The sequence below is a fragment of the Melospiza georgiana genome, chromosome 10 (genome assembly GCF_028018845.1).
Source record: "Melospiza georgiana isolate bMelGeo1 chromosome 10, bMelGeo1.pri, whole genome shotgun sequence".
Taxonomy (NCBI): Eukaryota; Metazoa; Chordata; class Aves; order Passeriformes; family Passerellidae; genus Melospiza; species Melospiza georgiana.
Genome location: NC_080439.1, coordinates 777,550 through 849,638, shown reverse-complemented (window position 1 = coordinate 849,638; position 72,089 = coordinate 777,550).

The window sequence follows — 72,089 nt, the reverse complement described above, 5'->3', positions numbered from 1 at the left end:
GCTCTCAGCCCCTCTCAGGCTGTGGCTCCCAGCCCTGCCCTTGCCAGCAGGTTCCAGGTGCCCAGTGCTGCCTGCCTGGGCCTGCTGGGGCTGCACAGCCCCTCAGCCTCTGGGCAGCTGCTGTGAGCAGGGGCTGGGGCTTTCCAAGCCCCACTCTCCCAGGTGAGGTACCCGAGCCCCAGGAATGGATTCCTTGCCTGCACGGCTCACCTCTGCTCCAGCTGACAAGGCAGACGCTGGGCAAAGGTTGGGCTCCATCATCCTAGAGGTCTTTTCCAACCTAACTGGTCTTGTGATTCTGTAATTGATGTGAATTTAGAAACGCTGAACCCGATTTCATTTCAAACATCTGATTAACCTGCAGTTATGTGCCAGATTTCCTTGTTGCTGCATTGAAATGCTGGAATTTTATGAATGCCATAGCAACAGAATCAAAGTGAGGAGATCCGGAGTGCGAGGCAGGGAAGCTTGTGTCTGTTTTTCTCTAACGAGCTGAAGCTCTGAAGCATGCCTTTCCCCCTTCAGTTCCAGTTTCCCATTTGTGCTCCCCACAGCCAGGCTCCACGCCTGGCTTGGCTGCAGTCCTGCAGTGGAAACTATGCATGGATGGATGCGTGCAGAGCCTGCCTGCCAGGGGCTGGGGACCTTCATTCCTCCCTCAGCAAGCCGGCCTTGGGGCTGCACTGGGCCTAATTGGACCAAATAACCACGAGTTTGACCCAATTCCCTGATCTGCTCACAGAGGCCTCTCTCACCCTTCCCCTCCCCCTGCGCCTTTCCTAAACATTTTGAAAAATTGGCACTTCTCTTATTATCTTTCCTCTCCAAGCTATTAAAAGTGTTCCTAATTCAACTCTGATCCTACTAATTAGCTCAAATACGTTTTAATTAGTGGGATTTATTCTGCTGTTGGACGTGCCAAAATTCAATTCTAAGGTTTCTCTAAGCTCAGTTTCTCGAGTTGTCTCCTTTCCAGTCAGATACAAGCTCTAATTTTCTAGCAGTCACTTCAGTGTTCTTCTAAATTGGAAATAATTTCTGTCATATTATCTAGGTTCTTTTTTCATCCTTCACCTTACTCTGTCTTATTTCCTGACCTGTGACCACACAGAACAGAGTTGAAGTTGTGGACCCAATAGTCCTGAGGAGGACAAAAGGAGAGTGGGTGTGTAAATGAGGATATTGCAGGAGAGAAAATCCCTTCAGCTGGAACAGCAGCAGGTCAGGAGCAGTGAGAGCCTGAGAATTCATACAGCACTTCTAACAAGACTGAAAAGAGAGAGACTTGGGGGTAGAGACACTCACTGAGCCAAAAACAGATTCCCAAAAGAAAGGAACTTTGGTTTCAAAAGGAAGGGAATAAAGGAGTGGATAGAGCAAGTCCTGCTTTGCCAAGGCCTCTGATGCAGCAGCATGGCCCATGAACTCTGCCTGTTCAGCAAATCTGGCTGAGAACGTTCCTTTTATCACTGAAACAAGTCCCCACAGACAAAACAATTGTATTGCTTTTTAGTTGGTTTCAAAATTAGTCATGGACTGATTTCATTCCTTAAGTCAAACTGAAGGTGATCAAGACCTTGCAAAAAGCTTTCTTACAGAGAGGCAGGGTTGGACCCAAAATAAGCAGAAGCCTTGCCCATCATCACTGCCATGGAGAATAAACTGGTTTATAAATGTTAATAAAGAGTTTAAATGCTTTTCAAGTTACTCTGACAAAGCTTGGCATGAGAGCCATGCAAAATGATTTCTTCCAGCAGGTCAGCTGGCCAGTGTGAGCCCTGCACGGAGCAGAGGCTGGGCAGGATACTTCCACATACTTTACCTAGTTGGGAAGAGCTGCAGAGGCACGAGCCTGTCCCAGAGAGCGGGGACACGCTGCTCCGAGCTCCAGCGGCTCTGCCCGGACCGTACAAGTGCCTGGAACGCGAGGGGAGCGCGGCATCCCCGCGGTGGCCGTGGAAACAAAGGAGGAGCTGCCCCAAGGGCCGGGACGGCACCCTGCCCTAAGGCAGGGTCCAGCAGTGCTGGCCGTGCTCTCTCTGTGCAGGATCCAGCAGCACTGCTCTCTGTCCCAGCAGTGCTGGCTGTGCTGTCTCTGTGCAGGATACAGCAGCACTGCTCTCTGTCCCAGCAGTGCTGGCCGTGCTCTCTGTGTGCAGGATACAGCAGCACTGCTCTCTGCCCCAGCAATGCTGCCTGTGCTCTGTGTGTGTGCAGGATACAGCAGCACTGCTCTCTGTCCCAGCAATGCTGGCCGTGCTCTCTGTGTGCAGGATACAGCAGTGCAGCTCTCTGTCCCAGCAGGGCTGGCCGTGCTCTCTGTGTGTGCAGGGTCCAGCAGCACTGCTCTCTGTCCCAGCAATGCTGGCTGTGCTCTCTGTGTGTGCAGGGTCCAGCAGTGCAGCTCTCTGCCCCAGCAATGCTGGCTGTGCTCTCTGTGTGCAGGATACAGCAGCACTGCTCTCTGTCCCAGCAGTGCTGGCTGTGCTCTCTGTGTGTGCAGGATACAGCAGCACTGCTCTCTGTCCCAGCAATGCTGGCTGTGCTCTCTGTGTGTGCAGGATCCAGCAGTGCAGCTCTCTGTCCCAGCAGTGCTGGCTGTGCTCTCTGTGTGCAGGATACAGCAGCACTGCTCTCTGTCCCAGCAATGCTGGCTGTGCTCTCTGTGTGTGCAGGGTCCAGCAGTGCAGCTCTCTGTCCCAGCAGTGCTGGCTGTGCTCTCTGTGTGCAGGATACAGCAGCACTGCTCTCTGCCCCAGCAATGCTGCCTGTGCTCTGTGTGTGTGCAGGGTCCAGCAGCACTGCTCTCTGTCCCAGCAGTGCTGGCTGTGCTCTCTGTGTGTGCAGGGTCCAGCAGCACTGCTCTCTGTCCCAGCAATGCTGGCTGTGCTCTCTGTGTGTGCAGGATACAGCAGCACTGCTCTCTGCCCCAGCAATGCTGGCTGTGCTCTCTGTGTGTGCAGGATGAGCAGTGCTCTCTGGGGACAGCATCTCCTGGGTGTGCAGGGTCCAGCAGTGCAGCTCTCTGTCCCAGCAATGCTGGCTGTGCTCTCTGTGTGTGCAGGATACAGCAGCACTGCTCTCTGTCCCAGCAGTGCTGGCTGTGCTCTCTGGGGAGCTGAGAAAGCCATCAGCAAGCACTGAAGCCCCAGAGTGCCCCCACAGCACAGTGACAGTGCTCTGTGGCACACATCTAAGCGATGACAAGGAGCCTGTGGATTGTGATTCCTGTTTCAGCACTGCTCACATTTGTACATGGTCTTAGTGTGTTTTGCATTTCATTTTTACAGGCAGCTATTGTATATTTTGTAAGGATTTTTAGTGTTGAATTATGGTCCTCTGGGGTATAGAAGACAAAAGGTAGCAGTGGATTAAGATACCAGGCATACAGCAAGAACATTTCTTTCTCAGAAAATGTTGCCTGGCTTCTTCCTAGCAAGTTCTGTGCTGTTGAATACCTCCGGATTCATCTGTGGCGTTAAAGTGCTTTTGTTTCATTTACAGTTTACTCAGTTTCTCAGGAGATGAAAGAGAAATAAAGTGACTGAAAATGTTTTCAAATGCAGTCTGAAAGCAAGAGAAACCTTTTGTTTCATTGCTTGGAAACCCCAAAAAGAGAACTGCGAGGAGCAGTTTGCTGTGAGACTCACTGCTTCCTGTTCTTCTTGTTTCTGCATGTTCTTTCTCTCTTAAGAATTCAGACAAACGAGCAGAGGGACACTCAGCCGCTGGCATGCTGTGCCCCAGGGTGCTGAATTCAGCTGGCACTGCCCAGCCCCGCTCAGCACCTCCCCGTGCAGGGGCAGGGCAGCCATGGATATCATTGCCTGGGAATGCTGGGATGTACTTTGTCATCCCGTGTTTTGCAGTGATAAAAGCCAGACACTGGAAGGAAATAGAGAACATGTTTTTCCCTCTAAGAAGAGGAGAACATGTGTTACCAGCCAGTTTGCTCTGCTCAATACCTACTTGCTCTGTGTCATCATTAATCAATTCCTCAAGTAGCAAGATAACCAAAGTACATGATTTAGTCATCTCACTGTGAGTTACATGGGCTCGTTGAACAGACCAATTTTTAAGCTCAGAGATGTTCAAAATCAGATAGAAATGCTTTCATGAGGTGAACCGTTGTGTACTGGGGGGAGAGAATGTTCATTTTTATCAAAGAAGATTTTTTCCATTGGTATTTCTATGGATTTCCCTGGGTGCAGTTGTGCCTGTACCTTGTGGACGGACTCCTGTGACGTGGCAAGGACTGCACAATAAAGCTCCTGGGAATGGAATTTGGTCTGAGAGTGCAGCACAGCCCACACCTCTCCAGTTGTGCAACGAGGGATTCACAATGTCCCAGCTCCTTTGCAAATGCTCCTAAAGGAGTGTGCTGGCTTAGAATTCGTTTTTGAGCTAATGCCAAATACAAGTTTAAATCAGTATACAATAAAAATGAAGTTCCTTGTGCCCAGCTGGGATGTGAGGGGACTCCTTCAGCAGCTTCAGCACTGACCTTGGGCCATCGAAGGAAATGGCAAAGTGCAAACTGTCACCCACTAGAAACAGTGAAACAGCTTTTCTTAATAGCTTCATTTTCTTAGTGGGATAAAAATAAATGTTTTCTTAGAGGAACTAACGATCTGAAGAACAAAACACTAATTAAATGGGGTGTTTTCAGACCATAAAACCATGCATATGCCTTAATGAAACAGGCACACAACAGTTCAACTTGTACCCTGATCCTCTTTACTTTGCTATTGATGTTTAACTTGATTTCTATCCACAGTAACATTCACTGCAGCACCTCAGGGCAGGAGGAAACTGGGTCTTAAACAGCCATTTTTTGCATTGCTGAAAGCCCTCAGCCCCAAAATTCACAAGAACTGGAAATGCTCAGGTTCTATCTGAAGGCAAGGCAGAAACACTGACCAGTGACAACACCAGTCCCTGCTGTGCATTTTAACCACTGCCCAGTGTCCCCAGTGTCCCCAGTGTCCCCAGAGCTGCAGGGCCCAGCACAGCACCCAGCTGCCTCCAAGGAATTCAGCCTGTCCCAGGGCAGAATCCAGCTGCTCTGAGAGAGGCTGCTCAATCATTTTAACAGGTTTTGTCTGTAGCACAGGATACAACAGCCTGCTGGGTGTCCAACTACAGCCAGCCAGGGATTGAGAGTTTAAAAAACCATTCCCAAAGCTCCTGAGAATTCCAAGGGAAATATTTAAGCCAGAAGCAAGATACACACAAAAGGACAGCCAGCTGCAGATGCTCTTATCCTTTGCATGAAAAGCTAGGAATATTTGAAATACTCCAGATAGTTATGACTGGGCAGCAAACACCACGGCAAAGATCTCTTTGTTTTAAGTAAACCATTAACAGAGCAGCCTAATCATAATGATAAAAACCACACTGATATTCTTGGACTAAACTCCCTCACTGTAACTGTCCATCCAAAAGTAAAGCTGCAAATTCTGAGATGCTGGAGAAGCTGTGAAGGACGTGTCTGGAAGGATCCCAGAGACCCTTCAGGGCTGTAAGAGCATTGGCAAGGCCCCTGGGGAATGAGGGGGTCCCAAAGGGAAGCAGGGCTGGAAGGGCAGCTCTGCCTCTGAGCCCTCTCAGCTCTCCATTCCTTTCCCTGGCACACAGCAGTGCCAGGCCTGGTGCTGAGCAAGGCAAACCTGATGCAGGTTCTTTTCCTCTTTTGGCACGTGTGTTCATTAGTCTCATACCTGTGCGTGCTCACACAGTCTCACCAACGTTCATTAGCAAAGGAATCCCGCTGTGTCAGGTGCTTTGTGCCAGCCCTGCCCTGTGCCCAGCTGAGCTGGGGGCTCCCAGAGCAGCAGCTCATGGACAGCCCTGGCTCCTGGGGAGACACAAACATCCACAACCTGGGGGAACACAAACATCCACAACCTGGGGGAACACGAACATTCACAACCTGGGGGAACACAAACATTCACAACCTGGGGAACACAAACATCCACAACGAACGTTCACAACCTGGGGGAACACAAACATCCACAACCTGGGGGAACACAAACATTCACAACCTGGGGAACACAAACATCCACAACGAACGTTCACAACCTGGGGAAACACAAACATCCACAACCTGGGGGAACACAAACATTCACAACCTGGGGAAACACAAACATCCACAACCTGGGGGAACACGAACTTCCACAACCTGGGGTAACACAAACATCCACAGCCTGGGGGGACACGAACGTTCACAACCTGGGGGGACACGAACGTTCACAACCTGGGGAAACACAAACATCCACAACCTGGGGGAACACGAACGTTCACAACCTGGGGAAACACAAACATCCACAATCTGGGGAAAAACGAACATTCACAACCTGGGGGAACACGAACATCCACAACCTGGGGAAACACAAACATCCACAACCTGGGGGAACACAAACATCCACAACCTGGGGGAACACAAACATCCACAACCTGGGGGAACACGAACATCCACAACCTGGGGGAACACAAACATCCACAACGAACGTTCACAACCTGGGGAAACACAAACATCCACAACCTGGGGAAACACAAACATCCACAACCTGGGGAAACACGAACTTCCACAACCTGGGGAAACACAAACATTCACAACCTGGGGGAACACAAACATTCACAACCTGGGGGAACACAAACATTCACAACCTGGGGGGACACAAACATCCACAACCTGGGGGGACACAAACATCCACAACCTGGGGAAACACAAACATTCACAACCTGGGAGAACACAAACATCCACAACCTGGGGAAACACAAACATTCACAACCTGGGAGAACACAAACATCCACAACCTGGGGGAACACGAACATTCACAACCTGGGGAAACACGAACATCCACAACCTGGGATAACACAAACATCCACAACCTGGGGGGACACAAACATCCACAACCTGGGGGAACACAAACATCCACAACCTGGGGGAACACGAACTTCCACAACCTGGGGGAACATGAACATTCACAACCTGGGGAAACACAAACATCCACAATGAACGGTCACAACCTGGGGAAACACAAACATCCACAACCTGGGGGGACACAAACATCCACAACCTGGGGAAACACGAACGTTCACAACCTGGGGTAACACAAACATTCACAACCTGGGGAAACACAAACATCCACAACCCGCCACTGACAGAGAGGAGGGCTCCCTTTACCCAGGGACTGCCCTCCATTGTCCTGCTCCCTCCCAAAGGGGACAGATATTCCCCTCATTTTGCAAAGGGAGGACAGGCAAATAATGAATCCCAGAATGGGCTGTTCCTTCAGAAGCTCCCAGTAACCAGGGGCGATGCCAGGCTGGCTGTTCCCAAAACACAGCGAGCTTTGGAACTTTGCACAGGGCTGCAGCACAGGACTGCAAATGGAAAGCAGCCACTGCTCACACATAAGAGCTCCTGTCAGGGAAAAAGAAAAGCTCAGCACGGTTTTAGTTCTGTATTTAAAAATCCAGTAGGGAAAGCTCCTCACAAAGTTAAACAGAGGCAGCTGAGCTGGCAGCTACACCAGCCCCACATTAACGAGCTCAGAACAGGCCCATTCCCAATCCACTAGGAGAAAGATTGCAAGACACTATTTTTAAAAGATCCATTTCTCCACCAGACCATGTACCATCATTTCACTCACACATACTTCACATTTTGTCCATTCCCGTTTTCTATGGAGAAGTGAAAAGACTGTTCTGAGAAAACAAATTGGAACAGAATAGATTTAAATGTGCCTTTGTGATAAACACTGTTAAAGACTGTTCACTTAATAAAGAGTAAACTATAAAAGAGCCCTTTTAAAAAATAATTATATGTAAAGTAGGAATAATTGCTATGATTCTTAAACAACTTAGGAATTATTTCACATGTTTCAATACCTATTAAGGGTAAGAGAGAGAGCAGAAGTGTCCTGCCCTGGAGATTCATTTATTTCATAAGTCACTGCTAAATAGACACTGTGTCCTACAGGGAAATGGATGAGATGGAACAAAACATGACTGGAGAGAGAATTATCCAAGACATGGAAAAACAAGTGAAGAACAGGCAGTTCCAACTTCTGTATTCACAGGCCAAGCCCCAGTCAGTGAAAATGAACAGATGACTTAATCACTTTAGTAAATAAGGGCTCTGTTTGGATGTCCCCAGTTTGAGAGAAAGTTCCTGTCAGGCTCCTTGCCTTACCCTCTGCCCTGGGTGCTGCAGTGCAGGGCTGTGCAGGGCAGCAGGATGAGCTCCAGCAGCAGCTGCAGGGCACCAGCACTGTCCATCCCTCCCTCAGCACTGTCCATCCCTCCCCAGCACTGTCCATCCCTCCCCAGCTCTGTTCATCCCCCTCAGCACTGTCCATCCCTCCCCAGCTCTGTCCATCCCTCCCCAGCTCTGTCCATCTCTCCCCAGCTCTGTCCATCCCTCCCCAGCTCTGTCCATCCCTCCCCAGCACTGTCCATCCCCCTCAGCACTGTCCATCCCTCCCCAGCTCTGTCCATCCCTCCCCAGCTCTGTCCATCCCTCAGCTCTGTCCATCCCTCAGCTCTGTCCATCCCTCCCCAGCTCTGTCCATCTCTCCCCAGCTCTGTCCATCCCTCCCCAGCTCTGTCCATCCCTCCCCAGCACTGTCCATCCCCCTCAGCACTGTCCATCCCTCCCCAGCACTGTCCATCCCTCCCCAGCTCTGTCCATCCCTTCCCAGCTCTGTCCATCCCTCCCCAGCTCTGTCCATCCCTCCCTCAGCTCTGTCCATCCCTCCCCAGCTCTGTCCATCCCTCCCCAGCACTGTCCATCCCTCAGCTCTGTCCATCCCTCCCCAGCACTGTCCATCCCTCAGCTCTGTCCATCCCTCCCCAGCTCTGTCCATCCCTCAGCTCTGTCCATCCCTCCCCAGCTCTGTCCATCCCTCCCCAGCACTGTCCATCCCCCTCAGCACTGTCCATCCCTCCCCAGCACTGTCCATCCCTCCCCAGCTCTGTCCATCCCTCCCCAGCTCTGTCCATCCCCTCCCCAGCTCTGTCCATCCCTCCCTCAGCTCTGTCCATCCCTCCCCAGCACTGTCCATCCCCCTCAGCACTGTCCATCCCTCCCCAGCACTGTCCATCCCTCCCTCAGCTCTGTCCATCCCCCCTCAGCTCTGTCCATCCCTCCCCAGCTCTGTCCATCCCTCCCCAGCTCTGTCCATCCCTCCCTCAGCTCTGTCCATCCCTCCCCAGCACTGTCCATCCCTCCCCAGCTCTGTCCATCCCTCAGCACTGTCCATCCCTCCCCAGCACTGTGGCATGTGGGACATCAGAATCCAAGGCCTATTAATCCTTTGTTTCCTCTGCAGTTAAATTCTGTAGAAGATAAAGAGCTGAAGTTGTTCATGACTTACATTCCTAGACTGATAAGCTTGTTTTCAACCAACCTTTACAAGTCTCCAGATGAAGTCTGACTAAAACTTTGAAGGTGGAAAAAGTGTGAAAGTGTTTGACTTTGGTCATTGCTTCCCCTGGCAGCAACAGAAGAATTGCATTCAATCTTTTTTTCACCTTATTTTACAATATAGTTCAAAAAAAGAGCCTTGGAGCAGGAGAAATTGAAAAACCAAAAGGAGAAAGTTAGATTTCCCTGTCCTTGAGGAGATATAATTCAGCAAAGCCAAAGTGACCCTGGTTAAAGTACTGGATAATAAATGGATAAGCCTTTCTCCCCAGCCTCTCTGGCGACTTAAGACTCATTCCCAACAGCTTTTTTCATCTGCTTTCAAAAGCTACCCAAGCTGAATTCACTGAGGGTTTTCTGACTGACCTCACCAGGAGACAGGTAATAAATAAAAGCCCATCAGAGTCCAAAGCCCACATTCCTAAGCAGGGTAAATTATTGCTGAGCCAATCCCATTTCAGTTCTGCCCACATGAAGTAGAGCTGCAGCAAAGACACCCAGTGTGATAATCGGTATTAGACATTAATTATTAGCTGCTGCTTTCATTTTGCAGGGCTTTGCAGGGACAAGCACTCACCCAAGCAGCAATTAAATCACTTGCAAAACCCCAGTTTGTGAGAGACAAACGGATTTAAACAGATCCCCTGAGCCACATGTGTATGGTTTGCAAAGACATCAGCTGACCCTGGGCTCCAAGCACTGTTTTGTCCCGTGCCTTTTGCCTCCTGAGGTGCCTGGTGCTCACTGTCCTCATCTGCTCCAGCCTTCCCCTGCATTCCTGATCCCTGCTCCTGAGGGTGAGGCCATCAGTGCACAGACAGGGACAGGGACAGGGACAGGGACAGGGACGGGACAGGGATGGGACAGGGATGGGGATGGGACAGGGACGGGACAGGGATGGGACAGGGACAGGGACAGGGATGGGACAGAAACAGGGACAGGGACAGGGACAGGGACCGGGATGGGACAGGGACTGGCATGGGACAGGAACGGGGACAGGGATGGGACAGGGACTGGCATGGGACAGGGAGAGGGAGAGGGAGAGGGACAGGGACAGGGACAGGGACAGGGACAGGGATGGGACAGGGACAGGGATGGGACAGGGACAGGGATGGGACAGGGACAGGGACGGGACAGGGACAGGGACAGGGACAGGGACAGGGACAGGGACGGGACAGGGACAGGGACAGGGACGGGACAGGGATGGGACAGGCACAGGGATGGGACAGGGACAGGGACAGGGACAGGGACAGGGACAGGGACGGGGACGGGACAGGGACAGGGACAGGGACAGGGACAGGGATGGGACAGGGACAGGGATGGGACAGGGACAGGGACAGGGATGGGATAGGGATGGGACAGGGATGGGACAGGGACAGGGACAGGGACAGGGATGGGACAGGGATGGGACAGGGACAGGCATGGGACAGGGACAGGGACAGGGATGGGACAGGGACAGGGATGGGACAGGGACAGGGACAGGGACAGAGACAGGGACAGGGATAGGGATGGGACAGGGACAGGGACAGGGACAGAGACAGGGACAGGGACAGGGACAGGGACAGGGACAGGGACAGGGACAGGGATGGGGATAGGACAGGGATACGGACAGGGACAGGGACAGGGATACGGACAGGGACAGGGACTGGCATGGGACAGGGACTGGTACAAGGACAGGGACAGGGACAGGGACACGGACAGGGACAGGGACAGGGATAGGACAGGGACACGGACAGGGACAGGGACAGGGTTTCCTGCTCTCCCTTTGCCTCCCCAGCACTCAGCCACCATCGGGGCAGCTCTGGCAGCCCGCTCCCTCCTGGACAGCCCCCACAGACAGACCCTGCAGGAGCGGGCTGTGCCCACATCCCCGCCTCCTGCACAAGCCCGTGGCTGCTCCGGGACCCCCCTGGCCCTCCCTTCCCCGGGGCTGCAGCAGCCTTGGCAGAGACCTTTCAGCACGAGTGCTGTGCACCGACAGCTCAGGGACAGTCCTTACACGCCAGCCTGTCCTGGGAAAAGAAATTAGAAGCTAACCAGTAAATCTCAGGATACTGCTCTCCAGTTTGGATGAACCACTGGAGAGCAGTATCCTGAGATTTACATTTCAGACTCCACTTAAGGCATGATTCCTCTGGTATTCACTGCAGTATTTCAGCTGTGATGAACACATGTGGCATTAATAAGAAACACAACAGACTGTAACAAGAGTCCCACTGCTGTAAGTGCAGCTCAGGAGAGTAAATAGAAAACAGTTATTTGTAGAAACACTAAATCATAAGGAGAGTATTCAAGAGCCTGTGACAGAGAAAGCTGCACAGTTTATTACTGGGCTTGGAGTTTATATGAAGCCTCAGCAAAGGTAAATAAACCTCGAGGCTGGGAGCTGGGGCTGTGTCTGGGAGGGTGGGAGAGCTGTTGGGGAAGCCGTGGGCTGGGGCTGGGGCCAGCACGGGCCCAGCACCCACCTGAGCTCCTGCTCAGGCTCCTGCCCGTGAAGGACACCACACACAGATAGCACACCACACACAGATAACGCACCACACACAGATAGCACACCACACACAGATAGCACACCACACACAGATAACGCACCACACACTCTTTGTTGTGTCTAAAAGCACCAATCCAGCCCTTTGATAGGAGCTGGACCCGCAGTTCAGCAGCAGCAGAGCTTCAGAGCAGGTGTGAGGTTGAAGGCAGGCTCAGAGACGTGCTTGTAAGGAGAGCAGAGGAGCTGCCTTCCATAAGGAGGCATGGATGTACACGTTGGAACTGACATACTTTTTCCAAATTTGCAGTACTGATCAAAGGGTTGGCATGGAAAAACATCCCAGAATATTTTCTCCCCTGTAAATTAGTAAGCTTCCCTCATTCAGAAGTACTTGATTGTTTGTGGGAAATGCCCTTTATAGCAAATAGGAAGAACACTGAATAAAATTATCAGAATAACGCTGTCTGTCAACTCTTGCCTTTCCCAAGGCAGTCAAAAATGAAAGTGTTTAGCATATATAGATCACTGGAGCATATTAAAACTGTGAATTTTGGTTTATCTACAGACTATCCCTTTAAAGAGGCAGCTGAGAGCCCCTGCAATTTGAATAAAGCCTCCAGGAGCATATTGCAACAAATCTCTACACCACCCTTCGGAATTCAATCTGTTCCAAGTCAGGTCGCCAAAGAACCTTCTTATTTTCCTTGTGCCTAGAGAGAGTTCAGCACAGGGCCAAAGGAGAAATGGTTAGAAATATTAAAAAGGGAGAGGAAATAAAAAAAAAAATCTCAGGAGAGCAGATCCTAGAAATACTGAAGTTTAAAGGCTGAGAACTGGCAGACATCCAAGTAACATAGTGGAGAGACAGTGGGGATTGCAAGGAATTGGCAGGCAGACAGCATGGGAGATGCCAAATGAGAGCTCACAAAGAGTGAAATGAATCAGAACCTAGAGAAGGAGATGTGAGAAAGAAAACTCAGCACAAGGGAGAAGGAGGGAAAGGAGACACGATCCAGGATTTGCAGCTTTACATTTTGGACAGAAATAACTGAAAAAGCCCAGACTGAGGGTTCTGCCAGAGAAAGGCAAGAGCCCGGGGTGATGGGGCACACAGAGAGAAGCAGCTGCAGGGAACCAGGATAAGGCAATGGAATGGAAGCCCAGGATCCCTCGTGGGCAGGGGAGGAGCAGGTTTCTGTGACCACTTCTCTCCTTATCTCCAGGCTCTGCTATGCAAAGAAGCGATGCTGCTGGAGGGAGGGAGGAGCAGATTTAACAGGAATGCATTCCTTTGGAAATCCTGTTGGCTTCATTGGAGATTTCAGGAAAACCTGCAAGTTTAGACTCCATATGAAAATTGTGCTGGACATGACTCCCAGCCAGTCCCAGCTTTATTTCTGTCTCTACCTGCTGCCATGGCTAAGGAGCAGAGCCTTGCCTGCTAAGAAAAGCCATGGTTAAGGAACAGAGCCTTGCCTGCTAAGGAAAGGCAGAGCCCTTGTTTCAAGAGAGATTTAAGTATAAAAGAATGTGCCCCTTGCTTTGCAATCTCTGCAGCATCTGCTCTGGGCACAGGGGGAGCACATGGGCGCTCTGTGCTGTGGCTCACCCGGGATCCTGAGCCCTCCAGTGCCCTCACCTCCCTCTTCAGGCTCTGACCTCCGGTGCCCTGCGCGCTGAAGTCACTAGACAAAGGTACATGTTGAATCCCTACCCTGAAATAATTAGTGCAATCTCTTTATTTTTTGTGCTCCCTAATTTTGATTCCACAGGTAACACAGGGGGCTGCAGTCAGACCCAGCAGCACTGCACACGGAGGTGCACTCACACATCCAGCACAAACCACTCAGTTCTGACCCCAGCAACTTCAGTACCTTCTCCCTTCACTCCCGTTTTCCCATTTGATGCAAGGTGTTGTTTTACCATCAACATCTTACATACAAGTGCCCTTAAATCCCTCTCTAAGCAGCAGTTGGGGCAGGTAAGAGTGAGTGGGTGGTGTGGAGGAGGCAGGTGGGCTGCTCTGGGCTCCCAAAGCTGGCTGAGCTCACAGCTCAGGGTGACAGGGAGGCAAAGGCAGACCAGTTGGTGGGTGTCAGACTGCTCAGACCTGTCAGAGATAAGGCTTTAACACCTGGGAGCTGCTGAGGCCAAAGAGCTCTGTGCACGGGGGAGCACACGGGTTTCAGTGGCACATTTACCCGAACCTCAGGACACTCAGGCTGGCAGTGCTGACATCCAAAGCCTTGGGGTACCAGCACATCTGCAAGCACAGCAGGCACTGCTGTCCCCTTTCTCCAGGTGGAACACCAGCTCTGTGCCAACCTGAGCACACCCGGAGGTGCACACTCAGAGCATCCATGGAGACAGGGAACCCAAAGCTGTAACAGAACAGCCACCAGCTGCCAGGGGTGCTGCTGCTCCCCTTCCATACATCACATAATGAATTTGCTGTACCAAAATCATGAGAATAAAGGAAACTTTTTTAAGAACATTTTTATAATTTTGATATTTCATGGGAAAAAACTCCTGTTCTTTTGTGATTTTTTGGGTTTTTTAGAAAATTTGAATTGATTTAGAATTTTTACAGTGTTTTAGAGCACTTTGGACTGCAGCAAGCTGCCCACAGGGCTGTTATAAGGAATAACCAATATCATACATCTTATATTCACAGTACAGAACAACCAGCCCAAAGATAATTCGCCATCTGGCCATATCCTGGGAGCTAAAACCCAGAGGGGGGCACATTGGTGCCCTGTTTGTAACTGGGGCTTCTTCACCCTCCTGAACCAGGACATGGACCAGGACCTGTCCAGGCTAAAAGTGAGGGATCCTCCAGCCCAGGTCCTGGCAGGTCCAGAACCATTTCCATGGAGCACTACCATGGAACTTGCCCAAAACCCAGACCAAAGTGACTGTGCCACACAACAGGCTGGTGAGCTGAGATGGATTTGGGACATCAGCACCAAACACCTTGGGGAAGGGAAGCACAGGGTCCTCAAACCACAATCACAGCTTTAGGAAAGGCAAAGCCTCTGGGATTTATTGCTTTTGGTGAAAAGTAAGTAAAGGCAGTAAAGCTCTTAAAAGAACAGAAAGCTCATGGCAGAGTGTGGCCTCACATGTTTATCCCATGTCTCCAGAAGTACTTGGAGCACTTGCCATGTGGAAAAGCAAGCCAATCAGCTATTTTTAGACTCACTTGATTCAACACATGGACTGAATTCTGTTAGAAATAACAACCTTCTCATGTAGTTATTGCAAGTGCCACTAGACAGAGCTGTTCATCTGATTTCTAACCTCAGAAATATTTATGAGAGCAGTGATGTGCTAGAAATCCAAGAGGAGTTTGTGTTACAGGCTCCTTCAGAGAAGGGGCACACGCCTGTAAGAACTGCCTGGCGTACACAGCCAGGGTGTAGCTTTGGCACACACTATAAATAATCTCCTCTCTGCAGCTGAGAGCTGCATCTGCCCCTTATGAATTCTCTGGTCACTCACCAAGAGTGAGTGATAAAGAGATGACAGATGAACAAAAAAATACTGGTTTTTCTTGGTTAAACTAGAGTGTATGTGTTGAACTTGAAAATGAAGAGTACACCTGGAGATCTAAAAGTGCTGTGACAAGTCTCTGGCTGTGGAGTAACTGTCAAAGACGTTTTACCAGGATTTGGGAAACGTTCAAACAACAGTATCTTTGGAAAACAGAGAAGTTTCCATTCCAGGTAGGGAACATGCATTTAGACAGTCCATAAGGGAGCACCAGTGGACTGGACTCAAGGATTAGAACAATGCAGGTTGTTCAAACCCAACATTGCAGTTAATCAATAGGTGATGCTGGATGGTGGCTGGTGCAGGATTGCCCAGTCCCTCTCACCAGGTAATGCAGAAATCACCCAGGAATTAAAATGCTTGGATCCCTGCTGGTCGATAGAATCTAATTATCTGCTCTTTTCTGATAAATTTAAGGTAAACTACATTTTCTTTAAAGAAAAGCAAGCTGTTGTTTCGGGAGGAAGCAGAGAGAGATCAGCATTAGCACTGGTTCTCCCGGGTTCACGCCCTGCTTTGCATCACATCAACCCGGAGCAGGAATTTCTGGAATTTCTGCAGCAGTAGCTGCAGCCTTGATTTCCCCGTGTGATTGGAGCTAAGCAGCTGTGCAGCCCGAGCCAGCTGCAGGCCGTGGCACAGGGCAGGGCTGCCGTCAGATTATTTATAGTGTGTGCCAAAGGTTTCGTGGCCTGCTGCTCCCGGCTGGCATTCGGTGCCATTCCTGTGCCAGGCTGGGCAGGGCACGGCCCCAGCCCGCCAGGGACCCTCTGAGGATGTGCACAGGCCACAGCAGGGCTGAAGCTGCCCAGGTATCACACCCCAGGCCCTTAGTCAATGTGTTTGTTGCTCAAGAACATGCCTGCGGCTGCCTTTGCTCACCTCCTCAGCTAGCCCTGACCTTGGCAGTCCTGTCAGCCCTTGCCCTGGTCCCACAGTGAGCAGTGAGCTGCTCTCTGCTCTCCCCCAGCCCCGCTCCTGTCACCCTGCATCACCCCCAGCGCTAACTGGAGGTGAGATAAAGCCCCCAGGCTGCCCTGGGGTTCCTGCACAACAAGGCAGGCGCTGGATACACGTTTGGCTTTGCCCTGTCAGCACACCCCTGCCCAAAGCCGGCTCTGAGGGAGGAGCAGGGCTGGGACAGCAGGGCTGAGCTGCACCTCCTGCCCTGGGAGACGTGCAGGGCACAGCCCGGCCAGCAGCACGTTAAACCGGGTCATTAGTCATTGCAATTTCCAGTGCTAATTATCGCTAGCTTATTAAAGCTTCTGAACTCAGTGACATTTCTTGTACCTATGGCCTCCTCACTTCTTGCTGAATTTTGAAAGAATTCAGGGGTTGGTCATATCCACACAGAGATTAGAAAAAGGAAACTCTGATACCTTTGTCAGTTCCTCTGATGGTCTCTGCACATTGGCAAAGGACTGGTCAGGTTTGAAGATGTGTAAGGGAGAAAGAAGCACCAGCAGGTGTGTAGGAAACACTGCAAGGAAGATTCAGACACAGATACACTGGAGGTTGAGTCCCATGCTCTGCTCTGGAGGTTGCAGAGGTTGGAGGGGGCAGTCTGGCGAGGTCAGCAGAGTTTTGGGGACACCCACTCGCTTTGGCCAAAGGCTGGAGGTCACCCACCCTTAGGTCAGAGCGTGACCCTTGTCTCTGCAGAGCCGACCCGAGCTGAGCCGCGTTAAACCGCAGCTCAGTGCCGAGTTAAACCACGGCTCAGCGCCGCGTTAAACCACGGCTCAGTGCCGCGTTAAACCACGGCTCAGCGCCGCGTTAAACCACGGCTCAGCGCCGCGTTAAACCGCAGCTCAGTGCCGCGTTAAACCACGGCTCAGCGCCGCGTTAAACCACGGCTCAGCGCCGCGTTAAACCACGGCTCAGTGCCGCAGCTCCTCGTTCCCGCAGCCGCTCTTGGTGAAGGTGCATTTCCCGGGGATCTGTTTCTCCATCCCACCACACAGTGGCACTGCAGCAATTGCCATCCATTCCCCTGGAAGAGCCGGAGACACTCCCTTGCACTTGCCTGAACCATTTCGACGGGAATTGTCCTGCCTTATTTCCATGGCAGAAACCTCGTGCAGAGTTTGTGCTTAGTCCTTCTACCAACTTCTGCCTAAACTGAACTAACAAAAAGCAAAATTATCTATTTGCTTTAGCAAAACCACAAAGTATCAGAGAGACCAGCTGAAGGGAAACAGCTCAGGGAGAAAACCAAGAACAGAGTGAGTCTTTCAAAATCTCAAGCACTTTCTTCCTCTAAAGACTCAGTAGTTTGGGCCCACAGAAACTCTTGAAAAGATCTCCATTGATGTCAGTGTCAGATAAAGCTGTGTATAATGATATATATTTTATTTCTATAGTGATACCTTTGTCCTCATCCCTCTCCAGTTTCAAGGCTCTGACGGAGCTGTCTCTGGCCAGCAGTCCCAGATTTAAGGCAGTTTGGAGCCAATGGAACATCCCTGGGGGATTTACCATGGCAGCTCTCCCCACAGAGGCCAGCTCCCCGCCTGCCTGCAGACACACTGTGCTGCCACAGCAAGGATTATCTTTTTGGCTTGGCTCACACACTCCTCTGCTGCTTTCCTTACCATGGGGAGCTGGAGATAGAGCTGGCTCTGGCAGTCCTGCTGGGGCAGCTGGCAAGCCTCCTCCCGAGCAGGCTGCAGTTATCGTCTCCCTCTCATGGCAGGACTGCTTGGGGATGATTTGTTGTCACTGAAGGGCTGCTGCTCTCAGAAGCTGCCAGCCCTGTCTGGCAGCTGGAGCTGCTCCCCTCCAGGGGTGGTGCTGTCAGGGCTTGGCCTGGGGACCCTAAACAAAACAGACTCCATGCTGCACCACGCACTGTAGGAAAACTTGTCTGCCTTGACACACAACATGGCCTTGCTTGGGTAATGATTTGACCTAAGTAGTAATCTCTACTAAAAAATCTCCACAGAAAAGTCAAGTAATTGATGAGCCAAATAGATCTGTTCCTTGGCAGGTGTTTTCCCATCCTGGGATTTCGTGTGAAATTCAGGGTCTGTAGAGCCAAGCAAACCTTATGCCTTCTGCCTTTCACCAACCTGCCTCCTTCCACACCAGCCTTCTTTTGGTTAGAGAAGTGGGGAGGGAGCTGTGGCTCCTGGGGGCCTTCCCTCAGCACCGAGCATACACTGACTTTTGGAATGTCTCATTTTCAACTATCAACCTTTGCCTCCCAAAAAGGGGAAATATTCCATGGTTCTGTGGCTCTATGTCCCCTGAAACTCTTGGAAGTGCAATAAAATGCAAAGAGCTTCAGGAACTGAATGGGATCAGCTGGTGCTGGGGAAGGGGAGCTGGGAATAGCACCCATGGGAACAGAGCCCTCTCCACCAGCAGCTGGTTCTGACATGGCCTGCCCAGGGCTGGGTGTCCTGTGGGACATGCACAAGAAGAGATGATTCCTGTTCCACCTTCCCCTGCCAGAGATGAGCTCCTTAAAACTTAACTCAGGCTGTCTTGGATCTGTCTGGAGAGGGCTGTGCCTCCCTTGGTAGCAGAGGGGAGATGGGACCAGACACTGAATGAACAGGGAAGAGGTGCCAGAGCAAACACACATCAGTGAACAGTCCCTGTCCCCCAGTGCCACCCGCTCAGATGCTGGACCCTGGAATGGCTCAAGGCCTGGCACAATGCATTCACAAGGCTTTTTGGTGATGCTGTGAGAACGAGGGATGTTGGAGTCCTTCTCTTGGGGCACCTCAAGGGCAGTTCTGCCTGTGACAATCCAGCAGCCAAGGTGCTGCCAGACCAATGCAGCAGGGAAAAACTTCCAGACACTGTGCAAGTGGAGGCAGCAAGGGCAGAGCCCCAGGGAGGTCAGGAAGGAGAAAGGGAAGAGGAGCTTTGAGGAAGCTCTGAGCTGACATCAAAAGCTGCTGTCATTCAGTATGCTTCAAAGCTATTGGTGTTCACTTAGTTTCTAACTGGAATGGAAAAAGTAATGTTATTTTTGCTTGCTATTGCTTTGTTACACTTGCCATCTAACTTGATTCATGGTAATCCTCTTACCACAGCCATCTGCCAATTTGCAGCCAATTACTCAGCCGTGCTGAGCCCCTCTGGTTGCACCAGAATGTTAATCTGAAGCATTTCACCTGCTTCCCATCCATCCCAGCAATGTGTGCCCTTACCGGTCACTGCTGAACAGTTCCCAACATGGACCAAAACTGGACAAGGCTTTGCTTTTCATATATCAAGAATGTTTTATCCTTCCATTCTCAACGATTAAGCAGATCTTGGCATATATTATTCTGATTTTTCATCTGAGGTTATTTTTAGATACAACATATTCTACATTTCTGTAATTGTGCACCCTTTTGCTTTGTTTTCTCCATATAATTGCAGAGCAAGATGGATTTCCAAAGCTTTGGAGACAAAAATGAATAGTGCTGTGGATGCTTAAACTCAATTTACTGTCCAGGCAGTTAATGAACATGCAGATCCACTCCTAAAGCTCAGGACCAGCTGTGTTTCCCTCATTTGGACAGATAGGATAGACTTTCATACCTAGAGGAGAGGGAAAGGGTTTTTGTCGTCAGCAGTTGAAGACAGTTGGGAATTGCTTGAACTTTCTAAAGAAAACAAGGAGTTTTCTCATGTCAAAACACGGCTCAGAGTTTGCTGCTGCTGAAGCCGATGGATTCCACATGAAGGGGCCTTCAGAGCTGGAGTGGTGAGGGCTGTCCTGTGCAGCAGGGCTGACATCTGGGGCTGAGCTGGGAGGGGCCAGCAAACTCATACTGGAATGTCTGTGTGCACTCCTGCAGAACCAGAAAGCAAGGACAGCTGTGGTCCAGGGGCTCAGGAGCAGCACACATCCACCTCTCTCCGTTCAGCTTTTGCACTGGAACTGTTTTGGTACAGGGTGGTGCCTGGCTTAGCCCTCAGGCAGCGCTGAACCTCCAGGGACAGTGGAATAAACCCCTCCCCAGCTATGTTCCCAGTCCAGCCTGCACAAAGGACTGCTTGGACATCCAAAGGGAGCAGGCAGCTCTGGCCCAGCGTGTAGGGCAAACTGGAGTCATTGGTGATGTCTTTGGGTGTTGTTCCAATGGTGAGTGATTTCTGTTCCAAGCACTTTCCAGAGATGCTGCCTGAGACAGGGAGGTGGGACTAATCCTAGCAGCCTCCCAGCAGCTTTGGCCAGGGAGTTCTATTCCCAAAGCATTCCTCCCCTAATGAAGCCATTGCTAACCCCAGCAAATGGAATGGAGCAGGCAGGAGCACCCAGGAGGCTGGGCAGGAGCTGCTGCCCAGCTTTAATCCAGGAGGGGATTACTGACACACCAGGGCTGCCTAAATGGCTTAACAGGCATAAGGCCACACAGCCCTCCTGCTCCTTGGAAGGCTCTGAGCCCTACACAGCTGCACGTTGTGGGACTGCCAGGGTCAGAGGGGAGGAAACAGCATGTGCTTCCCAGCTGGCATGTTTAATGCTCTTTGTCTTCCTCTGAGACACACACACACAGGTTAACTTCAGCTGACTTCATCTCTCATGCAAATACTGCTCCAGATAACATGGAGCCATTGTATTTACCCTGCCATGAGCCTAAACAAGGCAACAGTCTTAAAATCCCATGTCTGTATGCCTGCAGTTGGGACTTAAACACGTTTAAATTTAAATACAGAAGCAAGGCACAAAGGCTGAGCCTGCCTCTGTAGTCTAATGACAGCCTTCCCTAGAGAATCCTCCCAAAGCCTCGAGGGGTGGCACCTCAGGGAGCAGCTGGCCCAGGTCAGGCTGTCTGTGACCTGCTGCTCACGAAGCTGCTCAGAATGAGCTGGCTGCAAAGTGCTCATGTGGACGATGTGGTAACCACGTAGCAGGCAATTAAGAATTGAACAGACACAGAAAGTTCATGTCCTCATGAGTTTCCAGAGGCTCCCTACATGTTGAAGAGGAAACAGAGTGGACCTAGCAGCCATTCTGCCCCTTTCTCGTGGAGCTGTGCTCTGGATATGGTGGTTCCTGTGCACTGGGGAACAACCAGTGCTTGAGAACCTGCTCTGTGTTCCTCAGGCTCACAGAACCTATGTACCTAAACTTCAAATGAGCCTTTCTGGCTGGGAAAGGGAAAGGAAAAACTGTATTTGTCATCAAATTAACAATAATCTCTAAATCCAAATTGCCAACAAAATATTTTGGAATGACTCTTCAGTGACAATTGAATGTTCCAGAAGAGTGAGGTATTCAGTTTGCTGAGGGACACGTGAGGCTTTATCATAACAATGTCTGGAACAACAATTGCTGTCATGATGGTCATAAAGAAACACTGAACACAGGAGGGAAAGCCCAGTGAATTTCTAGAAGCCCTGACCATCTGACTTTTCATTATCCACCTGTAACATCATGTCCCTGGGCAACCTGGATTTAGCAAGTAGCTCATTTTACCACAGAAACAGCCTGGCACCATGAAATGCACTGTTCATTAAATGTCTTCATCTGTGTTCAGTGAAATCAAAGACACAATTCCCACTGACTTCCGTGGACAGGATCATGCTCCACAGCCTGATCCAAAGACAACAAAAGCTAAGAGAAGATATTTATTGATTTCAGCAGACTTCAGGTCTGGTCAGGATCTCAACCATTCATCACTGTACATAAGGGAGTTCTGCTATTAAAATGGAAATGAAATATCTTCCCAATGTATTATTAGGGGGAAGTCATGGCATAATTGATGAAAAGACAAGTCAGAAAAATTATGTTGTCTTTCAGTGAGGAGGAATGCTATCTTGGAAACCAAAACTCCAACATGAAACATCCACGAGCAAAGCACTTGAAAAAAACATCGATACTAATCATATGCTAAAGAGAAACAGCAATAAAGACCAACCCCCTCCTTGCTGACTCAGATAGGAAGCTGTGGTGAGGATGCTGCAGTATTCTTTTTTTCATGCTTAACTGCCACCTAAAGTGTTGTCACCTGAATAAGCATCTTCTAAGCAACTGACTGTCTCTGCACTCAAGTGCTTTGTTGGAGGAATGGCTGAAGAAAGAATTCCAGAACCAGAGTGACAGTGTGAAAGGAACTACAATAGGAAGAATGAAGAGCTAGGTAATGAGCAGGAATGTGGGGCTACGTCACAGCACTTCACTTTTTCTTACATTGTATCTTCTATCATATTTTATCATATCTTCTATCATTTTTTATCATATAATACAAATTTTAACTTATCCTACAGCTTTTTATAAAGGACCAGTATGATGTAGTATGGACTCTGTGTCTAAGGAACCAGCACAGAAAACAAATGTCTTACCAAAATTATTTGGTACAGTGAACTTGTGTTTTCTAGTTGCTGTGAGGGTAAACCCTTTGCCAATGCACTGTAAGATGTGGGGTAGGCCTGTGAGAGGCAAGCCCTGTGCTGCTGTCACTGTGCCAGGCTCAGCCCATCTCATTTCGGGGTATTCACATTCTGACTCTGCCCAAATGCAGATCCATCACACCAAAAGCCCATGTTCTGATCCATGGCCAGGGGACACAGCTCTCCACACACACCTGCACTGCATGCCATCTTCACACGGGGACACATTGACAGAGGCAGCAAAGCTGCTGCTGGAGCTGCTCTGCCTGACCAGCACAGACCACAGACAAGAGCTCACAGCTAATGCAAAAGTTCATTAGCAACAGGAACTGGGTTAGATTAATTTCTTCATAACACTGATTGACTTGGACAGCACATTTCACTAACGTTTATGCTGCAGGGAAATATAATTATGATTTCCCTGAGTGACAGGATAAGATGACACAAAACATGTAATCAAATTTTGAAAGGGCAAATTAATCCTGTAATTGTTTGATAATTCCTTGCCAGTGTTATTTGAGCTGTTTGATATATCCAATGAAATGAAGATCGGAAGTTGCACCAATAAACACCACTCACAGGACATCCTTGCATTCCATATATCACTGTTCCCACTGCTGGCAAATGATAACCTGGAGCTGTAGATGGCTGCCTCTGAGTGTCCCCGCCGTGAACTTGGCCTGGGTTTGCTGCCATGGAAATAGTCACCTGCCAGACACTGTCTCAGATGCCCCAGGGCAGCCTTCTGACATGCTCTGCGCTACCAAAGCCTTTACTCCACTACAGCCTTTGTGTGTTTGGCTCTGACATTGATTAAAGGCACAACTTTGTCACAGCTCAGTGGCTGAAGGGACTCCTGATTCTTAGAGCTGAAGGTATTTTCCACCAAGTGGCTCAAAGGAGGATGTGGCTGAGTGGCAGAGGTTCAGACACGTGTGTCCTCTCAAGGTGCAGACAGACATGTCTCCTCACTGCTTTGATTTGTAACAAAAGCATTTGTGACTATAGCAGAGGGATAAAGAGAAACCTAAATGCAGGCAGGATTTAATGAGCTTTGAGGGCACAAACCAGCACACGGTTCTCGCTGTGCACTGGGGAAGGATGGCTGCAGAGAGAGCTTTCTGCCACAACCCCTGTGCTACACTCATCAAACTCAGTCCATAGCCTCACCAAAGAGGAGATGAGCGACACCGGCCGGGACAAACCCCGGGGACTGCTTGTTATGGCCTGAGCGGCACACAGCAGTGGCTCTCATTTGGCTGTCGTTCAGTATTAATGCAAAATGAGAATTTATTAAAGACACCGATAGAATAATTGATCAGGTTAATGTCTCCAAGGGCAATTCATGCCTGATGGCAGCTGTCAGGTCAGGCTGGCCGCAGCTGAGGCAGAACAAAGCCAGCGGAGATGCCCGGAGGAGGCGGCCGCGGCTGAGGACGCCCTTTGTGCCGGCTCTGCCCACCTGCTCCCGGGTGCGGGGCCACAGCCGGGCCCTGGGGAGCCGGGGGAGCCGGGCAGGGCCGGGCAGGAGCGGCCCCTTCCCCGCCTGGCAGCTGGCGCAGCGCCCCGCGGCTCAGCCTTCCCTGCTGGCTGCTGCTCCGGCTCTGGCAGAGAGTCCCAGCGTGTCCCAGGATCGCTGCAGCCTGCACACAGCTGCACGGCACTGCTGAGCCCAGGCCATGCACACACCTGGCCATGCACACACCCTGGCCATGCACACACCCTGGCCATGCACACACCCTGGCCCTGCACACACCTGGGCCATGCACACACCCTGGCCACGCACACACCTGGGCCATGCACACACCCTGGCCATGCACACACCTGCACGGCACTGCTGAGCCCTGGCCACGCACACACCTGGGCCATGCACACACCCTGGCCACGCACACACCCTGGCCATGCACACACCTGGGCCATGCACACACCCTGTCCATGCTCACACCTGCACAGCACTTTGAACCCCTGCTGGCACCAGCATTGACATGCTGCTGCTAAAATCATCACTCCGCCTTCTGTCAGTTCCACATCTAAGAGATAAAACACTGAAATGCTTGTGAACTCTGCATGTAGCACCCAGGCTCAGAGCAGTTCTGTGTGATGGTGACTGAAAAACTGTCCAAATCCCAAGGGTTTGAGTATTTCTGACCTGGTGAAATGAAACTTTTGCTTGCATTGATTTTGAAGAGATCTTTCCAGATGAAACTGAAATTCCATTAAGTATGATGAGTGGCACACTTGCAAGGACAGATCTATCTGGATCCTTGAGGCTGACCTTATGGTCATCATGGACTGAAAGTGATTAATATATAAACTTCCTAATTCTGCTTTGAAAAGCCATCACAGGAATAACATGGTATAGAATATATAAGGATTTATTTAGTCCCTCAACTTCTTCAAGTATGTAAGCCAATGGAAGGTGGAATAGAATATTCCATAGTATGAATGGACTAAATGAAATGCTAATTGACTTTGCTAGATAAAAAAAATTAAGTCTTGTGTGATTCTCAGATGAATGTGTGATTCTTATTAATGATGCAATAATAATAAATTAAATCCAGGCAGGGCTAGACAATGTCTGGAGAGGGGGATGTGGAGATGAGGCTGAGGCAGAGCTGGCAGCCCTTCCTCCCAGGAAAGCATCTCTGGAGTGAGTGAATTTAAAATTGGAACAGGTAGATAATGCAGGTGCACCCAATGATTTCTGCCCTCTGAACAGAGACCACGTTTCTTTCCAAGCCACAGATTCTCTCCCACCAAAGACTTTTCTTCTCTGGCAGATGTTGAGCAGAAGCTTTTTATTATAAACAGATGGGAAAGATTTTTCAATTACCAATTATTCAAAGTAACAAAGAGGCCTGTAGCCCAATTTAGAGATTATATTGAAATAATGTTTATGTACATTTAAAGTAGCATTAAAATAATATTATCAATCTGGATTAAAATTCTAATTTCATTTGTCGTCTTTGAAATGTTATCCTATTCCAGTCCAGTCCAAGAGACTGGGCCTGTCACCTGGACCTCTCTGGAGTAGATTGGAGGTGCAGATTCTAAAGGCATCCCACCACTCTGATCTACATTTTCAGCTTCTGCAAGAGGATCTGTGAGGCAGCACAGCCAATAAACTGCATTTTCAGCACCACTAACTACAGTAATCAGTATTAATTACATAAAAATTTTGAATTTATTTTAATAAGCACTGACTTGAGTGTGAAGAAGAGAGAGAGAGAGAGAGAGGAGAAAAGGACACAAAACAATTAGAAAATGTCAGTCAAGAAGGAACTCCCTGTGTCTTGTTGAGATTACCCAAGACACTCACAAGGTCATAGAGAAGGAAACCAGAATTACCCAGTTAGAAAAATTCAAATGGTCCAAGTTTTCTTTGTGTTGCCTGTTTCAAACATGTTAAATCTCAGGATCCCATTGGTCCAACACTAAATGAAGCCTTGTTTGTTCATTGACCTCGGTGATGGAGTGAAGAAAGACAAAAGGCTTTTCTAGGGACAGCAGTACTTCTGTTTTTCCTGCACGACCCACAAATAGCTCAGTGATTCTATAGAGCATATCCTACAGCACTGCCTTTTTCAAGCTTCTCCACAGAAAATCTTCTGTCTTACAAAATACCCCTCCGCCCTGGATAACACTCAGAAGGATGAAGAACTGATGCTTGTTCAGAAGCTAAATCAATAACAGGGGATTAATTTTACTTTCTGGTTTACCACTCTTGCATCTGTTATTATTTGAAATATTTTGAAGAGGGGAAAAAAAGAAGTGGTACATTTCCCTGTAACCTCTTCACTAACACTCCTGTTACCATCATTCAATTATTTCAGTACTGTTGAAGCCCGGTAAGATTTCTACAGGCATTGAAAGTTCTGGGTATTCTCCCTCCCCTCAGTCACTAGCGGGAGCAAAAGCTTTGTGTGACCAAAGCAAAACCACAGAAAAGCACCAATCATTCAGCTCCTGACCATTCCTATCAGTGCCTCTGGCAACTGTACTTGGTTGATTTTCAGCAGATTTCTTTTTCAAAGAGTAAAACAAGAACAGATTTTCTTCTTAATTCCTGTTTGATTGCAGGGGGGATTCATGTCAAAGGATATTCCTGGAGATTCAAATGAGCTGTTAGAAATGATGTCTCCTAAAGTGTTTAGAAAACATGGAAACAATGTGCATTCTTTGGGATTCTTTGTCAGGGCAGATGCAACAATAGACATCAGGAAAGATGAGCAGATGTTATTCTGCACACTCTTCATTTCAGAGGCTTTAGAAATTCATGAGGTCTTTTGTAGGTTTTATGAATCTTCTAATAACAGTGCAGCTGTTCCATTCAGAACCTAAACTTGTCATCAGACGTTTACTTGCATCTGCAGATGTTGAAGGAATGGCCACATTTGACAGGTTTGTCAAATGCCTTCCGTCTCCAAAGGCAGCCAGGCAGCTCCTGTAAATTCTGTATTTTTCCCTCCTCCCATGCCCTGGATTCTGCTGTTCCATGGCTGGAATCCTTTGGTAATTCAGTGTTGTATTCCCTCCATCCCTTTAACCCAGAGCTCTCAAAGACAATTCAACTTTCTCAGAATATTTCCACTTTCTACACGGGCAGCATTCTGATTATTTTCCAATTTCATGAAAACAGCCATTGAAGCTGTCAACAACAGCCCAGAAACTCATGTACTGCCACGCACGAATGTGTTCTCATTACATTCTGGTCAGGCAAGACAATCACATTGCAGATGGTTTCACTGGAAGACGTGGCTTTCATCAACAAATGCACTGTGCTGAAGCTGGCTGGATTGCCCAGAGCCAAGCTGTTTTACACCAAGCCTCCTCTGACAGAGCCACCATCCCTCCTGCCTGGGTTGTGAATGTCCAGATGGAATATTTAGGTCTTCGCTCATTCTGCATTTTTGCTGTCTCACCTTGCATTCACTTTAAATTCACTGATGGGTTCATTCAGCTATTTGTTCTCCTGAACCTTGAAAAATGTTGCTTACTCTTACTCATGTAGTAACTGCTGTAGCAATTGGATGTTCCCCAGGAAAAACCCAGACATCTTCAATATTGTGCTTGGCTCCTCTCCAAAGGTAGGACAGTACCTCACAAGCTTCTGTCTCTGCTCTATGGCTTGGAAATACCCTTCAGTTGCCTGTAGTGCTCCCTGAGTGCAGCCAGTGTCCCTCTGCATGCAGAGCATCAGGGGTCATTCATCCAGCACAGGAGCCACACAACAGATTCCTTTGGTACCTGGTAGTAGCAGTTTACCTTAACAACAGTGACATTTCTTGAACCAAAAATATTTATGGTCTGCATCCAGTGTATTTAGTCCTCAAATGAGAACTTATCTGCCTTTTGTGTTAAGTACCGGCAGTAGTAATGTACAGGTAAGTACTCACGAATAAGTGTGAACTTTGAAAGTGTGAAAATTTGACATTTCTGAGCCCAGAAGAGAGATGGAAGAAAACACATAATTCACTCAACAGGAAGAGTTGTTTTCAGAAAACAGTTGTGAGGTGGAACAGGCTTGGTTTTGCCATGAAAGACAAAATGACAGTGCTTCACTTGAAGTAAGAGCAGAACTAATGCTGTAATTACTGGCCTGTGGAGAGCATCAGACTTGGGATGGGGCTCAGGTGATAGTTCAAAGGAGGGACAGACCCTAAGGACAGAATGTGGCACAGAGCAATTAAAACAGTGGTTGGGCAGGTCCTGACAGAATCTGAATGTGCAGACAAACGCACAGAGTGTCAGTGAATGAGAAATCTCACCCTGGATTTCCCCAGCAACCTTTCTTTTCTACAATCAAAAACCAAGGCAGCCAATGCACAGAGGAAGCCCTGGCTCCTGTGCCTCCCAGAGAAGGAAGTTTGCTCAGCCTGATGATTAGAAATAGAAGAAAGAAGTAGAAAACCAGAAAAAGAATATGAGGTAGGACTTCAGCCTGTTCAAAGAGCTGAGCTGGGTCTGGGGGCTATGAGAGGGCAGATCCCCACTCTTCCTTCCTTCCTTCCTGCCTCCCGTGGGGTCTGAGATGATTCCCACCCCGTGACACTCTCCCACCTTGCTGTCCCTTGCCTAGGGGGTTGTTTTTGCTGTAGTGAGCTGTCCATTGCAAATCAGGAAAAGCCAAGTGCTCCGCAGGGAGGTGACACTGCCGGTCACAGCTGCCCTGTGCAGCCTGGGCCCTGCTCCCTGCCTGTCACAAAGGTCCCTGTGCAGAGCCCACTGAGGACACCATGGCCCAACAAGCACTGCAGCTACAGAGATCCACAGGAAGTGTGCTAAAGCAATGAGAGGAAATCTGACAACTAACACTTCCTATTTTCCTAGATCTCCTCCCCAGAGGAGCAAGCTGCCAGGTGGCGTGTTGGACTGTATTCCCAGCTGGGAATAGATTGACATGCTGCTATTTTGTGTTTCCCTGAATCCCGATGGATACTAGCTGAAATGGTAACTGTGATAACTATTCTGATTAACATTCACTTCATTATTTCAGAATAAAGGAAAACAGCTTTTCTTTCTCTTCTAAAGACAGGGCCTGCTCATTACAGTTTGGGATGTCCATATGTTTCCCAAACTCAGGCTGCAGCCCTGCATATGGAATTGCTGGTAATAGCCTTTACAACTAATTATTTGAAAATACTTAGGCTAATAAAATTATTTTGAAGAGATATCCTGAGTTTGCCAGAGATATCTGACTGTGTCCCTGAGGAGGGAGATGAACAGCTGAGCTGAATCCTGGTGGGTCCCATGTAGAGACCAGGAATTTGAGGAACACAGGAAATAATGGTTTTTAGCAATCAGAAATTTGTAACAGCTTTTGTGCACTTCTGGGCCCCTGGTACTAGAGAAGCTGAGACTCTCTTCAATTACACTGGAAAATGTCTCACAGGCATTCTTCTCTGCATGCAGAACGGGACCCAGTCTGGATTATTCTGTTGTGCATGTGCAACTCTTGAATTTGCAACATAATTTAAAGGAAAATCTGAAGGCATCTCCAGGCAATAAAAGGATACTAGTCCATAGAATGGGCTGGCACTGATTCAGTGATAATATAAGAAGATTAGTGTCACCAAGAGGTTACACATTCAGCCTCTGACTCAAGTGAAAATTCTGGTATTCAATGAGAGCACCATAAGCAGAAAGCTGTCAGCCAATCTACCACCAAAAGAAGCAGAAAAGCAGGAACCACATCAGGCTACTTTTAAAATATCAGGGCCCCTTGAAAACAATCTCCCAAATGTGAAGCCAATGACAAAGAAGCACCCAGCTGGACAGTTCAGTTCCTGCAGCCGTGGCCCGCGAGGCCTGGCTGAAGCCCTGGCACTGCCTGCCCTGGGGTGCCCTCTGACCAGAGACAGATGTCAGCACTGCCTGCCTGGGGGAAGCAGGACAAGAGAAAAGGGAAATAAGGAATCTCAAAAATGCCGTTACTTATATTAAAAAATTATTAAAAACCAACCAGGAAACATTACCTCTATGCTTCCAGTGCTTATTTTTTCTTTCTAAGAATTAAACCCTCAATATACTAATGAAAGGCCTGAAATGTTTGTAGCTTCAAAGGGCTTTGTCCTGACTTTATTTTGATGTAATAAGCACTGGCAAAGCTAGTCTATAATTTTGATTTAAAAAATAAATCTATAAATAAACAAGTGTGGTTGATGAAGCAAAACTGCGTTTCCAGCAGAGGCATACGCTCAACCACAGAATAATAAAGAAACAAAAGACCAGATCCAGAACTTTCCAAAACATGTTGTCATTGTGCCTAGGGGTTTCAGCTGCTGGCTCCAGTCCTCTTCCCTTTGCAGGCAGCTCCAGAGGAACTCCCCTCTCCGGTGCAATCAAACCCAGATTGACTGGTTTTTGGAAGGGGTTTATTTTTATCGTTCCCTTTCATTTCAGGCACTTCCCCAGCCCCAGCCTCGCCGTCTCTCCCAGCCGGCCCCAGAGGAAGGTCTTGTCCTGCCTGGGCTGGGCACAGTCTCTGCCCGGGATGGGAGCCACAGCTGCTGCTCCACACTCTATTTTTAGATCCAACATTTCTTGAGAAAACGCCTGAAGGATTCATTAGGGCGGCTTTTCCTCTCTGATCCCCGCTGCCACATCGGATACAGCTGGAGCGGTGTCCTCAGAGAGCAGGGCTCCATCCAGTGTCTGCCGGATGAGTTACTGAGGGCTCTGCTCGCCTGTATCAATTAAACCGCAGAGACTGTTCCACTCCCGAGGAAAGGCACACTCTCAGTAACAGAACCAGTTGTAACAACTGGAACAGGATTCTCAACACGATTCTCGGCTGCTTTGCCTGGCAGACAAACATCCTGGGGTGCTCCCAGCCCTTCCAGATCTGTTTCCATTCAGACAAGGCTGAGAAAACGTGACGCTCTTATGAGGAATAGGTGACCACACATTTTCAAAAATAGACCATAGTGACATTCTTGGGTTTGAGTTGCTGGGTTTTGTGGCAAAAGATGCCGTTTGAGCTTATCAGACCCAGGATTTGATCCTTTTGCTTTAAACAAGTGAGCCTAAGCATAAGGATGTGCACAGCATTGTTAAGCACAGCCTCCAGGTTCCTGCCTTCCCATGAAAAGTACTCTTCACCATTTTGATATCTAAAAGCTTGTTTCTGGAGTGACTATTGGGATGTTCTGAGCCACACTGCAGTACGATCAGGTATGTCACAGTCTGAAAACACTACTGTCACCAGAATAAAACTGGATAAGCACATTTATCTACATGAAAAATTGTCCTTTAATCTTAGTTCCACCCCGTAAAATGTAGGTTGCATCTTAAGCTGCTCTGTGCTGTCGGAGTAGGTGAAAGGAAGCTCCTTTGTACTCCTCATGTCTCATGCACAGAGCATTAGCACGTGCAATTAGGCGTGACATTTGGGTAAATATTGCTTGTGTTAACAGCCAAAGCACCCAGGAGACAGCGAGCAGCGAGCAGGGAAAGCAAGGGGAACAAAGCCCTGCTGAGGCAGAGTTTTGTGCTGGCAAAAGTAACACACAAATCTGTGGATTATCATTTTCACCTAGACCAAACTCCTGATATGTTGTTGGTTGTACTTATTCACTTTCTATGAGTATTACTCTTCATATTCAGCATTAAGCTGAATTCTCAGGCATCCTATAAAACCCCAGCTACTTCCTGATTTTAATATCCTGAATTTCTTACTTTGTATGTACAAAATACTCATATTCACCAGTTTTATTTAACACTGACCAGCTCAATACTAAAGAGGGGCTGAGAATGGGGATGGTGCTGTTAAAAGTTTGCACAGAGACAAAAGAAGAATGCAAAACTAGTACCTGTATGCACAGACTTGCTGCTAGGCACCATATTGGTTTAAAGGTTGTGCACTCTGACATTCCATCACCAAGGGCTGGACTGTAATCCCTTCGTGCTTGCTGGGAATTCACACCCTGGGGTTTTCTGCCAGTAATTACAGTTGGGTTACTCAGCAGGCTCAGGGCAGTGGCTGTGCTCAGATCTAGGTTACTGGGGCTTGGCCCTAAGGTCTTTTCCAAGAACAAAAGATCCAGGTTGCAGTCAATTCTGAACTGCAAACTCCTTTAGTTTATCTTTAAAAGTGACACAAAGAAAGAATATTTTATCTGCACATTAAGAAAAAGTCCAAACCTTCCCCAAATGTATCCACATTACCCTGTATGTGAATGATCTGTGGATTTGGTTGCTATAAATAGGGCTTATATTGTGAAACCACACGAGATTTGACACTGAGCAGTTGAAATGCCCTGTTCAGTGCCTCCTGAGCAGAGACTGCTGGAGCTGCAGAGCCCGGCCATCGTGGCTGGATCACCTGCTCAGGGTGGCCCAGGAAGCCCAGCCACTGCTTTCCAATGGCCAATTTGCAAAGCTCTGCTCATCTTTACAAAGGACTGAGCTTTTTTTTTTCTTTTATGGCCTCCAGATGTTTTGGGATAAGTTTTGAACATTACATATTGCACCCATATTTATATTTTAAATAAAAACACACAAAAGATTTTAAAATAAAACTTTTTGCTGGCTGCTGGAGATGATTAACTGTGTAAACACTGCAAGTTGACAGACACTTGGCTTCATTTTTCATTCTGGTCAGTGTTCCATAAACGTTAGTTTTAGCTTTGTTTTAATCAGTTATGAATTTGATGGTGAGCTCCAGGACACCACCACCACCTTTAGCTCCAATTGCTGGGATCACACACCACCACAGAGAAGGCCTCGTGTCAGAACATGTAATATTCAATATCTATTATCACATTCATAAGCTGCAGGTGTTTAAAAGCCATAAGCTTTTTTCCCGTTAAACCTATTGGATGTGGGGAGCAATGGGCACTGCATTGGATGTGGGGAGCAGTGGGCACTGCAAGCTGGTCACACCATCATTTCATGTCAGGGCTGAGGACACTGGGCATGAACCTCCCTGGGAAGTGCACGTGCATTTTCAAAATGCTCTTCTTGGGATCCTTCACCAAAGATTCTTTAAAAACCTGGCCCATCATGCAAGAAGATGAAATGTAAAAAAATTATAGCTCTTGTTTTTCACTTCAGAGAAAACTTTATCCAAGGGTAGAAGCAAACACAGAGCTATTTCCTTTCAGAGAGGTTTTTCCTACCAGCTTTCACACTGCAGAATCCTTAACAGCCATTTGATGGACTTGCAATGGTGAGTGAGTTTAGGATTGAGACATCATTTCATTTTATACCAAACTCCTGGTTATCGTGGGGTTTCACAAGTGTCTGGAAATTTTTCCAAACTCTCAGAGTGGGAGTAAAAGCCTCATTTCCTGCAAGCACCTGAAGAAGTTCCTGCAGAGTTCCACCAAGCAGTCATGGGTAAGATGAACTCCCCTTTTCCGCAGATTCGTCTCTGTTCAGAAACTCGCATGTGCGAGCCTTGTTGGTGGCACAGCTCCAGCACCATCTGCTCCCGTGTCTCCAGAGCACAGGGAGAGAGCAGCTCTGATAACTGAGGCTGGAGCCCACGGTGTGTGTGTAACACAGAGCCACTGCAAGGCAGAGACAGCTCTGATAACTGAGGCTGGAGCCCACGGTGTGTGTGTAACACAGAGCCACTGCAAGGCAGAGACAGCTCTGATAACTGAGGCTGGAGCCCACGGTGTGTGTGTAACACAGAGCCACTGCACAGGCAGAGAGCAGCTCTGATAACTGAGGCTGGAGCCCACGGTGTGTGTGTAACACAGAGCCACTGCAAGGCAGAGACAGCTCTGATAACTGAGGCTGGAGCCCACGGTGTGTGTGTAACACAGAGCCACTGCACAGGCAGAGACAGCTCTGATAACTGAGGCTGGATGGAGCACACGGTGTGTGTGTAACACAGAGCCACTGCAAGGCAGAGACAGCTCTGATAACTGAGGCTGGATGGAGCACACGGTGTGTGTGTAACATAGAGCCACTGCAAGGCAAAGAGCAGCTCTGATAACTGAGGCTGGAGCCCACGGTGTGTGTGTAACACAGAGCCACTGCAAGGCAGAGACAGCTCTGATAACTGAGGCTGGAGCCCACGGTGTGTGTGTAACACAGAGCCACTGCACAGGCAGAGACAGCTCTGATAACTGAGGCTGGAGCCCACGGTGTGTGTGTAACACAGAGCCACTGCACAGGCAGAGACAGCTCTGATAACTGAGGCTGGATGGAGCCCACGGTGTGTGTGTAACACAGAGCCACTGCACAGGCAGACACAGCTCTGATAACTGAGGCTGGAGCACACGGTGTGTGTGTAACACAGAGCCACTGCAAGGCAGAGACAGCTCTGATAACTGAGGCTGGAGCACACGGTGTGTGTGTAACACAGAGCCACTGCACAGGCAGAGACAGCTCTGATAACTGAGGCTGGAGCACACGGTGTGTGTGTAACACAGAGCCACTGCACAGGCAGAGACAGCTCTGATAACTGAGGCTGGAGCACACGGTGTGTGTGTAACACAGAGCCACTGCACAGGCAGAGAGCAGCTCTGATAACTGAGGCTGGAGCACACGGTGTGTGTGTAACACAGAGCCACTGCAAGGCAAAGAGCAGCTCTGATAACTGAGGCTGGAGCTCTCCTGCCCTAGCTGTGGCTCTGCACTGAGCAGAGGGAGGGGTGGGCTGTGTCTGCATGGACACCTTGCTGAGCAGCCTCTGGAATCCCATCACGGAGATCACTGCTGTGCACAGGAGGGAGCTCTGGAGTCACCCCTTGGGCAAGGCAAGGCAAGGCCAGCTGAGCTGCTCAGTCTCCTGGGAACTGCCAGAGGCATAAGCAGCAAATAAAGCACTCCCTGTCCCTTATCATGTGCCCGGCTCGAGAGCCCAGCCTGCCCTCCTGACGAGAGCCATGGGAAGTGTGGATGATGCACGACACACTACAGTTCTGCCTTGCTTGGCGCCCTGCTCAAGGCCACGTTTGTTCTTGAACAACCACTCAAATACCATGTTTGAGATCATGAGAGTGGGAGCACACTCTTAATGTGACAGAGATCCATTCTATTCACTCTTTCAGAGCTTCTTCCTCAGCATTTTTTTCCTGTGACAAAAACATCGCTTGGATTCTCCCAGAAAACATATGACCTGCAATAGTGAGAGGGTTGTTTAAAGAAAGAGGTTATTTCTGCAGTGGCCGTCAGCTGTTATGGATGGTGATTTCACAGCACCTGGAGAAGGAACAAGGAAAGACAGCCAGCAGCTCTGCAGGCAGTGTGGCCAGCCCAGGGCAGATGTGGCACCTCTGTAAGCACCTGAGGGCTCAGAGTGAGCACTCAGTTTCTCCACAGAACTTGTGGACCTGGCACACAGAGCTGCACTCCAGACAACGTGTGGCATCTGTTCTAGCATGGAATTAGATACAAACCAGGGAGAAAGTTGGGTACGTGAACTACCTGTGTGTTTGCTCACTACTGTTGAGTTTGGCCGAATCTATTGGGAGCTGGGAGCAGTGAAAAACCTGTCAGTATTTACAAGCTTCTGGAACAGCTCCATTCTTTAATCATTTCTAAGCTCCAAGTAAGCAAGAAAGGACAAATGAACAGCTCTGACAACATACTGACTGACAACGTGTTAACATTTTTAAAGCACTCCAAGGGCGCTTTCCAAATAGGTTTTGGAAGGTGAAAGAAATGAACAGAATGCAGCGTGTGCAGCCAGAAGTACTGTGTGATGGTAGCTTCAGTGATTCTTCTGCAGTACTGAACATTCTTTGACTTGCAGAAACTCAAACAATCTGTCTCTGAAGAAATAGCTCCAGGATGTTGCGACAGGAAGGAAATGTACTGTGTAAATGCTGGAGCATCTTATGGAACTGAGAGATGCTGCGCCTAAGGAAAACTGATTGGGAAACATTTAGGTAATACACGTGTCCAAAGAAAGGATCTATATGCTCTGAAACACAGAAAGCTGATAAAGTCGAAATTACAATGAGACATACATCTGTTGCCCTGTATCCGCTGCAGGATCACCTGATGTGACTCTGTTTGCAGTGTGAGCTGTGGGGTAGCAAAGTACAGCCCACACTGGGGCCCTTCACTGTGCCCCAATGTTAATTTTTATGTTTAATCCACTGGCATTGAACTGTGGGAATAACAGGGGCTGTCCAGGTTAATTCCTAAAGTGGAGCAGGAAGGAGCAAAGACCAAGTGCTCCATGGGCAGTTACGGGGCTTACCAAGGCCAGGCCTCTCTACATTCCAAGAAAGAAACAAAATTAAATGCACTTGGAAACTCAATTTGACAGCTATGAGCACTGCTTTGTGAGTGCTGGAATGGGACCAATTTGTCCCTAAGATAAATCCCGAGTTTCTTGTAGGTGTTGAACTGTAAATATTGAAGCTGCATTGAGTAATGGTGTCCAATGAAAAAGGAATTTATCCACTCTAGGCACCAGCCAAAGCCTATAATTTTTCCTCAGAAAATTCCCTATTGACAGCACTCACAAGAGCTTTCCCACGTTGATATTTTTGACAATGCTGCTTCTATTATCAGCACAAAAAACACACCCATTTTTGCTATTGTGAGTGGTGCAACTACAAATTTATTCTCTCTATTAAACTGTCAGTGACTTTTTGCTGAAAATGTTCTCATCTTCTGGAATCTGGCTGCCTTCATCTGAGCTGAGAAATAAGGGAGAATAATCCATCCAAATTCGCAGAAATCACTTACTTGGTGAAAAGTTTTCATACTGTATAACCAGTGATACATCTTCAAAAAGCTCAGTTTACCCACCACCCGAGGCATGTGCAGAGGATGAACTTTTCTACTTATGTTCTAGCACTATCCACACATTTAGAGATGACATCTGACTCAAACTCACACAAACATCTAAGCAACAAGTTGCTAACACATACACTGTGCTAACAAACCAGCAAAAGCAGGGGAGTGTTGGACTCTTTCTCTGAAAAAGGAGGAACTGGTACTCTGAGCAGGGCCTGAATTCCACACGCTCCTGGTCCTGGGGTTCAGCTTGACTTTTGCAGCCCCCAGTAGCATTTTGGTTACATTTCCTTACTCATTATACCTAAAAGCCATCTTACTGAAGCAGAAAAGTTCTGGAACCAAAGAAAATCTGTTGGGTTAAGTAGGGATTCCAAGAGCCAAGTGAAGTGAATCTGAAAGTGATAATACCTGAGAGTGCCACCTTGTGTTAATTCCAAGAGATTGGGGAGGGCTAGCTGAAGTTAGGCGCTGGGCAGCAGCTTCGGGAAGGCTCTGCCAGAAGGGCCATACAGAAATTCAGGTTATGTTTCATTGATTGATTGTAATCCAGGTACCTTTTGAAGTGAACAGTGAGTCACATCCATGACAGCTAACAGTCTATACACATGGCAGCCTACTACACTGCAGTAGGGAAACAGTGCCAAAATAACTAAGAGGCAATTCCAAAACAAGCCAAGGCAGACCCGGATCCATATTTAGCTTTAAATTACAGAGTATCAGGAAAAAATGCCAGGTTGTCAGCTTTTTATACTGTACTCCATGGAACGCTGACAACAAGAAGGGCTGCATGGCTGGAAACCAAAGTCAGGGCAGAAGGCAGGGCAGGGTTTGGGAAGAGCAGGGAAGGCCAAGTTTAAGGCAGTGAACATTATGGAAGTGTGAGAGGTGGTGAGGGCAGGGCAGAGTTTAAGAAGAGCAGGGAAGGCCAAGTTTAAGGCAGTACAGTGTGGAAGTGTGGGAGGTGGCTGAGGGCAGGGCAGGGTTTGGGAAGAGCAGAGAAGGCCAAGTTTAAGGCAGTGAACATTATGGAAGTGTGGAGGTGGCCAAGCCCTCAGAGGCAGTGTCTCTGAGGCAAGGCACTATCCTGGGCAGCTGGGGAGGCTGTCCAGCCAGGCCAAGCCCGTGGCTGTGGCTCTGCTGGGCTCCAGGAAGGAGGGGATGGAAGCACGTTCCACAGCCAGCTGGGAGATGGCTGAAACCACCAGCAGCCACAACAGCCGAAGGAGAATCCCTTCAGACAAGGAGAACTAATGAAAGGACTGAGGGCTGGCAGACGATCGCCGATGGTGCCTAGGTCTCTGGGGAGAGCCACACAGCTCCAGCTCTGTCCCACTGAGCTGACAGCTTGTGTGACTTTCAAACTCTTGCATTAGCAGAGATTTTTAGTCATCACTTAGTGCTGTATGGTCTGGGAGAAGAAGAGGAAGTAACTACATCTTCAGATGGGTCCCACAAAAGCCTTTGGTACTTTCAGTTCTGTGGAGAATTGAAATGCCTAGCCAGGGCATTAACTCCAGATCATTCAAGCTGAATGTAGATATTTACAGTCTTCCAAACTGCATATTCCAAGCATACAATTAGCATGAGTCATTAATCCTCCCATCCCCTGAAAGCACCGTCAGATGTCTGGTTTTCACATGAGGAAGTTGCAGTAGTCATACACTTTGATAAGAAGGAAATTAGGTTTTAAAAAAAAGAAGAGTATTTTTTGGCTATGTAGCCGCTTAGCTACTGATAAAGATACAAACCATGGCTGGGATTGAAATCCTCATTCCCACCAGTGAGGATACAGGCTACAGGTACCCCACAGCAACACTTTATCAGGATGAAGGGTTCTGCAGCTCAGATGGACTCTGCTCTGCAGCACTGACGTGGTGTCTGCCTCAGCACCCAGCCCCAAAGCCACACGTCTGCAGAGGTGCCACCCCACAGCCAGCCACAGACCCACACTGGGGGTTCCCAGTGAGTGATCCTGACCAGCTGACTCCTCTGGAAAGCCCCTGCTCTGTTCCACTGGAACTAAATACAAGGAGAAGTGGCCCAGGTGCACTAATAAGGAAAACAGCTACCAGTAGATGAGCGCTGATCAGGACTGGCACAGCCTGATTTTATTGATCACCTTAAGTACAGTTTTTATTAAAGTACCCTTCTGATGGTCTTGATTCTTCAGCTTATGCAGGGAACAGCAGCACACAGGCATCTTGACCCCATGTGAAACCTCTGGAATTACTGGATACAAAAGTAATAAAATAGTGTGAGGCCAGTACAGCACTGAAGGTTTAGCCCTTCCCAAAATTAAGACCATCTGATATTTTTAAAGAAATATTTTGCTTACTTTGCAACATTTAGTTTTACTAACATATTACTTCCCAAAAGAAGTGGATTTTTTTTTATTATTTTATAACAATAATAATAAATCAGTATGTGTCAATGCCTTCATATATTGAACATAGAAAATATTTTTTTAAATCAGTCCCTTACATATCATCAGACAAGGGAATGCAAATAGTGGAGAATTCTTTCTGTACCCATTTTCCACATTTCATATATCTTCTAAATTAGAGGTCATAAGCTGTAGCAAATACAGAGTTTAAAATCCAATTCATTAGCTCTATGAGCCGGGAAGGAAAATGTCTTGGATTTTAAAATCTATTTGCCACTTCTACATTAAGCAACAGCTGTTGTCAGAGTTTTAATGCTAACTTGAATCACAGAAGAAAATGTTAAGCTAGTGCTTTAAAAATCCAGTGGAATTGGAGCCCAGCTCCATGGAATACAACATGTTTTCCTGTTCCTTCGCCAGATCAGCTGCTGAGGCGTTTGGAATAACATCCCTATCAGAAGGGGCTGAGGCAATGGAACCTTTTCCCCACTACTCCACACAAAGGTGGGAGCTGTTTCTCTTTCAGATAAAAAGCCAACACCAAGCAAAAGAATCTGCTGAGTGTCAGGCCATGGGCACTGGTGCTTTCTGTCCCCAGCGGAGCCAGGGAGGAGCCCCAGGGGCATGTCCTGAGTCCTCCTCACGGGGCTGCTGCACAAGCCATGCTCTAGACCCAGGCAATTGGCCAGAAACAAACAAAAATATCACATACAATTGCACAAAGAGCAGTGTGTATGTCGGCAGGAGAGTAAATCCTTGCTGTGAGTCATCCTGAACATTTTGCAGCTCAGGAATCTCGCCCCCTTCTTCCCATCCACTGGAGCCACAAGGGACACCATGAGGTGAATAAAGGATCTCATGCCCTTCTGCCATTCTGCAGGCTCTGCTGCTGGATCTTGTCAGCTCTAGCTTTAACAGATGCAGATTACTCTTCCACAGATCTTGTTAGACCCCACTTTTACCCACCATTCAGCCCGCACACACATTATACTGGGAAATGTTTTGGCCATGTGGAAAAACCCCATAGACATCAAAGTGTACAAACCAGAAAGCCTTGGGAAAACCTGGCAAGTGGAAACATTTCTATTGTCTTTTTGACTATATGAAATTGCTGTAGCTTGGTAAATACCATAAAGCACATCATAGAACTATTAAACCTTTTAACACAACATCTTGACATTTTGATTTCCAGACTCACTGAGGTTTGGTTGTTTTCCTTGCTAAATTCATCCCATTTATCTCTGAATTCACCTCACTTTTCACTTGTAGCTTCCTTCATTCTCTTGCAACAATCCATCTCCATGCATTCTTTCTCCTCCTCCTTCTGTATCTCCACTATTTGACAAATTTATTCAGTTTCCTTTCCTGGTACAATTGCTGAATTTAATGCCTCTCCCTGTGTTCTGTGTGATGAGTCTTTTCTCTCTCCTGTGGCAGTCACACTGCCAGGCTTTGTGTGCCCATGGAACCCTTGCCAGCAGGGCCTGGAGGCCTTGGGTGGCCGTGCCCGGGCTGGGTGGGCACCACACCACGCTGTGGGGGGAAACCTGAAAACAAGGATCTCATTCAAGTGAACATTTGGTCTCCTGTTGAACATCTTGGAGCCTACTGGAGACTGAGAAGTACTCGTTCTCTTTGGGACGTTTTTGACTATTTTCCCACTTTCAGCATACATAAAAATACTGCCTGCTTTTGAAAACTCCTCTTGGGATGCTTTTTTCTATTTTTATTATAAAAATTATAAACAAGCACACTCACAACAGAGAACCAACACACATTAGGATGTCTTGCCTTGGTAACCCAACAAGGATGCCTTATGCCCAGCCCCACAGGGCCTCCAGGCCATGACCAGAGCTCCCCATTTCTGTGAGACCCCAGCCCCCAGAGAGCAGCTCTAAGGCACCAGCACGGCTGGTACATCACTCAGCCACATCAACACCAGTGGCACAGGAACCATTTGCATGTCAAATTCACAAATGAAACATGTGAACAGATGACAAGTGAACATCTTGATTCACACTGTGTTTCTCCTGCTTGTCAGCTCCTGGCAGTTAAGAACAGTCACTCCAAAAAGTGCTAAAAATAACACAGTCAGGCCCTGCCTTCAAATTCTTTTTTTCCTTCAATTTTGCTTTGATATTCTTCTCGATGCTGCTAATAATGAAGTTAACATGGCCCAGAAACCCTTGGTATAATTTTAAAGTACCATCAGAAATACATATGACCTATGAACAGATGGAAGGGCAGAAGGAGATGCAAACATCCAGCTAAGCCATGCTATCAGTCTGGGCTGTTTTCTCAGGTGACATCAAGACAGCATAAAGAAGTATGAAAGTACAAAGACTCACAGACTAATTTGGGATCTGACCCTTGTCAGGGAGAAGTGCAGATCTACTTCCTCTCTCCCAGGATTAAGGAGAGGTTCCCAAAGGCTTGTCCCCATTTCTCTTGTGCCACACAACATGATGCATGAGGTGTTCTACACCATGATTTATCATATTTTCTCTACAGCCTTTTAAAATGTCTCCAAACTCTAATGGTTTCCCCATGCCTTCCCTTGGATAACAGACTCCTTTTGGCACCCAGGGAGGACTCCTGTGATCTTTGTGATCCGATCTCCAGCAGTCTCCTCTTGCCTGCCCTGGGCCCCGCAGGGCTTGGGCCCCCTCCTCCTCCTCTCCTTCCAGGGATTTCACACAGGCAGCCCCAGCTTCCTGCCCGGCTCTGGCTCAGGCAGAGGCTCCCCGGTGTCTCCTGAGCACATTTCACGGCCCACAGCCGCGAGGCACAGCCGACATCCTGCTGTGGCAGGAAAACCATTCCTCACAGCCAGCGTCACGCTCCGGGACAGCTACACACAGCAGCTCGGGAATTACCGCCTGTGAAATAAAATTTCCACTGAATTAAGCCCAGTTGATGCTCAGAATTTTTGATGTAGCTCTAGAGTCTTGACAATTCTGCCACAAACCTCGCAGAACACAAACACATTGGGAAAAATTCAATCAGATGAAACACTGTGTGTTCAAAAAACTACAATTGCTGAAGCCCAAGTCCCCGTTAAAAAGTGAAAATTAATAAATGGAAACGCCCTTTTCCAAAAGTGACAAATCATTATTACACTTTGCCTGAGGGAATCCTAAACTGATCTTATTGTTCAAGTGAGTAAGCACGAGGCAGATTAACAATGTCTCCTAAACACCAGTTTTGAAGGCTGATTGTAATTCCAACCAGGGAGAGGGGTTATCCCAATGCCAGTTGTGCACTGTCAGCTTCTGAGCAGAATTACCATGCTATTAGTGTTTCTATGTGTAAAATTCTTGTCAAAACAGACTTCTAGTTTTTGAAAGAAAATAAGAGGCAAATACAAAATCATCAAGGGTTTAAATGAAATATCTCCTTGGAGTGAAATGTTGTCAAAAGTACCACATTTCATACTATGTGTTAAGACACACCCTGCTCAAGACATGACACCTGGTATTCTAATTTTATTTAAATTATGTGTAGCTCACATATTCTAACAGCAAAGGGAAACTGGTCTGTAATTCTGAAGTTACTGAGCATTTCAAGTCCTGCCCAAAAGCAGTACAATATTTACAGATTTCCAAGTGCTGTTAGGGTGAGGATTTCTGAAATAATGTAATAGAAATAAATAGCATTGATTAAGTAAGCTCTAGGAGAATATAATGTTATTTCTATTTATGATGAACTGTTCATTAATACAGTAATGAGTAACACAGCAATACAATAACACAGCTGTAAATATTAATTTCACAACTTAAAAACATACAATGAACTAAAAAATGAAAGATTCATTCACTATGAACGGCACAACTACCAAAGACTTTTACAGCAAAGTTGAAAAGCTCGTGTGGAAGTTGACTTTATAGCAACTAACACATTTATTTCATGTATATTGTTTCTGTGGCATCATCAAGGGAATAAAAATTCACGCTGTGCCTTTTTTGTTTAATTATGATAATGATCATTTATACCGATGGCATACAGATAAAAGCACAAGGTATCAAGATACTTTAATCCAAATTTAGTTCTTTTCTGATTCTGTTATTCCTGCCTCTTTATGCCACAGGTTTGTGTTGTATTGGTTAAAAAAGTAGGCAAGATACCACAGATTTAGAGAGAACTGGCAATTGCTGAATGCTCCATTAAGAGATGCATTTTGCAGAAGAAAAATCCCCAATACTTGCAGCAATAATAATAAACAAATATCATCATTGAAATCACCATGACTAAAACACAAGACGATCAATCTTGCCAAGACTGCAAATTTTGATTTTTAGATCATAATTTTCTTTCACACTGAATGAGGAGATTAAATGAGGAGCAATTAATGAGGAGTAAAGCAATTTCTTCTCCTCTCTAGAGAACCTGGGAACATGAGGTGTTTGCACCTACAGCTCTAACACCTCCCACTGCACCTCACTGCACACCCCCAAACCAACCAGGCTGAGATGCACGTGGGTCAAAAGGTTAATGGGGATGGTGACCCCTGCTAAGTATGACAGGGAAAAGATTAATGTAGCTTTTGCTTATCTACATGAAATTAAAAACGGTGGAGGATAAAGCCTTTACACTGATCTTTGCTGAATGACTAGGCAAAAATGAAATATCCCAACTGACTTGTTCATCTTTGATGTTTTTAAACTGATAAACAGTTTAGAAATATCTTCTAGGAAAAGGAGATTATCCAAAATATTTCTGGTGTCTTGGACAATGCAACCAACAAAAAACGGATGACCATCACTAGCTGATAAATAAATTAAATCTCATCTCTGTTGCTCCAATTCACCATCCATTTCTAAAAAAGGATCATCATAAATGGCAATAGGATGTAACAGATGACAGAAAAAGCAGTCTCAGGAGACCTGAATCTTACACTGCACTCTGTTTCTTTCCTCCAAAGTAACTCTTCCTTGCTTTACCTCTTCCTCTACACAGTGGAAATGATAGCACTAATCCCTTTCCTTTGGTCAAACATCCTGGAATTTGCTGAGAGGGAAAGCATTGCACAGAAAGGCAGTGCAGTCACCTGTGTGCTGGGTGACACAGTTCTCATGGCACACTGACCCAGCACAGGCCATGCCAAGGGGACAGGGCACAGACCTTGTCACACACAGCACTTCCAGCCTCACTGCTCTGAATGGCCTCTGGGTTTCTTCGTGACACCATTTTTCTAAAGGAAATATGTTTCCTTTTCAACAGAGATACGTTTCTTACGAAGGAAACCACACTGTCACACTTTTCCTGAGCAGACAGGAACACATGTCCAGCCAGAACTTCACCAGGGTGTTCCTGAGGCCAGTCACAGCCCTGCTCAGGGGATGCTGAACTTCCACTGGGGCCGTGGAAAGGGGCACTGCATCTTCAAAGGAAACAGATTTGCTTCAGAAAGGGGCAAGAAGTTGAAGAAACATCTGTAAGGACTGATAATAGATTCACTTCCTGAAATTCTTTTACAAGTCCTGCTGTGAAAAGCAGGAAGTATGGACAAGAGAAGGAAAGAAAGTTGCAAATAAGGGAAGAAATCTTTCTCACCCCCAAAACTGGCTGGTGGTGAATGGTGAATGGTGCTGGAGATGAGGCTGGAAGTGTCCTTAGTGGGATCTCTCTGCCCTGATAACAGAGAGAACGAGCTAGCAGTGTGGCTGCTGTCATCTGCCAGCTTTCCAGCAGGCTGCAGGGTGGCAGGAGCAGTGGTGGTGCCAGGGTGCCCATCCCTGAGGCAGGGTGCCTTCCCGCCCCAGCCAGGCTGGGCTGCAGCAGGGATGGACAAACCTTTACCATGGCAGGCTCAGGTCACTGCAACCCAAACTGGCACTCTAAAAACAAACAGTGACAAGGAATGCCAACATTCCCAAGCTGTTCTGGACCTAAGAGGATGAGGGTGTTGAATACAGTGTTTCATCCCTAAATATTGAATTTCACAATATTAAGTGACAAGAGTGTATACAGATGCAGATACACTGTTTTCTCCTCTCTGTATATGTACGTGAATAAATATTATACAAATCTAGCAGATCCCCTGATAATTTGATCTTTAAAATAAAAACCCAATGCATTCCTCTCAATATTCATTGCAAATCTTTGCAATTTGCTTTGGCAAACTTAGCCACAATTACCCTGTTGCTTCTCCTTTTTCTAAGGAAATTCAATTCTTCTATTAATAACTGCTGTAGCACAAACCAGATTTTATCCCATGCTGACAGACAAATCTGAGTTAAAAAGGGATCTCGGTTACACTTCCCAATAAATCCTCCAAGCAGGCCATTTGATTTTCCTCTCTCCTGTGCTTTACAAAACTTCTCCAGCTCCTAAATCTGCACAGCTTCTCTGAATCCTTTCACTGTGCATGCTCTAAATAGTCCCAAGTGTCTCCCAGAGCAGGCAGTCCCTTTGCCATGGGGCCATGCTGCAGGTGAAGCACAGCTCATTCCACCTTCCCTGCTCCCTGCTGCTGCTCCAGGCAGGCACACTGGAATCCCCAGCTCCACTGAAATGAAGCAATTCGGTTTTAACAGTGAAGTTATTAAGGTGCAGCAAAACATCCTGCACCTTGAAATAAAGCAATCATCCTTGAAATAAAGCAATCATCCTTTCTGCTCTAGCATAAAACATATCTGCTTTACTCTGCTTCCCTTTCTTTCTAAGTAGAATCAATAGTTCTCTATTGAATAAATCCCTGCCCAGCAAACCAGATTGTGTTTCCTGCAGACAGTTGATAGCTCAGTCTGACTTAATGGTCTTGAGCCATATTGACTTCCACATTTCAACATAGGAACGCTACAATAAATACCAAGAAGAGTAAAAGCACGTGAGATCTTTCTCTGTGTCTCTAAATGAAGGAAATTGATAAAATAGACTTGAGAAAAGCAGTGCTTTATTTATTTATTTACTGCCAATTTGAACTGCGTCTGTTTCCCCTAATCTCTCTCAAGGCTTTAGCAATACTATTTGTAAAGAACAAAACATTCAACCAAAAATGTTGGCTGTAACCAAGATACGTCTTCCTTCCCCCAAAGAAAAAGTGAGATTCCCCCAAACCCCGTAATGTTTTGTGATAATAAATGAGCTCCTAGTCCTCCCTCACTGAGGGAAGTACATTCCTGGCAAGGAGCCACACGCTGGCCTCTGCCAGTGCCACTGCCCTGCTCCCGTGTGGAACCAGGCCTGGAAATGCACACTAGGTCACTTAAACTATTAAGGTCTTCTACAGTAGCTCAATATTCTTGCATCAAACTGCACCCAGAAAGGAAACAGAAGCCAATATTGCCTATTAAGCAGAGACAGGCTAATGGCAAGGAAAACAATTAGTAACTATTATGCAAATTCTGAATTGGCTTTTCTATTCAGCCATTTTTTGGCATCCCTGAAAATGGCTTTTGTTCACACTAATATTTGGGAAAGAGGTTTTATTTATGCAAATAGATGCATTTCTAAAAAAAAAAACCAAATTGCATGTAAATGAGCGTATTTGTGCATCAATTAGTGAATTTGAGTTTTCTTTGCTGCAAATACACATCCATTTCAAATGGTTGCAAATGAGTAGTGAGAGGGACAGGAAAACATAAATGAGTCCATTTTCCTGAGCACTTGACAGACACCAAAATGCTCATTGTGGAAGAGATGGGGAGCTCTACAGATGGATAAAGACAGCAGCACAAAGCAGCATAGTCTACAGAACTGTAATTCTTAGTCAACCTTTTAAGTCTTCTGAAACACAAGAGAACAAATGGTATTCCAGAAAGTCCAAGTTTATTCTGCCCATGTTCTGCTGGCATGCTAAAAATACTCACTGCAAAGGGCACCAGAGATGTGACTAGATGGATACTTAAAAAGTGACAGTCAGTGGAGAACAGATTGCTGCTGAAACCAATCCCAGCTGATAGGATTCCTCTTCTGGGCACTGCTGGGCACTGCTGGGCACTGCTGGAAAGGGAACCTGGCACAGTGAATTGATTGTGTCCTATTGATTGCATCATTTCTGGCATCACTATCAGTCTGATTTGGGGTGACTGTACCTTTAGAAGGAAGCATTGAAGCACACTTTATGAATTTTGTGCCTCAAAAGATCAGGGATTAGACATGTGGAAGCATTTATTTACTCAAATAAAATACTCTTAATTTTGCAGTCTGTTGCTTTTTATACACTGCAATTAGAGTAAAGTAGCTGATTTGCTTCAGCAAATATTCAGGTATTCCTTCACTGTCTGGGGAGGTTTTTATCCTCTCAAAAATCCCCATATTTCTTTAAACAGTAATATAAAACACACAGTGGGTATTTGAAAAAATTTTGAAACTGTTCAGGCAATAATATTCTCATCTGATCTTAATAGTACTGTTTATGCAGCATATATAATTAAAAGCATTTTCAATATCAGCTTAATTAATCTCAGAAGTTCAGTATTCAAAGAGTAGAGGAAATAAGCTTTTGCTGCTCATTATATATCATGCAATTATATGATGAAGACATCCAATCATAATTATGTGCCACAATAATAATTCTGTGTCAGAGAAGTTCCACGATCTAGAGGAAATAAAAAGGCACGCCTCGAACAGTTTGCCTCAGGGCCTGAAGGGGCGATTTCTGAGACTCGGGATGCTCCTGAAAGGAGAGGAGAAAGCAGGTTGGCGGTGGGAGGATCTCGCCGCCGGGAGAGCGCGCAAACCCTCCCCGCAGCCGTGGCTCCCAGGCGGGACGGGGCAGCGGGCAGGGCAGGGTGAGCCGAGCCGAGCGGGGATAGAGCAGCGGGCAGGGCAGGCTGAGCCGAGCCGAGCGGGGATAGAGCAGCGGCCAGGGCAGGCTGAGCCGAGCCCAGCAGGGACAGAGCAGCGGCCAGGGCAGGCTGAGCCGAGCGGGGACAGAGCAGCGGGCAGGGCAGGCTGAGCCGAGCCCAGCAGGGACAGAGCAGCGGGCAGGGCAGGCCGAGCCGAGCGGGGACAGAGCAGCGGCCAGGGCAGGCTGAGCCGAGCGGGGACAGAGCAGCGGCCAGGGCAGGCTGAGCCGAGCCGAGCAGGGACAGAGCAGCGGCCAGGGCAGGCTGAGCTGAGCCGAGCCGGGACAGAGCAGCGGCCAGGGCAGGCTGAGCTGAGCCGAGCAGGGACAGAGCAGCGGCCAGGGCAGGCTGAGCCGAGCCGAGCAGGGACGGGGCAGCGGGCAGGGCAGGCTGAGCCGAGCGGGGACGGGGCAGCGGGCAGGGCAGGCTGAGCCGAGCGGGGACGGGGCAGCGGGCAGGGCAGGCTGAGCTGAGCCGAGCGGGGACAGAGCAGCGGGCAGGGCAGGCTGAGCCGAGCCGAGCGGGGACAGAGCAGCGGGCAGGGCAGGCTGAGCTGAGCCGGGACGGGGCAGCGGCCAGGGCAGGCTGAGCCGAGCGGGGACAGAGCAGCGGCCAGGGCAGGCTGAGCCGAGCCGAGCGGGGACAGAGCAGCGGCCAGGGCAGGCTGAGCCGAGCCGAGCGGGGATAGAGCAGCGGCCAGGGCAGGCTGAGCCGAGCCCAGCAGGGACAGAGCAGCGGGCAGGGCAGGCTGAGCCGAGCCGAGCGGGGACAGAGCAGCGGCCAGGGCAGGCTGAGCCGAGCCGAGCGGGGATAGAGCAGCGGCCAGGGCAGGCTGAGCCGAGCCCAGCAGGGACAGAGCAGCGGGCAGGGCAGGCTGAGCCGAGCCCAGCGGGGACAGAGCAGCGGGCAGGGCAGGCTGAGCCGAGCCGAGCCGGGATAGAGCAGCGGGCAGGGCAGGCTGAGCCGAGCCGAGCCGGGACAGAGCAGCGGCCAGGGCAGGCTGAGCCGAGCCGAGCCGGGACGGAGCAGCCGCAGCTCTGGCCCTGCGCACAGCGCGGCCGCGGGCTCCGCACACGGCGCTAAGGGCAAACCAGCCTGAACTCTGCCGCCTGTGCTCTCCAGAGACAAGCATGCTAACAAATGAAATAGACGGCTGAATGCCTCCTTTCCATTGGTTTGAGCTGCAGATCTGCATTCTGGCTCACCTTGAAAAGTGTACCTGGGTGTGGGAAATGTCACCCCCTGTTCTCCCTGCATCAGGTGGGAACCAGCTCCACCCAAGGGGCAGTGTGGGGCGACTGTGCACGTTAAGGCAGAAAACATTTACACCAAGAATAGGGGCAAGGTGTGAGCACCAGGAAGCCATTCAGAACTACTCATTGGTTGTTACTCCCCAGCTTGTAGTTCATAACTGCTCCAAATCAGAAATTCCCTCATATTCAATGACCCTGTCCTCAAAGCCTGACCTTTTAAACTAGAATATCTGAAAGCAGCAAGAGTTACACATCGAAAATAAATGTGTTACTTATTTGACAACCACACCTTAACTAGTTGTTCCAACGGCTACAGTGCACTAGCGTACTGCAGCATGTTTACTGAATTAAGAATTAAGTGACTAAAACATGCTACAGCTTTCCATATCCTATCTGAATGCTGAAAGGTGAGAAGGGGCTGCTGCCCGCTCATTAGCCAGACATCACACAGTGCAGTCAACAGAGAGCAAAGAACTTGTGTGTTTTGCTGTAATTATGCACATAGGAAAATCCTGAACACAGGTTACTAATAAAATATGAAGTTCTGTAATTATCCCCACAGAATTATATAATTATTTAATCTGTTTCTCTCCTGCTAACCACTGTGCGACACCCAGCAGAATGTACTGCAGAGAGAATCAACCTGATCTGGTTGAACTCCCAATGAGAAGTGAACAGAAGCCACTTGCCAGGCTAAGTAATTAAAACTGTCTAATTTTAAGTGTAGGCATTTGAGCCAAATGCTCCCCAAGGCCCCTCAGAAATTTTGAGGCGAAACTGTGATAGTAAATTAAATCTTTGAAGCCTACCTGGCTTCAACAGCCAGGGAATTCATCCAGGACTCAGCATGAATTGACTCTTCCACCAAAGAGCTTGGTGTTGCTATAGGAAGTAAGAACTATTATTATAAAACCAGGAAAAATGCAAGAGTAATAAGGATTGAAAATAAGACAAGAAATCTTCCCATTCCAATATATACTTCAATCATTCCCTATGCAAAATACCAGGTGAAATAATTGCTTCAGCTTAAATCCCAGCTTAGAATACAGAGTACAGTTTAGGCCACAGAAAAAAACTTCAGCTAAAAAAGCAGTGATAGCTCTTGGAAAAGGGAAGCAAATGGCTCCTGGACAGCACTGAAGGTCACAAGCTGTAAGCTGAAGACTGGAGAGAAATAGCAGCCTGGGCTATTTCTCACTGTACAGACCACCAAGCTGAAGAATTTTTCAAACCTAAAAATCAAGGTGGGTTACGTAGTTAAATCATAATGAGAATTATAATGGCTTACAGAAGCAAAAAGTTGGGCCGGTCAGTAACAAACACACTGCAGAGGCTGTAACTCACAGGTGCACAACATGTGCATCAACCATTAGCAGCTAGATCCTTCTCCTCTGGTGAGGAATGTGTCATCACTCTGAGCCAGCATCTCTCAAACCACTCCAAATTCTGGTGATAATGGACTGCACACACATGGGAACAGCAGCATCCTTTTTCTCCAATATTATTATCCCAAATATGCCATCCTCTTTTCCTCGTTGTTCCAGTCACAGCTAATCCTTGTAATTTCAGTATTATTCCCTCAGCAAAGGAACAGAACATGCCATTCCTAAGAAGCTGGCAGGAAAACCAGCAGAATTCATCCTTCCTTGAAAAGCCAGTGACTTTTGCTAAAGCAAGAGTGACTTTTGCTAAAAAGAAACCATTAAAGAAGCAATAATGATCAGATTTTATGAATTCACACAGAGATAAAAATGTCTTCAGTTTCTATCCCTTTGTGGGTTTTACACCACTAAAACCCAGGTGCTGTAATGGCCTGAATGGGCAGAGCAGTTCATTAATGCGCAGCTCCCTGCTGTTAAAGTGCCTCTTACTGTACCCCTAAACTTCATACACTGTTGCCATGAGCACAGCATGCATATGGCACATTAGATAAATGAAATTAATTAACCTTGGACTTGGGATTTTTAACTCCCTATGCATAGCATTTGGGAAAACAGTTCCTCAGAAACTCTCTAACACATTTTTACATTCTCTCAGACCTTGTGGCTATGCTAACCTACAGGTTCCTTTAGCCCCAGGTTGTTACACCACCTCAATATAAAAATAGCCTTCTGCCGAAACAAATAATATTATTTTTCACTGCAAAGAAAGCACAGAAAGCATCAGTGTCCCCAGGCAGTCTCCAGGGTGCTAAACGTGCTATTTCAGTTTGGTACTGCATGTACTGTGAACACACTCAGTACTCCCACACTGTGCTGTCTGATACATTCTCGTTGGAGAATTCTCCAGGCACCAGGAGCTCTTTCCTTTGCTACCAGGAAATTCCAGCAGTCAGCTAACCAGTGTGGGTTAAATAAAGGTTTTGCCCTTGCTATGCATATAAATGAGTGCCCCCATACTTATCCACAAAAATGTATGCCTATCTACAAAGATTCCTGGGAGCTGTAAATCCCACCTGTTTGTTAGGAATTTTCACCCCTGCAGTGCAAGTCACCTCAAATGCCTTCGAGGGGGTCCCAGCATCTTTCCTTCTGCAGAATTTATTGACTGCTGGGGAACTCCTACACCTCTAAGCTGTCCTGTCCTGTCAGGGCACTGGAGATGAACGAGGAAAAGGAGGAAAGCAGAACCTTGCAGCTGGTTCCAGCCACTCTGGAGGGCAAGCACCTTCCAGCTGCTGCTGCACCGCACAGAGTCACTGCTTGCTGTGGCACACTGCCCTCCCCACAGCACTCGCTCAGCCCAGGGCTGGCTGTGCACACCTGCCCCAGGCCTTTCCTCCCCTCACAGCCATGCTGATGGCTCCATTCCAGAACAGTTAATTCAGGGAGGCAGAGAGCTCAGACACGTGCTCTTTTTTGGAATATTCACTTTCTTGGCCTCATTCATCAGGATTTCATTCTAATGTCTTACTAAACAGAAAGGTCTGAATTCAGGCACTTTGTGTAGAAAATGTGGATAAGCTTGGAATAAATGACCCTTATGGAAAGCGTGCCTTTTGAAGACTGTAATACAGGAAGAGCTTCCTGAGCAGGCCAGTACAGTTCAAGTGTGATGTCAGGGTCATTATTCCAAGTTTTTACCAAAACATCCTGGATCAATGCAGACACAGAAAATGAAAAACCTTTATCAGGAAAGGAGGTCACGGCCTCTTGGCTTTTGCATTATCTATCACTGTTATCCCTCTGTTCCACACAAACCACTGTAACAGTTTGGATTAAGTTTTAGATGCAAATGTTCTGTATTTTAAAACACAAAATAGGAATAATTAGATGTAAGACCCAGTATTCTCAAAAATCCTTTAACTAATCTTAAGAGAGCTGCAATTTCACCTTTCTTTTGATAGATGACCAGTACCAATGTTAGATTTATACTTGTACACAGAGTCAAGGAGAGGCAGGACTGCCCCAAACTCCCAATGTCCCAGGAGGGGACAAGACCAGAGAAACATTTTCTTTTTCCAGCTACCTACCTCCCATAAAATCTGTCCTTTACTAAAAATGCACCATAGGAAATCTCAGGTGAATAAAGAGCAATACTGAAAAGAGATCCAATAATCAGTTACTTATTTTTCACATGGAAGAGTTCGAAGGGCTGCCAGCACAAGTGTGTTGTATGCAGGAGCTGAGAACTAAAAATAGTAATATAAAAAGTGAATGCTTTTTCTTCCCCTTTCTTTATGCTTTACTTCTCTTCACTAAATGTACTTTGCACATTGTTAGGTAGATATAATATGTGTAGGAGGGATTGTCGAGGTTGCCATGGTTTCTCATTTTTAATGAGCTTTGAGACTTCATAATCTAAGCAAATACATTAATAATTACTACATCTATTTTTTCTCCCTTCCCCCCTCCCTCCAAAGCACTCCAAAAATTCCTGGTGCTAAAAGTAAAAGCAGTGATTTGAGAGACAATAAAACATCAAAGCAGAAGCCCACCCTCAAGGAGTTGGCAAACAAAGGCTTAGGGAGGAAACAGGAGAAAATTACCACCGTGAGTCAGGGATCTGTTCCATAGCCTCATGTCTCTCTTAACATCTGAAGTCAGCACGGTATTTTGTTCGGTTGGGTGAAAAACTCCCCAAACACGCAGCAAACCAAGCCACATCTGTCAGAACCAGAAGCTGGAGAACCACTGGAGGCTGGCTGCACCAGCTCTGGCACTGTGTTCTAACTCTGTTCAATGTGCAAGGACAGACTGAAGCGCTCGGGAGTTTGTGGGCAGCCACCTCCCCCAAACACACAATTCCAGTGCTTATAGCCTGGATTTGGCAAAGGAAGGGAGCAATTGTCTGACTTCAAACCCAAGAATCTGAGTGGGACAGCTCAGGCACTTACAGGCAAAGTCTTTTCTCACTAATTCACTGACTCAAAGTAAACAAGACTGAAGAGGCAAAAAACCACTACTCATTTATAAAACAAACAAACAAAATCTATTTCCTCCATAAAGTGCTTTGCTTTTACACTACTGGATCAAGTAAACAGAGGTAAATAAGATTAAATAAAACACTTCCAGCTTGGTGTGCAGCTAAGGAGAAAAGCTATTAATGCTTCAGCAACAATTGAAACATTTTGCACGAGAGCTTGCTGGCTGAAGCCATTTACTGTCACATCATTTTTGATGGTCTCCTGATACTGATGAAATAGGTCAAGGTGTAGAGGGAATTTAGGCTCTGGGTCTGTGAATAATTCCTTGACCCAAACACATTAGCAAAGGTGGATTTGTTACTTGCTGCCAGTGTTCACCTTACGTCGGGCAGTGGGGAGGAACAGAAATCCTTCCCTTCCATGTGAGGGCAGATCAGATAGGAGTACTCTATTTATATACAGAAGGGAATTGTAACCCAGAGGAAACCATCCAGTTGGTACCACAGTGCTTACATAGCTCACAGACTGGGAGCCCTAGCCAAGCAGCTGGGGCTGAGCTCTCAAAAGCATCAGGCACTGCACGGACTGAGGGTGAAACCTCCGAGGGCTCCTTGTGGAAATTCCAACACATGCCTCTTGCAAGGCTCTAGTGCGGATAACCATCTCCCTTCTGAGAAATGGATAACCATCTCACTTCTGAGAGCTCCTTGTGGAAATTCCACCACATGCCTTCTTGCAAGGCTCTAGTGCGGATAACCATCTCACTTCTGAGAGAGCTGGACACAGAAAGACAGTAAAGCACAGACGTGGTAAGAGACTTGCTGAAGGCCACACAGCAAATCTGTGCCAGAGCAGGACACCAAATCAGCTCCCAAATCCCAGAGACTCCATCCACAGACCACTCCTCTCTGTGACAACAAAAAAATGACAGCAGCACTACCTCTGGGTAGGGCAGACAATCAAAACCCTGCTGTGATGTTAGAGATGAGAAGTGCCCTAGCACAGAAGTGCAATTTGGCAGAAATCTGGAAGAAAAAATGTAACTACTTCTGCAGTATGAATCACCACAAACTTAAACATTGTGAAATAAACTTTTGGTGCCAACTTCCTGCATGAAGTGTCTGAGGACTCTGACAGACCAGCAGTGCTTTTTTTCCCAATAAACTCTTACAGAATGAAAGAAAATTGCAATCAAATAAAAACCTCCATCCCACATTGCAGCATGAATCAGAAGTTGCTGATTTCTCTTGTGAAGGTCGTTAGCATTCCACTCTGGAGTTTTGGAGAAGCGGCTCCTGTGAGCAGAGCTTGGCTGGCACACGCTGTCACCTCCCCAGCAGCCCCCTGCCCACTGAGACCCTGGCAGTGCCCAGGGGAGGAGGCTCTCCCTGCTTTCTGTGCAGGACACATTGTGGCTGCTGGAGCCACACCACAGCTTTGCCCAGCACAGCCAGGAAAATCAGTGCCACGTGCTGAGCAGGTCATGGAAAGGGTCTCAGTCACTCCCTCTCTGCATTTGCTTGACAAGCCATAACCACCCTGTAACACACTCCCTGCTATGTGGCTTTTCAAGCCACAATGTAAAAAAGAGGACACAAAATTTTTGGTGTATTTGGTCTCTTTTCTCCCCTCCCAATAATATTTCCACATAGATAGACTCAAACATTAAGAAAAACCTCAGCCTGGTCTGAGGTAATTCTTTAGACACATAATAAATGTGAAAAAGGAAAAACCGTAATGAGCAATAAAAAGTTTGAGAGTCATTATATCATCTATGTTTCACAACATGATTTTTGATGCTGTCTGTGATTTGTTTTTAAAATTATATCTTGTGTTTTGATTTATGAGAAGTGCTTTAAAGTCCATGAGATAAAACCTCAAGAGAAGTCATTCCAGCTGGGATTGTCCTTGTAGACAAGATACTTTTCCACAGCCCCTGTAGGTAACAGATCCTGGCATCTTTCTGCAGCCGGTGGTGGCACAAAGTACATTCTTGCTTCACGAGCTCTTACACAATTTCCTGTGCCAAGTACATCACATGACTATTTGATCTCATCCTTTCTCTGTCACACACAAGAAGGAGCCCACATGGGGGATCTGAACAGCAGCAGGCCCAGGACCCACTTCAATAATTCAACTTTTAGCTAGTTAGGGTTAGGGTTAGGGTTAGGGTTAGGATTAGGGTTTTTGGGGCACCTTTTACGGCAGTCGCGCTTTACGGCAGTCTTTACGACAGTCGCGCTTTACGGCACCTTTTACGACAGTCACGCTTTACGACACCTTCTACGACAGTCGCGCTTTACGACAGTCGCGCTTTACGACACCTTTTACGACAGTCGCGCTTTACGGCAGTCTTTACGACAGTCGCGCTTTACGACACCTTTTACGACAGTCGCGCTTTACGGCAGTCTTTACGACAGTCGCGCTTTACGGCACCTTTTACGACAGTCGCGCTTTACGGCCGTATTTACGACAGTCGCGCTTTACGGCGCCTTTTACGACAGTCGCGCTTTACGACCGTATTTACGACAGTCGCGCTTTACGGCCGTATTTACGACAGTCGCGCTTTACGGCACCTTTTACGACAGTCGCGCTTTACGGCCGTATTTACGACAGTCGCGCTTTACGGCCGTATTTACGACAGTCGCGCTTTACGGCACCTTTTACGACAGTCGCGCTTTACGGCCGTATTTACGACAGTCGCGCTTTACGGCCGTCTTTACGACAGTCGCGCTTTACGGCATCTTTTACGACAGTCGCGCTTTACGGCACCTTTTACGACAGTCGCGCTTTACGGCACCTTTTACGACAGTCGCGCTTCACGGCGCCTTTTACGACAGTCGCGCTTTACGGCCGTATTTACGACAGTCGCGCTTTACGGCACCTTTTACGACAGTCGCGCTTTACGGCCGTATTTACGACAGTCGCGCTTTACGGCACCTTTTACGACAGTCGCGCTTTACGGCGCCTTTTACGACAGTCGCGCTTTACGGCCGTATTTACGACAGTCGCGCTTTACGGCGCCTCTTACGACAGTCGCGCTTTACGGCACCTTTTACAACAGTCGCGCTTTACGGCCGTTTTTACGACAGTCGCACTTTACGGCATCTTTTACGACAGTCGCGCTTTACGGCCGTATTTACGACAGTCGCGCTTTACGACGCCTTTTACGACAGTCGCACTTTACGGCCGTATTTACGACAGTCGCGCTTTACGGCCGTATTTACGACAGTCGCGCTTTACGGCGCCTTTTACGACAGTCGCGCTTTACGGCCGTATTTACGACAGTCGCGCTTTACGGCACCTTTTACGACAGTCGCGCTTTACGGCGCCTTTTACGACAGTCGCGCTTTACGGCCGTATTTACGACAGTCGCGCTTTACGGCGCCTCTTACGACAGTCGCGCTTTACGGCACCTTTTACGACAGTCGCGCTTTACGGCCGTTTTTACGACAGTCGCACTTTACGGCATCTTTTACGACAGTCGCGCTTTACGGCCGTATTTACGACAGTCGCGCTTTACGACGCCTTTTACGACAGTCGCACTTTACGGCCGTATTTACGACAGTCGCGCTTTACGGCCGTATTTACGACAGTCGCGCTTTACGGCGCCTTTTACGACAGTCGCGCTTTACGGCCGTATTTACGACAGTCGCGCTTTACGGCACCTTTTACGACAGTCGCGCTTTACGGCGCCTTTTACTACAGTCGCGCTTTACGGCCGTATTTACGACAGTCGCGCTTTACGGCGCCTTTTACTACAGTCGCACTTTACGGCACCTTTTACGACAGTCGCGCTTTACGGCACCTTTTACGACAGTCGCGCTTTACGGCAGTCTTTACGACAGTCGCGCTTTACGGCACCTTTTACGACAGTCGCGCTTTACGACACTTTTTACGACAGTCGCGCTTTACGGCAGTCTTTACGACAGTCGCGCTTTACAGCCGTCTTTACGACAGTCGCGCTTTACGGCACCTTTTACGACAGTTGCAGGTAATGGTAAAGCAGTTTGTGCTATTTTCTGCTCCTCTCAGAATCTCTGCGATTTGGGGCCAAGCAGTCTTCAGGAAATCTGCCCAAGTGACATGTCTGCGATGGAAAGGAAAACAGCCTTGGCTCACAACCTCTCTGCTTTTCCTGCTTCACAGTGATTTCAGTTCCTCCTTATTTTAACCCCCAAAATAGTTTTGTACTGAATCAATCCCTATACCATTTGGAGCACCCAATGACTTTAGAATAAATAGACAGACTGCAGAGAAGGGCACATGCAACCACAGCCACTGTTCCTCAAACAATCTGAGAAAATGCAAAAGGAAAGCTCAGCAGTTTATTCTCTTTGAAAATGAGTATCATAACATAGTGCATTATGAGGTTAAATAGATTTTACTATAAAACAAGCAGAGCAGTTCATAAACAGTTTATACCAAATCCAAGCAACACTTTCAAATGCACATTTCCCAGTTCTGAGCAGTCAGTAACAGGACATCTGCAGTGAGTTGGGATTACATTCAGACTTGCACTTTGTACACTTTGTGAAATTTATGTAATTCTTTTTTATATCAAATTCCTCTTTTGACTGCAAGCTACAATCTACCCAGTGTACTATATCTCTCCTGCAGCACACGCTGCTCTCTCACACATTTTCAGCCCCGTGGTTCAGCACAAACCCTGTGCTATTGTCCAGCAGCTGAGTGCACGCAGCACACAGACATTCCCCGTGGCCATGCTGGCCAGAAAAACTCATCCTGGCAGGGCTGGTGACACCACCTGTGCCAGGGCCACCTGCCAGGCTCAGCGTGGGGCCTGGACATGTCTCTGGGATGGCACCAATGCCAGCTGTCCCACAGCACACCTCCCACTGGGGCTGGGGGCACTGCCAGACACTGCAACAGGTTTGTTCAAGGGCAGTGAACAAAGCAAAAGTCCCCATGCTTTTGGGGGACTTCTGTTTGGGTGTTCTTTCTAACGAGATAAAAAAGTAGGGCTTCAATTAAAGTAAAGTCCACTGACTTTCATAAAACACAAAATAAAGGTCATGTAAAAAGCCTTTAAGTCTTCTGTGAAATAATAATTTAGTCCAGTTCTCAGAAAGAAAAATCATCAGTGGCAGGCCTGGTCTGTTCTTCTGAGTCTTACTTGCTCAAGAAGTTTTATTTCCCCTTTTTTCTGCTTATAATAGGACCAACTAAAAATTTAAGACATATTTAAAATGTTTTCCATTTTACTGCAATTCAAAATAGAGAAGTGGAAAATCCCTCCACAAAGAGCTTACAGCGGCTGAGATGTGAGAAACAGCCATGTGTACTCATAGGAACACAAATTATTTCATCTCCTGTTAAATTTTAGTCTTTTCTACAACTGGATAATCATAAATTCAAATAAATTTTCAGCTCTTGATGTCCCAAAATAATTTATGACTTTACACATTCATAGGGGAAAGGGGGGAAATAGATAAAATACAAACAAAAATCAGGATGAGATTGATGGTTTTACTCCTGTCACCCAGGTCAGCTTGAGCAGACTCATCCTTGAAGGCATTAATTTTGCAGAATTTGTCTCAGGCTCCTAAATCAGACACAAAAGTGGGAAAAGGATCTCTCATTTCCCCTGAGATTCAGGAAAGGGTCTCAGAATCAGAAAAGTTGAAACTCTATTGTGCCTTTCTCCATATTCTCTTCACTGATTCTTTTCTTATCCCCACAAAAAATGCAATTAGTTAGACATGGTGCAATACAATGGAACAAATTTTAATTCACAGAGGAAAACAAAAAGATTACAAAACCAATTAATTTCTTCTTTATTGCTTTAGAATTTGTAATAATTTGTGTTCAAGCAAATGCAATATCTTTCATCTGATAAACATTCTAAACTAATACTTCTGTGGTTTCTTCTTTTGTTTGCAGATATATAGTGGCTTGTTAAGATCATGATTAGATTATGACATTTTCTAATTCTTTGGATGGTGATTCAGAATTGCTCAGAATTGCTACCAAGAGGCACGGCCTGGCCTACAGAGGGAATGACAGAGAGTAAGACTTCTGGAATGGAGTAGCACTAGGATTGCACCTAATGCAAATATTTAACAACCTGTTTCCATCTTGCTCTGTTAAACAACAACAATTGCTCATTTCACTCCCTTCTAGGAAGGTGTTCAGAGCTGTAAATGCATTTGCAATCTCTCCAGACCAGATCCCTCAGCCAAGAGGTTCAGCACTATGCTGTGTAACCGCCCTGCCTGGGGCTCAGCTCCTGGCTCTAGGAGCCCAGGCTGTGAGCAGAGAACGGCTCCAGCAGCTGCTGACTTGTGCTGCGAGTCTGGAAACTGCTCAAGGATCACCCTGGCGTGTGTCTCAGCCTTTCACAGAAGAACATGACACCAAGTTTCTCCTAAATGCAATCCTGAGATCTAATAAAAACCCCCTCCTAGCAGATAATTCTCTGTGTCTCCCAGCGCTCCCTCCCATCAGCCTTTCTCCCTCCCTCCTTCCTGTTCTCCTCGGTGTTCATAGGCAAGGCTACAGCACAGCAGCTCTGACTTGCCTGCTGGGGCTGGGCAGAGGGAAAGCAGCTCGCTACAGCAGCTGCAGTGAAAACAAGAATAAAAGGGTTCTGAAGCTGTCACCAGCTTTTCTGAGCATAAACAATATATTTCTAATCAAGTCTGATGGCCCAGGAAGATTAATTTCATTATGTCAGATGGGGCAAACCTCCATGTTCACTGTGGGGTTTTTGCCTCATATTCTCCAAGCCATGAATGCAGAAGAGGATAAGGCACAAGACAGAACCCTTGTGAATATACATTTCCCTCTAGTAGCATGCCTGACAGCTGTAAACCATTGTGACACAGCCAACACCATCAGCTAATCCCAGGCAATAGCGGATGGCATAAAGTAGGTGAAGGATGAGCTTTTCTCCAACTTTCTGCAACAGGTTGATACATCTTATCTCCTTCGAGTTTTGGCAGCCACTCAAGGCCACACAAACTGCCAGTCCTGCAACTTTCCTCAGTATGGAGTGCTTGTCTACACAGGGAAACAATTGCAGAATAAGCTACTGCATGGATTCAGGCTCTTATCTATTCTGATCTCATAACTGGTTCCAAAGCAGAGAAAGCCCAAGCTGCTACTAAATAGCATCCTCAGTATTCCTTAACAGACCTCTCAGGCATTCACATTGCACACTAAGAGAGCTAGTTTAAAGAACAAGAGAGTTTGGAGCCAGTGTGTCTGTGTGAGGGCTAGCACAGTTCGGGATAAGCCAAGAGATAAGGATTGTCACCTTTTCTCAAGGTGTCCCAGATATTGACATTTAAGAGATAAAGCAGTGCTCAGAGCAAACTGCTCAGTTGTAATAACAACCACGACACAGCTTGGCCCAGGAGATGAGTACGGCACCAGCAATCTGAAGCAAGAGAGAAATCAATTAAAGCAGGGGCTTCAGGACCTCTGGGCTGCTTTGGCCACTGGTCCTTGGAATAGATTCTGATTCTCAGTATCTATCTGGGTAAATTAACACAGCCACCCTGTGTTCCCATGAAAACATGGGAACAGCTATACACATCTGGTTTTTAACCCAAGATCTTTCCAGCACATGCCACTGCCAGGCTGCCAGCAGCACCTGGATGTACCCACACATCTCATTCAGTTGTCTATTCACAGTTTATACCCTCCCAGCTGAGCTTTTCCACTATAAAATACTTGTGCACTGATCTACCCAGGCAGTAGGATCTATGCAAAGGACAAATGGTATCCCTTCTTATTAGGGATTCAGTATGAGGCTGGTCTTGCACATTTCCAATTTTTATATTTTTCTCCAAAAGCTTAATTTAGCAACTTATCACTACTTAAGGAGAGAGAGAGCTGAAAGACTGATTCACTTTTCTTTGCACTCAGGAATTTAGAATTTTGCAAATCAATTTAAAGGCATATAAAATTTTGTCCTTGGTCCCACTATAAACATATTTTTTTGCAAAATCAGCAACAATGTAACAAATGCAGGTTGCACATTTCACAAGACCATAAAATATTTGCAGATTTTCAAGGGAAACTGGTAGTAGAAAATACTTCGAAGAAGTTAAAACACTGCGCAGGGAGTAAATTGTCGTTAGTTACTATTGAGTTTACTCACTCAGTGGAATTCCAAGAAGGAAATTTTGTGGGAGTTAGACAATCCAAAACATTACAAAATGGATAAAATCTTTGGAGTTTAGAGCTATAGCACACCACTCATAGCTGGAAATTTGTCAGAAGTTTGTCCACAGGCAGCTGACTCTATAAACTGATGCTCCAGGCTTTATTACAATTTCATCTGGAACATTCAGCTATTTTCAGTGATTTTTCAGAAGAAACTTCCACACTTGTTTATGGCATATACTTATTTCTAGGGAGTCAAATATCCAACTCCCTAAAACTTGTAAATCCTGACAACAGCCTCACATACACAGACTGCCCCAAGCCAGGATAGGTAAAGTGACACTGCTCCTACTTAGGTATTTAGCCTGTCCTTAATCACACATTCCCATTGTATCCATCAGTTCTGATGAGCAGGAAGAAATGACAGCTCCACCTGGTCCTGCAGCATGGAGACTGAGATAAACAGCTCATTAATGAAAGCAGAAAACAGCAACACTCATCTATTTTCACTCACAGCTTACAAAGAAGCATTGATCCTAAGTGCAGGTTAATGCTCTTATCATCACGTTAATCAAGCTTTCCATTTGGATCTGGTTGGGATCTGAAAGGAAAAAATTAACTGGAAAGTTTTTGTAATTTCACAAAATAAGATCTGAATATTGAGGGTTAAAAGGAAATCATTTACCAGCCATGGCACATTATTATTCTTGGGGATAGTGCTTTCTAAAATTATAAGTCCTTATGGAAAAGTATTTTTCATAACAACCAATCCACTGCTCAAGAATTTATTTCATAGTAGCATCCTCCCAAAGGCATTTACCAGGGGAAACATTCCAGCTCTGGCTGTATTACATTTGAAATAATGTTAATACCATCTCCTTGACAGGGATACAAGTGGACACAGGGTTTTTCCTGTGTTCCCCCGTCTCCCCACGAGTGCTAACATATAGTTCTTCCTCCATCCAAACTAACTTCTGCTATGTTATTTATGTTTTAATGAGTACAGGCTCGCAGTCCAACAGCAGGGATGTAAAGCATGAGGACCTGGATATTTGGTGTACAGCAGCCAAGTTAGTATCAATTGAACTAAGAGAAATCCATAAATATGGTGAGGAACAGCAGCACTCCAGCAACTTTTTGCTGGACCAAGAAGAAATACTTCTAGAAGTAGCAATACCATCAACATCAGCCAGTGCACTCAAGTAACTCTGTTTCATGTGCGACAGTTTGGGGTTAATTATTCAATTCAATTATTCAATATCATTCTATCAGTACCTCTATCACTGAAACTGCATTTAAACAAAGAGCTGGGTGCCCCATGAAATGCAAACCCTTCGGTCTGCTAGAGGGCACAGACGCTCCGTGTGCCGGGGCCATCAGGGCACCACAAGGTGTGGGCACGTGGCTGCTCCCAGCGACGCCATCACCAACAGGACTCGGGCACAGCAACAGCAAAAATCTGAGCGGGCCAGCCCTGTCTGTGCTGGGAACTGCCTGGGGCTGGGAGCTGTCAGCCACAGCTTCTCCTCACACCTTTGGGTTGATCCAGCTGTGGGCACGTGGAGCTGGGGATTCTGCTCGCAGGGAATCCAGCAGCTGAACAGAGAACAGACAGGAAGAGATGAGAACCTCTCTCACCCCTCCCTGGCACTGCAGCTTACACAAGAGCAAGGCAAGTGTTCAGAACTGCAGCAGGAGTTCAGGGACCAAATCCTCTTCCCACACAACTTCGGAAGCTCTTTTGCTCACAATACCAATTCTCTGCATATTCCAAGGAAGTATTTCCTCCTGTCAAGCCCCTTTGGGACTCCTACTCTCAAGAAAAACACAACAGCCATGAACTCAACAAGCTTTCTGGTATTTCCCCCTCTATCTTATTTCTAACTCCATTATCTACTCTACAGAGATTTTTTTTCCACCACAAGAACCTCTCCCCCTGCAGTGGAAGGGACACTCATGTATTCTCACAGTCTGAAAATGCGGGGGGGGTCTCACCACATTAAGAATTTGCCGCACCCAAGATTATTTAGTTCTATAATTCATTTGAAATAACATTTAGCTGAAGTGTCCCTGGTGTGTGAGAATCCCAGCTGAGGGCAGCAGATATGGAGCAGCATGATCAGAACTGTCCCTCAGCATCACACGCAGCATCCAAGAGTTGTACTGCTCCAGTAACAAGTGGGAGGGGGAGGAGAAACAGCGGCATCACAAGTTTCTTATCAGAACAAATCCTCCTGCAAGCAGAGGGGAATCAGAGCTTTGCATTCACACCAATTGGCTCGCTTGAGTGTCTCCATGGTAACCCCCATCCTTCAGGAACTCCAGCGTGCATGTGCACACCGCTTTTACATTGCACTAACACAGGAACAGACCTGAGAGCACTGGAGTGTCAGCTCCATTAATCTGCTTCTACTTCACCTACAAAAGTGCATTAAGAGACAGAAAAGCTCCCCCACATCTACTCCTTAACCCAAATTCCTCCAGCATGCAGCTGGAATTTCTGGATTCCTCTCTTTTTTGACAACAGTATTTACTGTCCTGCATAAGGATTCTGAACAGTCTGAATGCATTGTTGAGCACCATTTACTAATGTCTGACTGATACATAAACTTCTGATTATATAAAAAAGGGTGAAAATTATTTCATTGTATTAATAGCATGTTGAAAAATTCTTAGCAAGAATATGGTACAGAGCAACTACTCAAGAAACTTGACAGTTTTAATAATCTTCCTAATCTGATTTAATCAAAGGTATCTTAAAAGAAAGGTTTTTAATATGTGAACCTGAAAAAGAAAATTACATTGGCATTTTGGATTTCTCTATGGTAAGTCAAAGTGTCCTGCTAACTTAGCTTGATATTCTTGGATTATTTGCATTATTTCTTTTAATAACATATCATCACACAAAAATCAGAATGAAAACCAATATCTGAAACACTAGCCTATGGAAATGATGGTGTTTAAATCACTCAGTGAACAGGCCTGGGGTGTTGTTTCATTGGTGGAGAACGGTGTGATTTCATTACAACGTCATGACAAGTTTCAGTGAGGGTGAGAGCAGGAAAGGGAAGGATTTCTGCCCTGAATTCAGGAGCTGACCCCTGCACTGCCATCTGTCCCCCACAGACCCAGCCACTGTCAGGACAGCAGCTCCTGCCCAGGGACCAGGGCTGTCCTGTGCAGCCCCCACTGCCACAGGCTGCCCACTCCACACTCTGCTCCTGCTCTTGGCTTCACCGCAGCAGATTTCTCTTTATTGGAAACAAGAAAGCAGATTAATTCATGTTTAAAGCCAACAAACAAACAAAAAAACAGCCTCCAGAATCAATGGGTGGTGGATAAGGAATTGTTGTTCTTAAAGGAACTTGTTTTCCATCAGGTTTGCCTTTGTGATGCTCTTTATAATTCAAATTCAGAGCAGAGCCAGAAAATGGCAGGCATGTCCTTGGAACAACACATGCAAGACAGGACTATTTTTATCAGTAAAACATTTCCAGTGATATCTTTGGCAAGACTGGAGCAGCAGTGTCCTGGAACCAGGTAAACCCAATGGAAACCTCCTCTCAGTTTCATTTTGGCACCTTTGAAATCTCATTTATGTTGCCTTTTCTGGTGAAAACAGATGGAGTTAATTGCTGCTTTTTTAGTTACTATGTGAGAAAAACGCTAAATTACCTTCAGAATGAGACCTGCATGTATGCAGAGAGCTAGCATGAGCTCTCTGCAGAATACAAATGGAACTTGCCAAGCAACATTTGAATTTTTAGATTGTATTTAATTCAAATGCCTAAAATTTGGAAGAAGCTTTTCTCAGGAGGACTTTTGTTCAGTGAAGAAATTAGAATTTTGCTATTTACACAAATGCCAGTCATTTTCCAAAGCCATCCCTCTCTGCTCTAGAGTCCGACTGACACAGCAGTTGTCTAAAGCAGCTTGCTTTTCACCAGGCGTGCTCCTGCAACACCTCCAGAAACTCACAGAATGCAAGATGGGAAGCTTTTTGTATTTACATTGGAAAAAGAAAAAAATAAATAGCAGCTTCTTCTGCTTGGAAGAACAAAAAGGAAATCTTAGGAATCATAAAGAAACTGAAGCAGCTGTAAAATTCTCCCTTGCCTCCTTGCACCTCTCCTTGGTAAGAATTTGCACAAAATGACACAAATGGGAATATTTTTGCTTTAGTTAAGGGTTTATTTATCTCGCCTGCAAAGTCACAGCATCTGCATTCCTTATCAGAAAAGTACGGAGTTATTTTTCCTTTTCTTCACCTCTTTATTAAAACTCTAAATATCACCATTGTGCCCAGAACACTGGGGGAAATCAATCTGATGTCCAGAAAGTCAAGACTTAGACATGGGAATGCTTTTCTTTTTCAAAGTTGTATTAAAAGTAAGAGTAATAGAGGAAGACAAATAAGAGAATATGAAAGGAAACAGAATAGAGGAAATCATAAGATTTAGAAATGTATTTTAATTACAGAGACTGCAGATAAGGTAAATGCAGGGCAGACTCAGGAGATTCAGCAACGCCTGAATTCTGACAGGTATTCAGATGGCTCAGACTCGCTGTGCAGAAGGCAGTAAATATTTCATGGTGTTTATTTTGAGTGTTTTTACTTGGAGTCAGGTCCCTGGGTTAGTAAAAACCCACCCCTCTGTTACAAACCAAACCCCTGTGCTGACACACCTTGGTGAGAGCCCAGAGTGAGCCCATTCAATGACCAGTCCCATTGGCTTTATCGAGCTGTCAGTCAGAGCACAGGGCTGCAAATTCCACAGCTCCAGCAACCTCTGAAGTTTGTCCTGTAATACATGGAACAATTCATCCACAATTCTCCAGCAGTTTCTCAAGTCAGCAGATTTATGCAGGCAATCTTTCTGAGCAGTATCTTCTGCCAGGCCAGACTGCCCAGGTGAAGAACCACACCTAATCACCCACTGTCAGTATCCCAAAATAGAGAAGGAAATGAAGAATCCAGATAAAATCGAGATGGCACAGTGGAAACAGCCTCTCCCTGCCACAGCTCCCCTCTGGAACTCACACACCTGAGAGCCCCCTAGCATTAGCTCTAGGCTTTAGGACCATTTGTTCTTCAAACCTTCTCCCCCACGAGCCATAACTTTATTTCCTTCTGAAACATGACAGACTGAACGCTGGAAAAGGCAGGATGCTAGGCACATGCTGGTACCCCACATGGAATTACCATATCCTAGGAATAAGGCAGCCCTGAAATATGGAGTCAAGGAGGATTTTCTCCCACACCAAAGACGTGTCATGCTGTTTTGTTTTCCTGGGTGCCAAGCTGCATGGGGGCAGCAGGGTTTGTTCATAGCTTTAAAGCTATTTGTGATGACTCAGTGTAATATCTACGTTGGAACACTAAATATTCCCCAGTAAACACTTGACAAACCATTCACATACAGAAATACATTTAAAAATCAAAAAACAGGGAGCCAAATGAAAATGTTTCACATTCCAATTGAAATTATGAAAAGGTGATACAAGATGTTTCTGCCTCTACCCCGCAGACATTGCATTTTATCGTCCTTGGGGGCAACAAATTGGGCATTTGTACAGTTGTTTTCTTCTCTAGTGAATACTCTCAGACATAGACACTTGCATTGCTCAGGCAATAAAATTTTATTCATATTCTCCTGTAAACAACTTAACAGCAAATTACCAGTGCATTTCCTCCCCACCAAATCACCTTAGCAACCCCTGTGAAACAGCTCCAACTTTCAGAGGGAACTTGGAGTCTCACGCAGATCTGCAAAGCCTCCAAAGGAAAAACAACACCTCTGGTAAAAACAACAACAAAAACTTTATGCTTTGCTACATGGAACCTTGTAATCCTTAAAAGACACAGATTGAGGTTTTGAGAAGGAAGTGGTTCAGTGGAAAGGTGCAAACATCCCCTTTAAGAACAAAACCTTCTGCCCAGGACACGGTGCTGCCATTGGCTCCTGCCCAGCACGGCTTTAGACTGAGCCAGGGCAGTGATGGCAACACTGAGCAAACCTCACCAGCAGGAACTTGCCTGCCTTAGCTCCTGGTGTGGCTCTGGCCACACAGCTGGCAGAGAAGCAGCATTTTTCACTTGAGGGAGACCGAATCTGAACTGGAGTCAAATGTTTTTTAGAACTTCCCATGGATTGGGAATGCTAAGAAAACTCAGCAGGAGAACATACATGTGCTTCATGTGTGCTTCCTGGCTTCTCAGTGAGATGTATGCTTTTCCCAATTTCCTATACATAAGAGATCCAAGATTTTCTTTTCTCTTTTCTCCTTTTTTTTCTTTCTCACTACCAGCTTCAGAAATTCTTGAATACTTTGCTAGACGTCAAGCCTGCCTGCAGCTGGTGGTTGCTGTTCAGTAGCCACTGACTCCAGCCAGTGTGTGGCTGGGGTTAACTGGTATCCCAATCAGACAGCTGAAATTCCAAAAATGCTATTTTCCTGGGTTTTAAAGAACCCAGGTCCTGTGACACTGTAAGGCACTTCCTTTCCTGACACCTTCAAGATCAACCCTGATTATTTTTAACTGCAATTTTCCTCTGTTCCATGTTATCCAGGAATCTCACAGATGAAACCCAAGAGGAGGTGCTCCCCGTGAGACAGAACCTGCACCTTCACACACCTCCCTTCCACCTCAGACAATAAGGCTGCCTTGCAATTTTACCAGCTTACATAGAAACACTGTACTTCCACCAGAATATTCCAGCCTGGAACACTCACACAGCTGGCTGTTGGTCATGATTTGACCATGAGCCCCGTGTGCCTTGCCTGGCACAAGTGTGAGGGTCCATGGTGGGGGACACTGGCTCAGTCCCAGCTCCCCAGCACACACTGGGCTGGCTGCTGGGCTGGGCCTCCCTGGCCAGAGCCCTGACAGCTCACCTCTAATCACTGCTGTCCTTCTACCACAGCAGGGCTTCTACCAACAGCACCTCTCACTCACACCAAAATAGATCATGCTTTTAACTCTGACAGTCCTTAGGCAGCGAGGTACCTGTACTGCCAGAACACAACTCCAGGGTTGGCTTTTTGATCACAATTTTCTCAGCTCCTCCGGATAAAGAGTATGAAATCTGCAGGCCATGTCAAAAATGCTAAGGCTAACTTTGTAATGAGACAATTCACTTCCAGTGCTCTGAGAACCTTGAATATTTTTTAACTATGTGTAACAGGACATGAGGTAGCGTTTGATTTTACCTCTCAAATGAAATTCAAGAAGGTGCATTTATAGATAGCTAAAAAAAGCTGCAATAATTCCACAAGGCCGTGCTCTACCTGAATACATCCATTAGCTGTGAGGTTTCAAACAACACGCTTTGCAAAGACCAGGCAGGGCAGCCTAATAGATGTGCTTCAATTACAGATCTAACTCAGAGCCTCCTTCTGCCCAGTTCTGAGCAGCACTTTGAAGTCACAAGGATGAAAGGGTGCTCAGTGTCTGGCAGCCTGGGGGCTCTGGTACAAAGGAGCCAAAGATCTGACTCCTCATTGACCAGGGCTGGTCCTTGCTGCAGGGATCCCCAGCTCTAAGGAAAAGGTCCCCTGCCCACTCCTGTCTCATGCTCAGGTATGTAATGCTGCTTAAAACAAATCCTGCATCTGGATAACAAGTGATCACACCAAGGATGGGTAAAACAGGCATAAGAATGGAATGAACTTAGAAAAAACTTTGAGAACATGGTAAATTTATAGACCAAAAAACCTGTCCATAATTGCATTCCCAGGGGCACAAGACATCCAGTAACATTCAGTACCAGCACCAGTTTCTACCAGCACAGGCAGGGAGAATCAGGTTAACAATTCCCACAGCCATTAATAAAGGTGCCAGCCTAAACAATGGCTTTTTTAGTATCTCACCATCGATGTGAAATTACAGGTCAGCTTATCTCCCACAGTTCAGAAGCCTCAAAAAGAGAACAAAATTTAAGTCACTCACATTCACCAATGCTCTGTAGGCATTAGTGGGGTTTGCAAGTCTTTGGGTAGCCATGCACCTTGACTCCAACACATATTTTTGTACCAAACCACAATCACAAAACTGAAAATAATAATCAGCATGGCCAGTTCAGACACACATCACCCCACATCCCTCTGCACAGATCCTATAACCCCAGTTCACTCCAGCTGCTGAGCTGGGTATTGTTTGGTTTCTGAATAGTAACGGAGCCAGACCTCTCAGTGAATAAAAACTCATTTCTTGTGAGTCTATCACAAGGGTTTTGTTTCCTTCCCCCATGTTCTTTCCCCATAATTCTGGGACACAGAAACACGTCATAACTGCCCTGAAAGCAGCAGAGGGAATACAGCAGGGAGAAAGTTCGTCTCTACATAATTCAACTCCTTTGCTTTTTGATCATGACCCAATGAACAAGTGTTGCCACTGTTACCCGTGCACAATTAAAACCTTCACAGAAAAGTATTCAGATTACATGTAGGCATTCATACTTAAGGGATAAAATCTTTGTCATGTACTATAGGACCCCTGCATAAACATTCAGCAATTGTATTCCTTTCTAACAAGTGAGGTTTTGAGAGGGGGATAATTTTCTTCTAGTAACTAAATGGTACTAAATGGTACATTTTCTGTGTCCATGGTTATGTTTAAATAAATACTTTTTAAAAATTCATGAAGTGTTGCACTCTGAAGTAGAAGCAATAAACATATTGTATGATATTGGAAATACAGTATGACTGCTGAGATAATTGCAATTAGTTAGCTTTTAAGTACTGAGAGGTGTCTTGTGTAATTACAACTGTGTTACTTTTTGGTGTATCAGACTGCATGGGACACACAGAATTTTTATTTACCTGAAGGGGAGTATCTGAGTGGGAACACTCCCACTCAGAGCTCATTTACCTTTTGAGAGGGTTCAGTGGCTGTGGGAGCTGGCTTGCCTTGCTCTGAAGAGGACACAGGCTGAAAACGAAGGCTCGTGTAGAGAACGGGAGGAGCAGCCATGCTTGTGTAGGGCACACCGCACTGGGCTGTGGGAGCAGCTCAGGCCCGTAGGAGCTCAGGGTGAGCGCGGTGCTGTGGCTCCCTCACGTATTGGACACGCTACCCTCACGCCGCCGCCGCCATCTTTGCTCCCCTCAGAGCCCGCTCTCCCGCCATGTGCTGAACCTTCAACATGGGGGCAGGGAGCACCAGTCACTGCACGGAGCGGGAAAACCACGCCAATCACCTCACAGAGCGGGAACGCCGGGCAATCACTGCGCAGGGTGGGAAAACCACGCCAATTGCCTCACAGAGCGGGAACACCGGGCAATCGCTGCACAGGGCGGGAAAACCACGCCAATCGCCTCACAGAGCGGGAACACCGGGCAATCGCCTCACAGAGCGGGAACAGCGGGCAATCGCTGCACAGGGCGGGAAAACCACGCCAATCGCCTCACAGAGCGGGAACGCCGGGCAATCACTGCGCAGGGTGGGAAAACCACGCCAATCGCCTCACAGAGCGGGAACACCGGGCAATCGCTGCGCAGGGCGGGAACACCGGGCAATCGCCTCACAGAGCGGGAACAGCGGGCAATCGCTGCACAGGGCGGGAAAACCACGCCAATCGCCTCACAGAGCAGGAACACCGGGCAATCGCCTCACAGAGCGGGAAAACCACGCCAATCGCCTCACAGAGCGGGAACACTGGGCAATCGCTGCACAGAGCGGGAACGATGGGCCAATCGCCTCACAGAGCGGGAACGATGGGCCAATCGCTGCACAGAGCGGGAACACCACTGTGGATGGTGGGAACACGGGGCCAATCTCCTCAAAGAGCGGGAACACTGGACCAATTGCTGCACAGAGCGGGAACGATGGGCCGATCAGAACACAGTACACCAGGGTGCGAGCCCTCCCCTCTCAGTGCTGCGCTGAGGGGCGCACGCGCTGAGGGCTCAGCATGGCGGGCTCCAAAGCGCTCATTTCTTGTGAGCTGTTGTCTGCCCAGCCAGTGCCCCACAGGTGCCTCTGACAGCAGCGTTACCAACACCCACCTGAATAATGGTCATTAATGTGCCTCAGCTTCCCAGTGCTCTCTAGATAACATAATGTAAAATTCACAGACATAATTGCATTTACGTACATTGTCAGCTGAAAATCTATGTGCATTTATGTAT